Below are 69,387 nucleotides of genomic sequence, written 5' to 3' on the forward strand. Positions count from 1 at the left end.
ACCCCTCTTTCTTCATCTATCACTGTCCCTAGTAGTGGATACTCGGGAAAGCCTAGGTGAATGGGGGATGGGGACTCCCAGAGGGTCAATGAAGGAGGAAGGAGGGTCTCCAGAGTGGGTGTTCATGGCACCCACTGTTCGTCGCCGAAAGAAATCCAGCGAGAAGCTAGGAACTCTATCGCCAGGCTCTGGAGACCTGCAGACAGGAAAATGGAGTCTTGAGGGGCAAATTCCCTGTTCAGAAGTCGCTTAATATTTGACCCATAAAATTGGCAGGCGCCAGGGTCGTGGATGTTTCTGGACGGAGAAGGGGGTCTCTACCTCCCCTGACCCACCCACGGGTCCTAGGTCTGGAGTCCCAGTGTAGGTGCGTCGAGAGATCGGGCTGAGTAGGCTAAGAGACTGAGGCGGTAATACTGTTATCCCAGAAAATGGAGTTTCTTAGGTCTGCAGGGGCCACTGAGCAGGGACGAGAATGGTCTGGAACGCCGCCCTTATTGTGATTTTATTTGGGGCGGGGGAGTAAAAAACAACCCGAGGACGTGAGTTTGTTTCTACTATGGGCTGGAGAGACCAGTGACACACTCAACCCTATCAGAAAGCGAAGGACTCGGAGCTTTGAGGATGACGAGTCCTCCTTTCTGTTTCACTATGGGACCTCTTTTCCCGCAACCCCATTGGGCTGGGGCTGGGGTGCGGGTCCAGCAGGGCTAGCTGGTGTGGCTGGGGCGGGGGTGAATGGGAGGGGGCGGCCCCGCCACCCTCGGAGGCTGTGTTAGTGGCCAGCAGCACGCGGACCCTCCCTTGGGCAGGGGCGCCAACCACAGGGGAGGGGTAGGACAGTGTGCTGGCCCAAGGGGTCACCAGGCTCGCCGCTTAGCCTGGATGGGCTGCAGAAGCCCCCGCCGGCCCGCCGCGGCTTTGTCTGTGCAGCTAGTCTTTGGGAAGGCGCCAGCCGGGGTACAAGATGGCGGGGAAAGGGTGGGATCGCAGGCGCTCTGCACGCGTCGCAGCTCGCTCTACTCGCGCCATGGCGGGGGCGGGCGCCAGTCCCGAGGTCTCCTAGGGTCCCGGGCGCCCCCCTGCCCGCGACCCTGCATTGACCGGCCGCCGCCTGCGCCTCGCCGAGATCAGCCCGGACCCAGGCAGCTGCAGAAAATGGCTGCCAAAGCGGCGCCAGTCGCCACGCTGCCCCGGGCGGGGGGCGCGCCGCAGTTCTGCACCCTGCTCCCTTTCCTCTACAGGGGACTCTCTTGAAGCCCAGACCCTCGAGGGCTAGGGGCTTAGGGGCGAGAGGGAGGGGGAGGGGCTGCTACCTGCAGGCGAGGGCTTACCAGTTGGGGGTGACGGAAGACAGTATTGGAAGGGCACTCTCCGTGTCCCCACCCCCACCAATATGTCCAGTGTCCTCTTGAGGTCGCAGCGCCCGGGTGGGGAAATGTTAATGGGGCGTTGACCTGGGTGACCGCTTGGACCGCACCCATCTAGACATCGCTACTTCCCCCGCCCCCACCCTCCAGACCCTTGGCGCGCCCCTGGTGTTGGAGAGGTCTGGCCAGTTCAAATGCTGCCCGAAGAAAATAAAAAATAAATAAATAAAACAAATATAAAGCTGTGTGTGTGCAGACAACAGAACGACCCAAGCCCGGAACTCAGCCGAGAAGATCCGGGTGGATCCCGGGGCGCCATGTAACGTAACCGCGGCGGTGCTCAGCAGGTGCGGAGCGCCCACCACCCTCACTGTGGGCGGCCGCACCCGACCCTGGCCGCCTGGACACTGAAGGGAGCCGCTGGCCCGGAGGAGGTGCTTTTGGCCATGCCACCGCTGCGGGCAGCCAGTCTCAGACACCCTTCTTTTGCACCAAAGGGAGCCCAAATCTCGGGGAGGGGCACTTAGGTTGATCTCGACGCCCCAGCTAGGGGCATGATTTCTGGGTAGCATCTAAGGCTGACCAAAGAGAGGGAAAAATTGACCCTGGGGCTACAAGACTGAGGTCTCAGAGAAATAAACGAAAAGTATTAATAGAGGCTCGGTGGGTGGGGTTGGGCTATAGAGTTAAAACCCTTTGGCCTAGCCCCGCATATGTGTAGCCCCCTGTTTCCCTGGGTTGAAAGGACCCAGGCTCCCAGCGGGCCAGACTGCACTGGCCTGGGAGAGGTGTATTAAATTTGGGTGTCTTTTTTTCTATCTGTAAGTTTCTCCTACTACCCCTCCCGGCAGCCGCTTTCTCCATGTCTGTCGATATCACCAAGCAGCGACTGGAAAATTAAAATTCCAGGTAGAAGAAGGCCAGCGCCAGAGAACAGGAGCCAACAGGTTATTGACTGGCGGTTCTAGATTCGGGAGCGGCTTTGCAACTGGGTTTTTTTTGTGTGGGGGGGAGAAGCGAGCTTAAGAAAGCACGCCCTTGATCAGTACGTCCTTGAGTTGGAGGACATCTGCTGCTCCGCACTCCTCGACACACCTGGGCGTAGTGTCCACGACTCAGACACGTGGGTTTGGAGATTTAATGTAAACATCTTCGCTTAAATGGGCTTAGGCAGGTGAGGGGTGCCATGTACGTGTGCGTGCAGGGACACAACCCAGGTTTCTAGGGTTCGAAGACCTCCTTCATCAATGGTAGAGTCTGAAGCTGGACACAGACCTGAACCCTCTGCTCAAGAGCACCCCCAGTCTCTCCTTAGCATCGAAGCAGCAAATCACCTGCAAGGTTTGGAAGGAATAGGGCTAGCACCGAAGCTGATGGGGCCGCAGAGCATCCTTCTGCAGAAACACCCGAGCAGCCACGGAGGGGCCGAAGCTAAGATCCAGCTGGCAGCGACTTCCCCAATTCGCACTAGGGTTCCCTGGCGGTGCCCACTTCCACCACCACCTTCCCTCCGGAGCGGCCAGGTTGAGGGATTTGAGATGGAATGGGGATGATGTCCCGAACCAAAAGGTCAGGCAGGTCGTCTTTCCCCGACCCCACTGCCCATCTTTCTTCCTTAGAACCCCACCTGCTTGGTGTTTCTAGAGCAGGCTGTCCAGTAGGGGGCATCCCTATAACCGTGCTCGGTCATAGGCAAAGTCCCTAGGGCGCTAGGGCACCCATTGTTTTAGCTGTCACCTTTAGTTCCCGCCTGTTCCCAAGACAGAGGTAGGATCCTCAAAGGGTAGCTCTGGGACTTCGGCATGCCATGGGTACTTTAGCGACCGCCCTGGAGCGGCCAAGTGGACACCTGTACGTGCGTGCGCGTGCTCGCGCCCCTGCAGATGGGGGAGGGAGCGAAGCGCCCTTGGATCGAGGTCCCTTTTCTGCCTGAGTTTGAGGTGATTTGGTGTCTTGTCCCTAGAGAATTAGCGACATAGCGACACCTTCTGCCTCTGCCAGTTCCCACCCCAACGTGGGCCCAGCTCTGGGCACCTGACCTTCAGCCCACAGTCTTTGCGCCATTGCACTGGGCCAGCAAATCCAAGAATCCCTCTTCTAGCCTATTTCCCTCCATTCGCAGGGTTTCTCGCCCCCTCCCCCGCAACAATTCTCGGGTTTTAAAAGTAACCTTTAAATGAGACATCGATTTATCATTATCATGATTGTATTCAGAAATCCAGCCCGAAGGGACGCCCTGGGAGATGCTAATTTGGTGGTACCCACTGGCTGTTGTGGGTTTGCACACCCCTAGCCCCGCAAGCGTTTTTCTTCCGAAGCTAATTGCTCTGATTAACGGGTGGGGGGCAGCGTCTGAGAGAGGGGCTCTCGGACTGTTTCCAGAGCGCGGTGCGTGTGTGCATGCGTGGACCTGATGCTGCAGAAGCTACTGCGGCAGCGACACACACACACACACACACACACACACACACACACACACACACACGCTAGCTTCTCTCCCGCATCCGGGCCTTCCCGCCCATCTCCGTTGCTGTCTGGGTTTGGGGAGGGGGATTCGTGGGGTAGGAATGTGAGCAAAAGGGTGGGGGGCGAAGAAAAGCCGAATGAACACAGGAGGAGAAGTGAAAACGAGGGCGAAGGGGAGGAGGGTGATCAGAGAAAGAAAAATTGGGAGGAAGGTGCTAGCAAAAATGGGGGCTAGGCAAGGAAAAGGGGTACAGTGGCAAGAGGCTGGGATGCCAAGGGAGAAAGAATGGGAGGGGGCGGGGAGCGGGCGGGGGCGGCTGGCTCCTTTCCACTCGTGAGAGCCCGGTTGCCGAGAGACGCGTCGGCCAATGAGCGCGCACCAGCTCAGCCCGGCGCCTGCCGTGTGTCCTTATATGGTGCGGCCGCTCGGCTGGCGCTCGTGCACATCGCCATATAAGGACAGGAACCTAAATACAGGCTATACCTTGTTCTCCGCTCCGGGCCTAGGCGATCGATGAGGGCGCCGCCGAGCGGCTGCGGTGCGCAGGCTCCCGGAGCTGACTGCGGGAGGCCCGCGGTGGCCACTGCACTTGGCCAGATGTGGCCGACCCAGTGGCAGCTAGGCCAGCTGTGGTGTGTCTCCTCCTTCCCGCCAGCTTTCCCTCCCCCACCGGGTTTCTGAGGTGCAAATGCAAATGAATTGGGATTGAAATCTAATTGCTTTTGTTTAAAAAAAATAAATAAAAGGAGCGAATCTGTATAGGGCTCAAGGAAAGCGAGTGCGGGGTGGAAGGTGTGGGGTTAAGAATCCCAGGAAGCCGAGCCAAACACCTGGAGATAGGGAGGGCTAGTTCTCTATTTGGGGGTTCAGGGCCCCTCCAACTATCTTCTGAGATTTTGCTTGTCCCTCCGTTATGAGTCCCACGATCCCACCATTCCTACCCCTTGGCTCCAGGCCTAGCTGATGTCCATGGCCCAGTTCCAAAGGCAAGGGCTACTACATGTTACTATGAGGAGGCTAGAAGCTGAGCCAAGGGTCCGGTGCCCCAGGGCGGGGAAAGGCCTGATGTCAATCGAGCTATGTGTAAGGAAGGAGTAAAAGGTGTGGCCATCATATCCCTTTCCCAGTGTGGGGCTGGCCCTGCTTCCGGGGCAGCGACAGCTTGCTGCAGCAGGCCAGGCTCCCTTGAACCTAGTTGAGGAAATAGGCCACCTGGGTAGGATTGGTTCTGGGTGGGGATGGAGAGGCAGTCGGCCCAGGTGAACCCTGCTCACACCCTAGTCATCCTCTGAGGCTGCTTTGATCACTGACCCCAGTGCTCCAGCAGGATGGGCTACCTGTGTTCTTCCTACTCAAGCCTCCCTACTCAGAAGAAATCCGAGGGGGGAGGGTGTGAATCCTGAGCCAGGATGTCCAAACAAAACAACAAAACAAAACAAAACAAACAACAACAAAAAAATGGTGTTTAGGCAGAAGGACTTCTGGTTGGGCAGAGTTAGACCAGTCCCCCCATCCCCAGTCCCTGCAAGCTTGAAGGTGTTATATGGCAATACAGACCTAGGTAGCTCACCCAGCACCCCCACTGAGTGCAGACACTCCTGGAATGCCTCAGTTCTCTCCAGTCTCCATTGGTGGGTGGTCTGAGAGAAGTTTCTGCATGAGTCTAGTAGTGGCCCTGAGGATGTGGTCCCCAGGTGCACATCCCAGAAGCCCTGCAGGTTTTCCTCTCTCTGCAGTTTTGACTGAGCCTAGCCCGGAGCTGCCGGGGTGACTGGAGATGCCTCAGAGAGAGCCTCGCCCTCCACAGAGGCTATTTCCAGTAGCAGGATGCCACCTATAGCACGTACCTGGAATTAGTCCGACTTGAAGCTAGCCGCCAGGAGCGCGGAGCTGGAGTGAGGATCCATCTCTCCGAGTAGTCCTTTTTGAGCGGGTAGTCTGGCCGCTTAGAGCTTCCTACCGGACTCTTCCTCCTGCCTCCTGAGCCCTCCAGTAGCTCTTGGCTAGGCATTACTGCCTTTTGGAAAGTGAAGCCTGTACCTGGTAATAACTTGGACCAGGAATATGTCGTTCCCACTAGGAGTCTCCATGTTTCAGCTTTTGCTGTGCTGTCCTGTGTGTGTGCCTCCGTGGTCAGCAGTCAACCATCGGCAAGTATTCTTTGGAAATTCTGGAATGCCAATAAATAAACCTGTCTGAATGCCCTCTTGATGCACATGGAGACCATGCTGCCCCGAGAGTGATTGCTCGAAATGCTCACTTCCGAGGGAGAAACCGTGATCAGGACCAAGTGTTATCTCCCAAACACCTTAGCAAGCAAGGGGCAGAGTAAGCCTGAGCAGCCCAGAGCAGCCCAGGCTTGGTCAATAGAACGTGTTGACCCACCTAAGCCCCAGCTTAGGGACTGGAGGTAGCTTTTGCCACAGTTCTTGGCCAGTCACTCTTTCAGCAGCCCCGGAGAGGAGCTCATGGTTAGCAGGAAATTCTCCTATGTCTGGTCCATGCCTGTGAGAGCCACCTTGATCCCCCTCCCTTTAGCCCTTTCACTTCTAGGTGTCAAATTCAAGTCAAGATTGCCCCTTAGATGAATATGCTCGTCAGTGAGGTACTGGCCACAATGCGTCTCTCCTTCTTAACACAGTTAACAAGCTCCCATCAAAGGGCGGCAGGGCGAGGAATGAAGACCGACCGAGTCCAAGAGGCATTAAGCATGGAGCTTATGATGGTGCAGCCCTCACTCTAGGGATGGGAGCTACAGACACCCACTCTGACACACCCTCTTATGTCAGGCTGTGTGCCAGGTATGGGGAATAAAAATGTGTGAGCCCTGGAACCCAGCACTCCCCAGAGGCTCCCTGGCTAATGTGTTGATGAATATCAGCTTCAGAATTGCCTGCCTTTGCCCATCTTTGCCCTTCTGTAATTTCCTCCTGTCCTGCCGTGCCCTCCCTCTCCCTGCTGGCCCGTCCAATAGTCCACACATAGCCAGTGAGTTCCTCCAGAGCATTGGAGCAGCTATGACAGCCCCAAGAGCTTCTTTTCAACGAAAAGAGTGTCGGGGGAAGGTAGTAGCAACTTTGTTGCTTTAGCCCGGGACTCGCTGGCTCAGTTTAGGAACTAAAAGGGGTGTGTGAAGGGTTCTGAGTTCCTGGGACTCAGAGCACTTACATCCAGCTGTGGAGGAGGTCCATCCCAGCAGCAGAGTGGGAAAGAATCTGCCGGTCTTAGAAGTGGGAACTTGACCTGGTAGCTCAGGAACCTACGTGTTTCCTGGATTCTGTTGAGCTTTGAACCTCACAATTAGGAGGGGCCCCGCTAATCTGCAGAGGGGTACGGGGAGAGTTCTCAGGCTGGCTGGTTAGATTCCGAGAGATCCCAGCGACACACTGAGAGGGGAGGGGGTGGAGAGAGTGGCTCTGTCTTGCTCACACCCGCAAAACACACACACACACACACACACACACACACACACACACACACACACACACACGCACGCACAGTTTGGTGTCTTTTACTTCTGTTTTCAAAGCTACCACTCGGGGCACCCATGGCTTGGCTGTGAGCCCCCATGGTTTCTGGGTGCCCCAACCCCAAGAAAGAGCACCTTGGAAGGCCAGCCAGATCCAGCCTTTGTCTGCCTCTGTTTGCCTTTTCCCTTTCTGCTGGACATCACTGCTGACCAAACTTGAGCAAAGTTGAACACAAACTTTTCTCCTGACAAGACTCGGGGGTTTGTTCTTAACAGTCCTTGGCTGCTGAAAGGAAAACATAACGACCCCCATTGCCTTCTCTGAGACCTGCAGAGAGAACTGGTATGGAAGCCATCTAGCCCCCAGCCCTGAGGTACCCTTCAGTGGATCATTCTTTGGTCTCCCCACCTCCCCCATCTGGTGCTCTTTCCTTTCCTTGGATTGGCTGTGAGTTAGCTCCTTTTCAGGGGCAAACGAACCCTTTGACCTGGTCCTTCTAGGCTGAGCGGTACCCACAGACAAGGACAGGGAGAGCCCTTAGGCTCAGCTTGATAGAGGCAGGGAAGACAGACAGGTCTGGAGGCTCCGGGAAGTTTCAGCTAAGAGAACTAGGTTGTGTGCTGGTGTAGTCCTGCATTCGAGAGAGAAGTTTCTGATGTGAGAGAACAGAGTCGTGCAAAAACTCTTCTGTCTCCCAGCTCTGCTGCTAATTCTTCCTAGTGTCCTCTGTGATGGGGAGACATTGAGGCTGAAATCGGCCGTCGAGCTCACTCAGTACTGTTCTGGGTACGTCTAGACTTGGTGGCTTGGAGTTTTTGCTTCCTCAAGGAGACTACTGCTCTCAGGAAGACTGGCAATGTACTTTAGTGATCTCTCTCTCTCTCTCTCTCTCTCTCTCTCTCTCTCTCTCTCTCTCTCTCCTCTATCCCAAGTAAACAAGGAACGTCAGTCAAGTAGGCATCAAGAAATCACCACAAAGATGCCCTAAACGGTCAGGTGCCAAGTGGGCAGCCCCATTTTCCCCGGGATTTACTTGCTCTGCAGATGACCTTTGCACGGTTCTCCTGCCACTCAGAGGACTCCTCCTCCCAAGGGCCTCACGTCCTCTGCCCGCTTCCCTCCTGCCTCCCATCTCACCCTGCACTGTGCCCCTCCTCCCAAGAATGACTTCCTTGGCTTACTCCTAAGAGGAAGTTAAGAATTATCTCTGATTTCTTGTTTGCAAGCTTGAGTCGTGGGCATTCCCTTCTGTAGAAGTAGGGACTGGGGGTGGGGGGCACAATGCCTCTTCAGCTCCTTTCCCCTTCCCACTATTTCCTGGAAGGGGAAGACCATGGCTGTGGAGGGAACACGGGGGAAAATCCCTTGGAGTCTAGGATCACCCAAAGTGGCCCTAATTACAATTCTGGTCCGAATTCATTTACCGCGTTTATTTACAGATTTCACCTCCTACCCTTCTTCATATTTAGAAAGATCAAGAAGGTTTTTAATGTGTAAAAGATGTTTCTTCCCATAATGCCCCCATCACTGCCCACACATGCGTTTACTCCGCGTTTACTCAGCTTTGAATGTAACGACTTCTGTTGCCACAGTGGAAGAGGTAACTGTTCCTGAGCTAGGAGTGTTCTGATCTAAGTGTTCAAAGACTAGGTCGGGAATGGAGCTCAGTCCCTGAACACCAACTTCATCTTTTACTGACCGACTTCGGGTCCATCCCTTCCACTAGGCCCTTTTCACTCTGAGTGTCTAATTATGACCACCCTATACACCCGCCCACCCATCCACAAAGCACCCATGCCTTGGGACCATACCAGGATTAGAAACCTCCACCTTAGAAGGGTCAGTAGAGAGGGGGTAACAGGCGACTCTTAACAGTGGCTCCGTCCTTCCCCGTTTGTCTTCGGAATAACTGAGCTTTGTAAGGTAGATCCTTGAAAAACCCTGAAACTCGCAGTGAACCTTACTTCTAAACTTCTCTTTCTGTTCCTGAGAACCCGACATCCGCTATAAAATCAGCTTTTCTAGCCCTAAGCCTAATTCCAGCATCTCATGGATGAGTCGAAGAAAAAATTAATTTGCCTGTTTGGTGTGTTGTTCCAGATAAGCCATTAATATGCAAATCAGGGAGTTGGGCTCGCGGAGTGAATGGAAGCAGTGAGGGTAGGCACGCAGGACAGCCCCAGATGTTCGCATAATTACTTCTGCCCCAACTTCGGGAGTGCAAAATGTCATGGGAGGAGGCTGTGAACGTAAATACGGTGCTACGCTCCCTGAATCCGAGTGTGTGGAGGAACCCGGGCTTCCTTTCCTTAGAGAAGTAGCGAGGCAGCATCGGGCGTCTCTGGGTAGGGCCTCCTGCCAAGTGGGGTCTTCTGAGAACGGAATCACCGGGCGGGGTCCGAAAGGGTGGGGATGAAGCCATCGCGGCCCCACGAGTTCTGGCAGCCCCGGAACTTGCGTCTGGGCATGCTCCAAGCAGCAGAGCGCTGACCTCGACGCCCGCCAGGGCCCCCTCCTTCTAGGACAACACTTGGGGCGGTTCGACCCCGTTCCCGAGTGCACCAACGACGCTGAGTGTCGGATGCTAAGGTTTTGTGAAGCCCTCTGGGGGATCGCTGCGTTTTTTTCCGTGTACTCCCTCACTGCTGTCTCGGGGGTTGCCGCCAGAGTTGTCCACGCCGGCGGGAAGCCCCCGGATCCAGCTGTTCTTTGCATCCTCGGGAAAATCCAACTTCGTGTGTCTACTCGTGCTTCTCCGAAGGACAGGTTCCAGCACCTCGGTTTTTCTAAAACAGGAAACCGGACTAGGGCTGTCTGTGCAAATCAGCTCTGGAGGCAGTGGCACTTGTCTGGAATTAACTGGATGGGGGGTCTTCGACGTGTGAGAAGCGTGTGTGTGTGTGTGTGGGTGTGTGTGTGTGTGTGTGTGTGTGTGTGTTGGCGGGGGTGGGGTGGGGGGAGGAGAAGTCACTTCAATTCCTTCCGCTTGGGGGCGGGATAGGAAGAGAGAAAACCTGGAGCTGCAGACCGGCATCCATATCTGACGCTTTTTGAGACTATACGCAGCTTGTGTGGGAACTGGGAGTGGATGGGGGTGGTATTTGGACTGCACTAACTAACTATTCAGCCTAGTTAGCGACTGAAGTGTCACCCTGGCCAAACTTCAGCTCAAGGAGGCTCAGAGGGCTAGGCATATTGACTGAGCTCAAGCTCTGGATGGCACCGGGCATCCAACTCTGTGTTTTCCCCCGGGATGGTGGGGGCTTTCCTACCTTCCTAATGGGCACAGTCACCAGGCGTAAAGGGCGCGCACTGGTCGTGACCCATACCAGGACCAATGCTTACTCTGTAACTCTACATTTGGGGTGCCTTGAACATAAGCTGCTGCCAAAGGGTTGTGTCGTCTGGGACAGCCTAAAAGTCTATATTGCGAGCTGAGAAAGCGCCTTCGAATACATCCCTGATCTTAGATGGGACTCCAAAGTCTTGTATCCCTACTAGGTCACCCATTTGTCAGGAACTGTTTTGTCGCCTCACCTCACTGCCCCACCCACTCCTCGCCTCAGGGTTCCGCCCTGGACTTGGCCCTGCAGCACGGCGTCTAAGCGTCCTTCCTAGCACGTGGGTGGTGGTGCAGCAATTTCACTCTCGGGCTCACAGCCGAGCCGCCTCCCCTTCTAGGCCAAGAGAGTCTCCGACGTCCCAGGGACGGCTTTCGCAATCAACGCCAGGCAGGCTGTTTTCCCGGGAAAAAGCTGAGAAAGGGGGAGAGGGTCCGCCCCGCGTCGCGCATGCGTGCCGGTTTAGCCGCTGTGCGCGTGCTCCAGCCACTAGGCACTGGGCGCGCGCTGGGCAGGCACTCGGAGGAGGAGAGTTGGAGTTTCGCTGGCTAACCACCACCCCGGGCGAATCTAAACCCAGTCCAAGAGGTGCGCAGACAGATTTCCAGGAAGGGTGGGTGCCCCTCATTAGCAACTAACTGCTTCACTGGCCTTAGAAAAGCAGTAACAGCCACAGTTGTAACAGAAGTAAACATTTCTCGTTGTATTTCTCTGCGCTCTTCAGTGTAATTCCTCCTCCTTTACATTGCATGTAACCCATCCTGTGGATTCTCTTCGGCAAGCATGCTAATAATATTCATTTTAAAACCTCAGTGAAAGCCAGGAGGGGTTGGTGCAGGCCTTTAATATCAGCACTTGGGAGACAGAAGCAGGAGGATCTCTGTGGACAGCCAAGTACATACACACAGTGAGGGCAAATGAAGGGGGAGACCTCGTCTCAAAGAGCAACAAAACCATAGTGAGAGTCTGTAAATAGTGGTGCACACTTGCGATCCATGGATTTGGGAAGCTGAGGCAGGAGGACCACTAGTTTGATTACAGAGTGAACAATAACAGAGTCCTGTCTCCAGAGGTAACTGTGAGAAGTCCAAACAGATCAAATAGCCTGCCCATACAGGCATACAGCTAGCAAGCAGGCTAGTCTTGAGCCCGCAGTAGTTGTAACTATGAAGATTTCCACCCACATCCAGCTTCCAACTCCAAACCGCTTCCTAGCTTCCTAGAACCTCTCAACTTTCTTGCAAGGGCTCTGCAAAGGGGCTTGTGCTACCAACCCAGGACCCGACCTCAAGCCCTTTCTTACCTCCAATCTTCCTTATAAGCCCAAGGAGAATTGAAATGTACTGAGAGTTTTTAAGCCCCTACTGTGAAAGGCTGTGAACCTTTCCCAGGCACAGTCTTTGGTGTGTGGCCTGCTTGTGCCTCAGTTTACCTATAGATAGGGACTAGACCTTCCCTGGATGCCCTGAGTAGCTGGGGCAAGAGTTAGGTCCTCAGCGACTGCTCTGAGCTTAATTTGGGGTGCTTTCTTCCATGGAAGGCGCGCGCGTGCATGTGCTAAGGGGGAGATACCAAAGGTTATGTGGCTTCTGGTGTGTGGAGGCCCCGTCTACAAATGGTCAGTCCTTGTCGGTCACTGCCCATTCTTCGTCCCTAGGAGGGAGTGAGAGGAAACCATAGAACAGAAAGAAAGGCTGGGAATGTTCTGAGAACAACTAGACACTACAGTCAGCCTGCACAGGCTAGGCCTTCGGACTTCTGTCCAGAGTATTGCGTCGCCGCTACCACTTTCCAGCGGCAGGCGGCAATCCACTCAGCAGGAATTCAGGCCTGGCTGTGGAGTCTCGAGGCAGGAGCAGATAGATGGTGTAGGCAGATCCAGCTCCAAGTCGGCAGGAGGTTAGCCACGGGCCACGGGGCTTGCAGAGGCCATGGTACAATGGCCACGCCTAGGAACCGCTCACTTCACAGCTCCAAATCCGCCCGCGTGAGTGTGTAGCCAAGATTGGGCAGGTCCGACGCCCGCCAAGCCGCGCAGTTGAAACGTACCCAAAGAACTAGCCGAGGCCTGGCCTCAGCCTCAAGCTGGAGGACGCGCTGGGGCTTGCTGGTCTGGCCGGATACCCAGGATCCGAGCGCCCAACCAGGCGCGCTCATCTTCCCTGGACCGCGCCAATCTCAGGCTCCTTTCCCGAGAGGTTGAGTCCATGGGCAGCAGACCTATCCAGGCCTAAGTGGCCCCAGTCTCAGGTCTGCCGCGAAAGTCGGGCTCCTGGACAGTCTAGGCACCTTCCGCCGGCTGAAGCAGGAGTGGGCGGGTGGGCAGGCGCCATGCTCCTCCTAGGAGCTCTTGGCGGAGAAGAGCAATGGGTAGCCTCACGCCCTGGTCACCTAAACCGGGTTGTGGGGGAAGGTGGAGGTTGCGGTAGCAGGTGTCCCCCAGAAAAGCGGGTGGCCGCATTTCCGTAAACAAAGAAATCGGGTAGTTTGTCTTGGGGGAGGTGTGCGTTAAGAGAATCGCAGACAGTGTCCTTCATAAAAATGCGATCTAAGAGCATTTGATTTCCACTTTCACTCCCCCCCCCTCCGTGTCCCTCCTCCCCGCCCCTACACACTCACTGTCTCCAAAGACACTCAAATTGCAGCCATATGGGCTAAAGTAATAGGAAGCAGTTACCTTATTTACTGCAGAGGCGGCGCAAGCAAACCTGGAAGCAGTGACTGCTAGAAGTGGGATTAGCAGCCTTGGGTTCTTGTTCTTGGAAACTTTTGTTTTATTTAGTTTTTGGGAAGTGCCCAAGGGAACAGCTGATTATCTAACTTCAAAGGGGGAAAGGCCTTGTGGGGAAGAGAGAAGAAGTGTGGAGAACTGAGCCGGTGGGCAGGGGGAGGGTTCAAAGAAAAAAAAAAGTGGGTTGTGGGCCAGCCTCCTTTCATTGGGTCCAAGGATTGCACTGAGACACAAATCCGCTCCAGACTTGGTGGAATGAGGGCAGTTGCTAGTGCCCCCTCCTGGAATACACAGGCATCTTCCCATTCTGAACTAACCCGACCCCAGCTCTGGGCCTGTGGGCCTGCAAACCCATTCCTCAGATGCCTACTCCCCTCTCAATGTTTCTAAACAGGCCACCGGGAGGTCTGAATTGACACCTCCACAGCACCGTTCTAGCTCCTGCAAGCTCGGGAGCTCTTTGGCTACGTACAAAGGCGACAGCCCACCTCCTCCGAGCTGATCGACTGAGGACCCAACCCGTCTGAGACAGGAGCCAAGTTCCGGACTTCTGATCGTTCTGTTCCTTTCCTTTGCTCCTGAATCCAGATCCAACTTTGTAGTGGGCTCCAGGGGGAACTCCCGGCCTTTTAAACTCAGACAGTACCCAAGCACTAATTTTGTCTTGAGCAAGCTACTAGAGAAGAATTACTATCAGGCACCGAGACAGAAAGGGAAATACAGCTAGAAAGAGAAGATCACTAACAGCTCCATCAGAGGTAGCAAGCGCCAGCCCCGACTGCCTTTCTTCACGTAAAACTTCTCAGGTTAATTAGGCAAAGAAGTAACAGTTAGGGAATAAGCAGAAGAGGAGAAAAGGAAGAAAGGAAGGGGTGTGTGGAGTGGGAGAGAGCTGGAGTTTTCGGTGAAACTGAAACCAGCAGTGAATGACCCTCTCCTGAAAACCCCCGGTCCACGAAGACTCTGGAGGGCACGCACAACCTAGGGACAGAGTTCTTTTCAAAACCCAAGATGAAGGGGAACAACCATCTTTCTCTGGACCGGCAACTTCCCAGGGCTGAGAAAGAGAGGGGGAGAGCTGATCCCCACCACCACCGACAACCACTCCACGCAGTTCCCTGACACTGGCTTCAAGGTGGCCCTGAAGCCGGCTTGCAGAACTGCGGCCCCGCTAAACTCCGGGTGGCCCGACAGCCAACGCCCGCGGCAGGCAGCAGATTCCAAGCGCGGGCAGGCGGAGCGACTACAGCGACCCGGGCGGAGGGCTAGGGTGGGCTTTCTCTGGGCGGGGAAACCAGACACTTATAGGCGGCTGAGGCCGACTTTATTTTTACTGCCCAAACTGTTGGAAAGTATTTAAGCTTAAACAGAAACAGCTGTATCGCTGGCACCGGCCGACGAAACTATTTGTTACCAGGAATGACTTTTTATGATTAAGGACCCAGCCGTCGGCGGTCTCTTGAAGGCGGCGGGCGTAGGTCGCCCGGGCGATCTGGGTATCCTGGATCCGCTGTTCGTTTAGAGCCGAGAGGACTTCTCACCTGAAGCACACCTTGTAGTGTCTAGGAGTGAAGCCAAAAACTGGAACCCGCGACTGTTGAGGCAAGAGGAGGCCTGGGGAGTACCGGCGCAGCGGGCCTAACTCGGTGATTGCCCCAAGGCCAGCACCGGCTCGCAGGCAGTGCGCAGCGCCTTGGACCCGAGGCCAGCTTTGTGCTCTGGGCTTCCTGCCTTTCGAAACAGACTCCTTAGTTCGCTGTTTCCCCGTCTTCGTCGTTCTTTAACTTTCTCTCTCCCCCTTTTTCCAACCCCTTATTGGCCAGGCGAAACTGCTTCCAGCCAAGTTGATACAGTGATTTAAATAAATTGTGTGATCCAAGGAGTCGGAGGGGTGGGGAGGGCTCTGTGATCTGGAGCTTGGGTAGTAAAAGAGAAGTGTGGGGATAGCCGCTGTTGAACCTCCGCGCCTCAACAGGGGTTACCACGAGGGGAGGAAGGAGAGCCTAGGAGCGAAAGGTTATTGAGTGTTCGCAGGTGTGTGAGGGACTTTAGGCGTCTCTGCACGACCGTCATCCCCTACCTGGGACTTGCCATCTTGGGAACCCCCTCTTCCAAGCCGTACTAGATACCGCCACACCCCTCAAATTCCATGCCGATGTTTGTCGGGTGTCCTCCGCTTACGTCTTCTAGAAGAGCCCAAGACAGAAAGTGCACTAGCTCCGCACCCAAGTCTGGAGTAGAGCCGCGGCGCCCCCAGCCGCTCACTCCCGATCTAGCCAGGTTCTAGGCTCTGCCTCGATGGTCATAGATTCCCTAAACCCACCCAGGCCGGGACAGACATGGCCAGGTTGACTTCTCTCAGGGCCAAGGAGTGGAGTGGGCTGGGCCAGGGATAGAAGCTGGGTCAGGGTAACTGAGACTTGGGGACAATGGAGGTGGCAAAAGGAGGCTCGCGACCCCTCCTGCAGGGTCTCGGTCCAGGATGGATTCAGGCGGTAAACATCGGCATGCACCAGTCTGCTTTGGGCTTCTGAGCCCGGAGAAGCACCCACGGCAGCTCGCAGGACCCGGAGGGTGGACGCGGGCAGCGCTGTGCGACTGGAGACCAAGAGCAGGCTCATTGATTTGTTAGCTGGATGGGACTGGTGATGAAGGGAGGAGGGGGCGTTGCCATGGAGACCCAGGGTGCGCGGCCGCAAGGGAGGGGTCAGGAAATTAGTAGGTTCGGCGCTAGCGACGTAGGTCCGGGGGTTCGGGCGCGGCTCGTTGCGCCCCAGCACCTGTGCATTGTGTTGCACCGGCGGCGGGCGAAGAGGATGGCGCCAGCCAGGGCATGGGCAGGTGGGGAGGGCCTGGGTCTGCAGAGGGGCAGCGCCTGACTGGCACCTATGCGGGGAGCCCTAAGGGCTCCGCGAGGACAGGGCAAGCCATGCACCCGGGGAACCGCTGGGCAGTCGGGCAGGGGGGCAGGGCCCGGAGCTTAGGGCAGCGGCCCCCCTGTCCAGCCGTGCAGACTGACAGCAGCCGGGCCCGCCCCGCTTTGCGTCACTTCCGCTGACGGCACTCTCACCCCCCCCCACCTTCTGGGTCTCTGGAGTGGACGGAGACTCCTCCCCCTGGCGATTGGAACGCGGGTCACGTAGCAACGCAGGGGAGACGGGGAGAGGGGCGTGGCCGGGCGCTAGTCCAATCAGCGCCCGCAGAACGGGCCCAGGACGCTTGGCTTTAGCAACGTCGTTAGCAACACGTGGGGCGGGAGGACGAGCTGGGAGGGGGGCAGGGAGGGAGAGTGCGCGGGGGAGGGAGGAGAACTGACGTCAGCGGGAGAGTATTATGGGCTGTCGAGGGCTGGCTGCTGCTTTTCTGCTCCTGGAAGCGGCTGAGGGGGGAAGCGGCGAGTCAACATGGAGCTCTCGGCGGTGGGGGAGCGGGTGTTCGCGGCCGAAGCCCTCCTGAAGCGGCGCATTCGCAAAGTAGGTGAAGGGGAAGGCGGGCGGAGGCGCGGGCCCTCCCTCACCAGGGCCCGGGCTCCCTCCCCCTGCTGCAGCCCAGCCTCCCTTCCCCCAGGTCCCAGCAGCGGCCGGGGCCGTGGCGGCGGCGGCGGCTCAGCCCCAGCGCTCTCCTTAGACTTGCAGCCCTGCACAGATTGCATGGATGGGGGGCGGGGTGGGGGATGAATGCCGGTGCATGCACTTTGTGCAGCGTTTCTGCAGGGGTGCTGCAGTGGGCTGGTTCCTTTGGCGGCAGTGTTTGGAGCATTCATTTGGTGCATGCATTTTCGCGTGTATTTCTTGTGTCTTCGTCATGCATTCCTCCCCACGCACACACATACACATGCATTTTCCCTTTTGCATCCTCAGGGACGCATGGAATATCTCGTGAAATGGAAGGGCTGGTCGCAGAAGTAAGTAGGTTATATGCAATCGCAACCCCACACTGATATCGAGGAGGGTTCTTTCTTCCTCTTTTCCCCTTCACATTGAAATACAACACAAGGCAGCCGGAAAAGTTGCACACACATACCCGCCCTCCACTCCCTCCTCTCTCTCCTGCTCCAGGGACTGATGACTGATTCTTCCTGGTTTCCTTTAGGTACAGCACGTGGGAGCCTGAAGAAAATATTCTTGATGCTCGCCTCCTTGCAGCCTTTGAAGAAAGGTACAGACCCTTAGCCCAGCCACTCACTGGAACCCATACAGGCTGACTTCGGTGCAGCCAGGACACACCCCCTTCTTCTATCTCTTTTCTTTCTTTAGGGAACGGGAGATGGAGCTCTATGGTCCCAAAAAGCGAGGACCCAAGCCTAAAACCTTCCTTCTCAAGGTATGTTGCAGTCTCCAGTGGTGGAGTGTGACGTTTAAGGAGGATATGCTGGGTTTGTAAACCAGTGGGTGTCCATGCCCTGTGCTTATTTGTGATGTGGGCATCTTCTGACAGCATGTTATCAGTCTGTAGCAGCATCGAGGGGTTCTAGAGGTGGGACGTAGCTGCCCCAGAAGGCCTTTATTTCCCTCTTCAATCACCTCAAGTAGACCTATAATGTTATACAAGGAGTCTGTTGGTTGCAAATGGCTGCTTCCAGACAAATCCTCCCCCCCCCACCCCCAGACTACTACCAAAAGGCGTTACTCAATTAGAATTTCCCAGGCATCCAGGGAAAGTTGGGCAGTCGAGGCTAGAGGTCTTGTGGGGGGCGGGGCTCTTCTCTCCTCACAACACCTTCCTTCTGCAGGCCCAGGCCAAGGCAAAGGCCAAAACCTATGAATTCAGAAGCGACTCTACCAGAGGCATCCGGATCCCTTACCCAGGCCGCTCTCCCCAGGATTTGGCATCTACTTCTAGGGCCCGAGAGGGCCTTCGGAACACGGGGCTACCCCCACCAGGGAGCAGTACCAGTACCTGCAGGGCAGACCCACCTCGGGACAGAGACCGAGACCGGGATCGAGAACGGGACAGGGGTACCAGCCGTGTAGACGAGAAGCCCAGCTCGCCGGGGGACAGCTCCAAGAAACGAGGACCCAAGCCCAGGAAGGAGCTCCTAGACCCTTCACAGAGACCTTTGGGAGAGCCCAGTGATGGCCTTGGAGAATACCTCAAAGGCAGAAAGCTGGATGAGACCCCCTCTGGGATAGGAAAGTTCTCAGCTGGCCACAGCGTGATCCAGCTTGCTCGGAGGCAGGACTCAGACCTGGTACAATACGGTGTGACCAGTCCTAGCTCGGCGGAGGCCTCGGGCAAGTTGGCTGCGGACACCTTTCCAGCCAGGGTGATAAAGCACCGGGCTGCTTTACTGGAGGCCAAAGGTCAAGGTGCCCTGGACCCTGGTGGGACCAGGGTCCGACATAGTTCAGGCACCCCGGGCTCAGTGGGAAGCCTGTATCGGGACATGGGGGCCCAAGGGGGAAGGCCCTCCCTCATCGCCAGGATCCCAGTGGCCAGAATCCTGGGGGACCCGGAGGAAGAGTCCTGGAGCCCCTCTCTGACTAACCTGGAGAAGGTGGTCGTCACAGACGTGACCTCAAACTTTTTGACCGTCACCATTAAGGAGAGTAACACGGACCAAGGCTTCTTTAAGGAGAAGAGATGAATTCCTGAGGGTGGGGAGCTCAGGACCAGAGCAGGGGAGAGTGAGCTCAAACGGCTTAGTGCTTTTTATCTCTGGGTGACTGTGGCCTCTGGCTGGTCCTGCCCTTCTTCACACCCGAACCCCCTTCCCTTTCATTCCTCCTTCCTCGGTTCTGGTTGGAAAATTATCTCTAGAGTTCTATTTTCTATTAGATGTAAATATGTTATTTAAGAAAAAAATCTAAATATATATATTTCAACTCTTGAAGTTCTTTTATTTAAACAAGGAGAGAGAGAGAGATCGTGGTTTGGTAGGGCAGACAGACTGAGCTGGTACAGGAGGGGCCCCTGTCCCCGCAGGGCATTAGGAAAGTTGGGGGCCTGGGCCCTGGGATTCTGGAGGGTGTGTGGAGGGACTCAGCCGGCCCACCTCCTCCCTCCACCACCGGATTCCCAATCCTCCGGGCACCGCGGCAGGATTTTTTTGCTCTCCTCCCCATTGGCCAGCCAGGCCAACAAAAGGTTGGCTTCCCAATCAGAAAAAGGGGGGTGGGGTCAGACCAGTTTTCTTTTTCCTATTTTCTTTTCTTTCTCGGTCCTCCCCCCTCCCCAGATTAAGAGGTCTACTAGGGGGGATAAAAGGTATCAACTCGAATAACTTTGTCACACGTGTTGTTAAAGGTAGAAAAAGTCGCGAGTGAGTGGGACGCAGTTCTCCCCCGAACCACAGCAGGAGAGTGCACTTTATGGAGGTGTGAGTGCCCGTACACGCGGACTGTGTGTATGTGTCATGTGGACAAAAATCTCCCCGGTACCTCGACTCCTTCCCTTACTTTTGCAGAGAGAAAAGAAATCCAGCGAATTTGTTTACATTCCCGAAATGCCAGGATAAATTGGGAGGATTGCGTGTCAGTGCCCAGAGCTCCAGACAGTTGTTTTACAAGAAAAATATTCGGGTGGACTTTTTCTTTTTGCGTCCTCTAGATTCGCCAGAAGACAGGGCGGCCCCACCTTCCAGGAAGATTTGGACAAGCCTGGCTCGCCGGGGGAGGGTGGGTTCTGCTTTTAGAGGAGCGAGCGGCCGCCAGGCCACCCCGCCGGGCCGGCATCGGGCTGCGCACCAGGCCTGTCCCGCTGGGCGCGGGGGTCCCAGCCTGAGTGGAACTTAGTCAGGTGGGACTCTCGTGGCTGAAGGGGCTCGGCGGGGTTTCCATCCAAGAATGCGCAGTAGAACTTGAGCGTTTTCCCTCTTCCCCCTTTCTTAAAAGCAAAAGCTGTAATTTATAGTCCTTTTCGATTCACGGAGTGCTCGCTACGTGAACTCGACATTCAGACTCCGCCGCAGGGGGCGGGGGAGCGCGAGGTGGAGCGGGAGCGGCCAGGGACCATCGGTGCCCCGAGACCATCTGCGCCCCTGGTCCCGGCCCACTCTGGTCCGCGCTGCGCGCAGCTCGGACTCAAAAGCACAAATCTGTCCCCCTAGCCTACAGTCGCCGCTTCCAGCAGGGATCCTGCGGCCTCTCCGCCCTCCCCGCCCTTAAAGGGCCAGCAGACTCTCTAACTTCCAGGGCTTTTGGAGGGAGGGGCTCGAAGCTCTGCCCGCGGGACAAAGCACAGACTTCAGGGGCTCTGGGCAGGGCTGGAGGAACTTGGTAATGGGGAGGGACTGAGAGGAGCGTCAGCCTCGTCCTCTGCACTCCTAGCTCCCCATCTCCAGCCTCTCAGTCTCTCTTTCCTCCAGATTATTTTTCTTTTTGCCTTTAAAGAGAGGGAGAAAAAGAGGAAAACGGTGTATTCTACGTGACTTTATTATTTTTTATTTTTTGAAAATCAAACTGCGCCTAAAGAGAAACCCCTGGGATGGGGATTTTTATCTGCTCATATTTGTAAAACTAGTATTTTCGACTTTGTATAAAGAAGCGCTGTTGACTGTGTCTGTCTAGATGTCGGCCCTATTTTCAGACGAACCTGTTTTGATGGGTACGTCTGTGAACGAGTGGACATAACTCCGGGACAGGAGTTCCCTATCTGGTTACCGACTCCCTTTCTCTTCTCTCCTTCCTCGCTTGCATCTTCCCTCCTTCCAACCTTCCTGATTCTGCCCTCACTGCCCCTCATCGTCCTGCCGTCTGTCCATGACTGTCGTCGTGTGTCTCCTTAGCTCGCTCTTGAGAGGCTGACTTGGGGGGTGGGGTGGGCAGGGGTCTGGGGCCACGGTGGCTCAGAGTCTGCAGCTGCAGACGGGTGGAGCGTGGCCGTTGGGTTTGTGAGTTCTCTGCTATGTATAAATCTCCGGTTGATCTGCGCCTCAGCTCAAGAGTGAAACCTTGGTACCTATCTTGGGTTGTGGATGTGTCTGTATTCTGTATCACTTTTTACGTGTTTAAATATATACTTTGTAAATAGACACGTGTCTTGGTTTCATTCATTTCCCAGAACAGGGAAGAGGTGGCCTGGAAGGGCAGGATAGTTGCCTCTTCGACCTAGTGTCTCTTACCCCCACCCTCATACTCTCAAAAAGGACTGGATTCCCGACCAAGGCCCGTTCCCAACTTGGAAACCCTTCAGAGGGAGTGAGGGGAGGTGGGTTGGGGAGGGAGCGAGCCATGACCGTTCTGAGCTTCTCTGAGAGCTGTCTTCACTCTGGCTGAACTTCTTTGGAGGGGGCAGTCAGAATTCGGAACTCCTGAGGTGTTGTGCGCGCGACCTCTGGGCTCTACTCACTCTGAGGGAGGACTCCCCCAGCGCCACACACCCTTCCATGCCAGACTTCCAATAGCGCCTGACACCCTGCTGCCCGTGACCGGAGCTTGCTCCTCAACGTTGTCACAGGACTTGTGCCCCAGACCTCCCCAGCCTCGCCAGCGCTCCCCGAAATGCAGAGTCTCCGTCTATTGATTCAGGAATTGAATTCGCGGGTATTGCTAGGCAACTGCCTGCTTGGAGCCGGCGCAGAGCCCGCTGATGTGATTAGTGAGCCGGGAGCCGCCGATCCTCAGCCCTACGCTCCCATCCCCAGTCCCTACGGCGTCTTGGACCCCAGTGTTCTGTCGGGTAGATACCCCAAGGTTGGATGAGGGGCTGTCTATGATGAACATAGCGTGGGGTGATGGCAGCGGTGTGTGTTCTCAGTCTAATAGGCTGCAGACTTCTCAGTAGAGGGGTGGGGTCGTGAGGCTGCAAAGGCGACCCATACTCCGGATTCCCAAAAAGGACCTTACAGTGAACCCGGTTCCACCTCCATATTCCCGAGCAGAGGATGCTCCCATGAGAAAAAGCTGTAGTCCGTGGGAACTCCCAAGGGTAGGGAGGGAAGGAATGGACCCGGTCACATCTTTTGCCCTTGGCCCAGTAGGCAGCGGCCAGGCCGTTGGTTGGCAGAGCCCTCCCCACCTTCCTTCTCCAGCTCAGTGACCTGTGTGGGAGGCTCTGGATCAACGCCTGAGGTCTGAGGTTGCCACAGCGGGGTCACTGAGTGTTGGCACTCTCGGACATTGTGCGGTCAGCTTGTGTCAGGTGCCAAGAGGTCCAAGATCTCTTTCTTAGGCTACCTCAAGGTGTTCTGGGCCGAACAAGCTCTTTGCTGGGCCCTATGGAGGGCGATGGGCACCAGCCAGTCAAGAAGACAGTGGGTGACTCTCTGGTGGCTTCAGTAGCAGACAATGCCCCAGATATAGATTGGAATCCCACACTGACCCTGAGGGATTTCCCACTTCTTCGGTCACCATCAACTTTAACCTGTGCTCAGAGCTCCTTCGGCGAACTTTCCTGGGTATATTCTCCCTGACAGCAAAGACCGGGTGTGGGGACCCCTGACTCCAGACATCCTTTGCTCAGACGGATCTCCCACCGTCTGTCCTCTTTGGCAGGACACGTTAGAGCCGCTGCCGGAGCTGAGCCTGGCCCAACACAAACACGGGTTGAATGGAATACTTATGGCTCTGCGTAGAGCCGTTTTCTTCCCCCCACCCCTGACTCTTGGTCGCTCAGAGCCCGCGCGGCTCTGACGAAGGACCAGAACAATGGTATGCAAGCCTGCCCCAGCTCTCTGCGGGTGCTTTTCCTTTTCACCAGAAAGTCCTTCAGGCCATGGGCAGCTCGGATACAGCCAGAGCCCAAGGAAGGAGCGAATAGGAGGAACCCGAAGGGAACTCAGTGCCATCAAGGATGGAAATTTAGCTGACAGTTGTGAGAAGCAGTAGGCTGAGGCCTGGACTTTCATTTTGCGGCCGGAGACTGCTCGGCTGGTGGTTACTCCGAGCAGCAGGGGTGTAGACAGCGCAACTATGTTCCGGACAGCACGGGACTGAGGACTGCGGGGGATTCCGCCCTCCTCCCTATCATCATTCAAAGTCCAGCGGCCCGAACTTCGTGGGGAGCGCGCGCCCTCTACAGGCGACGGCCTCAGCCCCTGTCCCAAGTACCACCCCTCCCCCCTCTGGTTCCGGATAGACGGGATGAAAAAAAACCTCCTTTCCTCTTGCCAGGCATCGTCTCAATGTCTTTGAGAATCGGCCTCGACTCGCGCAAGGTGGACAGGAGGGAGGTGGTGTCCACTGGCCTAGAACTAGCTGCACCAATCGTACCAGGTGCCTCCACTCGGTGCTAGTGGTGCTTATTCTAGGATGGAGGTGGATTGACCAGCAGCACATAAATTAATAAACGTCAATGTAGGCCAGCCCCGCCCCCTCAACTTTGGTCTGGATACCTTGTCCCTGTAGACACAGGTTTTCAGAGAGCCTAGCTGGCCAATGGGGCCAGCACTTGCTCCTGATCCCCCAGGATCAGAGGTCTGGGATCTAACTGCCCCTGTCCACCCACCTTCTAGAAAAGAAAAGAAAAGAAAAGAAAAGAGAAGAGAAGAGAAGAGAAGAAAAGAAAAGAAAAGAAACAAAAGGCACGGAAGACAACAGAAGGGAAACCAAATCAGTCGCCAGCAGCCTGCTTTGCAAGGATCAAGAAATGGGTTCCGGGGCTGGAGAGATGGCTCAGTGGTTAAGAGCACTGACTGCTCTTCCAGAGGTCCTGAGTTCAATTCCCAGCAACCACATGGTGGCTCACAACCATCTGTAATGAGATCTGATTGACCTCTTCTGGTGTGTCTGAAGATAACTGCAGTATACTCAGATAAATAAAAATAAATCTAAAAAATAAAAAAAAAAGAAAAGAAATGGATTTCCTCCGCTAGAGAGATGGCTCAGCTATTAAGACCCAGGTTCAATTCACAGCATCCACCTGGCAGCTCAAAACCAAAACTCCAGTCCCAGGGGATTCAACCTCCTCACACAGACATGCATGTAGGCAAAACACTAATGCACATAAATTAAAAAAATAAATAATAAAAAAAATCGGGTTTCTGCAACCAGGTGTCTCTGAAGTATAGATTCCCTCCCCACAAGCTGACATCCAGACCTGAGACCCAAGCAGTCTTTCTGCCAGGGTGGACCCATCTTCCCTACATTCCAGAGGAACGCTATTCTCCTGGGAGGCCAAAGGAAGTTTCTGAATAAAATAATGCTGAAGAGAGTAACATAAGCCTTGGGCCAGGGAAGGTTATGTAACAAGCGTGTCTGTCTTCTTCCCTTTCTCATCAGTTGTAGGTGGGCGGCACCTTCCTGCCCATCTCAGAGCTTCCAACATGGTACTGTGGAGGTGATAACGTTGATTTACTTTTATGCCCTCTGTATGGGAGGTGAGTTACTGTGTAGCACAGAAGCACCCTTTGGTGGCTGGAGGCCTGTAAACATTTTGCTTGCCCAGTAACTAACTAAATATATATATCATTCACCCATGATGGTTACTATCAGCATCTAGCAACTGCTCACTACCGTCAGCCAAATTTTGATCCTTGATGGAAATATATATATATATACATATATATGGAAATATATTTGATGAATATATACCTATCGATGGATATATATATATATATATAAATACACACACACACATATATGATGGGTATCCCTGATGAATTACATATGATTGTGTATCTGGTACATGAATATATATTTGACCATGACATATATATATATATATATATAGAGAGAGAGAGAGAGAGAGAGAGATGTATAATCTTTTCCATTAAGCCAGGCTTTCTCAAACTCAGCACCTTGGATGTTCTGGGAAGACCTTTTGTATGGCGGACTGCCTTGTGTGGCTCTTGGCACTCTTGGTCTCTACATGCTGGGAGTAAACATCGTGGGCTGACCTTCTCTGGACACTCCTCATGTCTCCCATTCATCACTGGCATCGCTCTTAGCACCATCCTCCCTCCTTGCAGAAGTCTTCTTGTTTACCTGAGTGGCTAGGCTCTTTCCAATGTTTTGTCTCCCCTTTCAGTGCTGCTGCTAAGTCCATGTCCTGACTGTGCCCCCATGACAGGGCAAGTGAAGACTATTTTATGTATTAGTTACAACGCACACCAGGGTAGAAGCTTAAAAATATATCCATTGATACCAGAGTAGCAAAGATAGTTTTCCCACATCCTGTACTGTCTTTTCCCCTGCAACACAAATTAACATCAGTCTAAAGGCCCTATAATCTAGGTTAGGGTCACTAGAAACCCCTGAGCTGTGAGATTCGTGTGTGTAAATGTGGCGACCAGGTAACCATCGCACCTTACTCCAAACCCTTCCCCAGACCACTATGGGTTTCTTGGGGCAAGCATTTCCTTGAAAGCTAGACTGTTCTGTTCCAACACAGATTCTAAGTTTTCCCAGGCTGGTAACATGCCCACCCACCCTTGCTAACCCTTATGAAAGCAAACGGCTCCAGTTTAAAGGGGCGTACATCAATGACTGGCTTAAAAACAGATATACCAAGCCAATGACCTGATGTTGGCTCAAAGTTGCACATCTCCTTTTGGATGACACCTTGGGACCAGAGCTCTCTCATCAAGGCCAGGATTTGCAGTATATCCAAACAAAAGCATTCTTTTTGGTACCAAAGATCCTTTTTTTGTTGTTTTGTTTTTAAAGCCAATACTTCTAAGAGGACATACTGGTCACTTTTTCTTCCAGGTGTTGAAGCAGACAAAAGGGGTCTTGTAATTGTAACACTAGGAAGGCTGAGGCAGGACAGCCCCAAGTTCAAGGCCAGCCTAGGCTAGAAGACACCCTTAATCCAGAAATCCACTTGGCATGAAAATGTAACACATAGCACCTGGAACCCTTAAGAAATAAATCTTGGCAGATGCCTAGTTGTGTGCCGCCCCCCCACCCCCCTGCAAGCAGACAGGAAGAGAACGGCAGACAAAGAAAAGCATAAAAACCAACTACTTTATTTATTGGTAAACACGAGAACTTGACTCGGAGCGTATGGTGCCGCTCCAGTGGGGCTCTCACGCCGGCGCACTACACACGTATGCTTTGTAACAGACCGCTGGGGTCACAGCACCAGGAAAGAAAAACACGAGAAGGCAAAGTGGCTGAGAGGAAAGGATTTGTAGATTTCAACTTTGGGACTTACATAACCGGTAAAATAAAAAAGGCACCAAATCGGGGTTTTTGGAGACTGGCAGCAGGGGACAAAGGCCAGTCAACCCAGATCCCCAAACACCATCACTTCTCCAATAGCTCATGGGACCCCCAAAAGACATGGAGGTGCCTGTAAGGCAGTGTCTGACACAGAAGCTGCAGACCTTGGGTGAGGAAGCAAAGGACCCTGGCTGGGGGCAGGGAAGGAAGCCGATGGCCCAGTAGGTAACTCTTTGCCCCTTGCTACCCACTTCTTGGTCCTGAATTCCCACCGGTAGCTCCGGCTGCCAGTGACATGGCCCCCTGGCACATCACAGGCACCTCTTAGGGGCCATGGATGTGGGTCTGTCCCCAAAAGGCACAGTGCTGAGGTCGGTTTGGTTACACAAAGACCGTCTGTCTTATTTGGTGTGCAGAGTGAGCTACTGGGGGGCAGGGGTGGGATGCACTCTGAAAGCATGGCAGGTCCCGGACACCTCAGCCCCCTGTCTGGCTGGTTTTAGAAGGGGAAAGGCTTCCCTTCAAGGCCACTGGAGTGAGAGCCCATACCCGCTGGCTGATCAGTCAATGGCAGAAGTAGAAACAAGGGTTTCACACCACCCCCACTTTTTGGCATTACAGACTCACTGACCGGATTGTCATGGCCCACAGTGATATTCCAGGACAGACAATCCTGACATCGGCCAGCAATATGACAAGGTAGTTTCAAGACGGCTACCTGGGATGGGGGACAGGGGAGAAGGCATCTGGTAAGGAGCTTAGAACTAGCTCGTCTCCTAAAGAGAGGGAAGGAATTAGGGCCCTCTGCCAGGTGGGCTGCCAACTACCCCACCACACAAAAGGCATAGGGATATTGCTTCTCAGGGAGGAAGGAAACACAAGCTCCCAAACGCGGGAGAGGATTGTCAGGGAAACGGGACCCAAGAGTGGCTCACTCACCAGGTAGGGATCTCTGCACCAGGACTGACTACAGGAAATGCTTACGCAGCAGTCTAGAGATGTCCAGTCTAGACAGGCCCCCATGAAACACCTTTATTCCCACACTGGAGCTACCGTGGTGACTTAGGGGACCCTTGTTAAAAAAAAGAACTCCAAGTGGGGAAAATTGCTCGCCCAGGACTCCTGGCTTCTACTTTAGCCTGCTCTGGGTTTCTAGCCCCACTCCTCCCCCAAGCCCAGGAGTGTCAAGACCTCAGAACTAGGGTACAACTTAGTGGGCCAAAGCAGGGGTCTGGGAGCTCACTGGAGCTCAGGCCTGCTTGCAGGAAGGAGGTGGTAACAACACAATTCCCTCTGTTCCCAAGTCCAGTAACACCCAGGTACATCTTAGTGCCGGAACTCCAAACCCTGGCTGGGCTCTGGGACTACAGTCGCAGCTAGTGAGGACGCCACACCAGGGATAGAGAGACTCAAGAGTTCTGCAGGGTCCCTGAGCCCAACTTCACAACTAGTTATCTTTTTAAGAAATGAAGCAATATAGCCTTACTTGCAAAGCACAGAATGCCTCCCTCACCAGAAAGGCCCTGCCACAGGTGGACTTGAGAGAAGGTCCTGCCAGCCCCACCCGTCTCCTCACTGGCCTGGGGAGGGAGCTCTATCAGCAGCCCCTCCCCTCCCCCACCTCCTGGTAGTTGGGCATCGATGGGGAGGGTCTCACTAAGTCAGGGAGGGACTCTAGAAAAAAATGCCTTTTCCAAGCAGCCTGCTTTCAAGTCAGTGGCCACCTGGCTTTCCTGAGGTGACAGGACAGACTGAAGTGGAGGCCCAGAGAGGTAGAATCAGCAGGAAGCCATTTCCCAGCCCAGAGTCTCAGGACAAGGCAGAGCTGCCCCCCCCCCCCCAGGTCAGGCATCAAAGCGAAACCAGAGACTGGAAGGCAGGTCTGACTTGGGCAATGGTCTCAATAATGCTTCAAGTTGAAGAAGCCCACACTGGTGGGGGACTCCTTCACGGTGACAGTGATGAGGTTGGCTGTGACATCCGTGACGAAGACGTGCTCGATGAGACTGCGGGTAGGTTTCCAGTCCTGGCTGGTCTGGACAGCTACCGACAGGTTCTGCCCAGCACTAGGCAGCGAGGATGAGTCGGGGTCTGAGTCAGAACTGCTGTTCTCCTCCCCCGTGCTCATGTCACAGAGTGCAGGTGGCTTCTGACCTTCTCCGGGGACTGTGTGGCCCTCCTGCCCACCGGAGGCAGCAATGCTTTTAGCGGTGTCCCTCTTGACAGAAGGGGCAGGCAGAGCCGCTGTCTTGCAAGTCAGTTTTTCCCCTTTGTTGGTGTCTGTGGGAGCGTTGGTCACGTTTACTCCTGTGGGGCCGCTCCCGGGACCTTTCCCCGTGGCTGTGTTGGTGGCAGGAATAGCCTTGGTGGCTGTGGCATGGCGAGCAGGCAGGCCCACACCGGGCACACCGTTCTTGACGCTCTGTAAGTCAAGGACCTGAAGGCTCAACTCCTGAGTGGGTGGCAGCTGGGAACCTGGACTCCCCGAATTATTCCCTCTCTGCTGCTCTGCAGCAACACTGCCAGGGGCCTTGGGAACCTTGCTTCCTGCGGGGTTCACCCCTAGCTCCCCTTTCTGCGTCCGCACTTTCAGGTCCGGCCCGAGGCTGCACTTGTTGGCAGCCTGGGCCTTGAGCGCCAGCCGGCTGGCGGCCTGAGCCTGACTCTGGCTCATGCGGTTCATGTAGTGTACGATAGAACTCTGCCAGCTGATGCCGCCTCGGCTGGGGCTCCCGGCCATGCCTTTCATCAGACTGGCCAGGTTCTCTGGGGTTGCCATAGTGCTGGGGCCGCCACAGGCCTCTTTGGTGTGGGCTTTCAAGGCAGCCAGGCCTGCCACAGGAGCACTAAGTGGAGGCGGCAGCTTGGGGGCTGAGGTCACCAGGTCCTTCCTGGTGGTCTTTAGCACCTTGGCCAGGCTTACCGGTCTCCGAGCTGCCTTCTGTTCCGGGGGTAGAGGCTTGCGTCCGCGCTTCTTTCGGATGGGATCCTTCAGCTCTGGCTTGGCTACCAGGATCTGGGCTTTTTTCTGAGGCACCGGGTGGGTTTCACGGCCCCGGGATCCCCTCTTGGAGTCCAGGTCGCTGTCGTCGTCATCGTCTTCTTCTTCGTCTGAGGAAGAGGAGGAAGATGTGGAGGAAGAGGATGAACTGCTGGATTTGGACTTGGACGGTGCATCTGGTTCCTGAAAAGACAAGTAGGCAGGAATCAACGCCTGCCCGGGCAGGCGGCACCAGGCTTCTTCGCAGCCGTGCCACCAGGGCCCTCCAGACTCCAGCAGCCAGGGAGGAATGACCAATGGCCGTACTTGTGGAGAAGGGGAAAGCCCACTCAGTGGTAAGCACGATCATAGGTAAACGGACTGCCATGTGTAGAGAAAACAACTGGTGTATTGTATGGATGCACTGCCTGTCAATTAAAAAGCTAGGAAGAAAATAGAGGCGGGACATTTGGGAGAGAAAAAGATTCTGGGAAGGAGTCAGGCAGGAGATTTGCCTTTGCGCAGGGGTGGGGTGGGGGGAGGGGAAGATGTACCGCGTCGGAGGTGAGGCACCTGGGCACGGGAACCAGCCAGATGACAGAACATAGACTGGAATGTGTTATTTTAAATCATGAGCTGGTCAGAGAAGAGCCTAGCTATATGGCCAAGGTATCTGTAAATACATCCTTGAATCTAAGTCTTATTTCTGGGAGCATGGGGCGGGGGGGCAGGAAGAACCGAGCCCTAATTTCAATGGCTGCCTTTCTCCCGTCAGCCCCGGTGTTAAGGCTCTCTTCTTGGGTTCTCACGTGGCCTGCAGGACCAGCATCTCCCACAGTAGCTTTACAGGGATGATATCAATGCTCTAGCTCCAATGGGGGCTGAAACCATCAGACCCTGGGACCCTACGCTTCCTCAGTAGGCCCCCCCCTAGCTTCACCAACCCTCAGACACTCCTTCTCGGTCTGCAGGAACCCTGTGGCTCACGTTCTCCTGCTAAGAGGGAAGATGGCGGGGCCAGGGACCAGCTAGGGTACGAAGCCCACGTAATGAACAAAGGCACACCCAAGTTTAAGGCCAGAACCCCTTCCCTATCCTGCCTCTGAACTGTCACAGGAAGGGAAGGCAGGAGGGAAGATACCAAGGCCCTCTGGTGTGTGGAAGGCCGCCTGTCGGTCATCACAGCAAGGCGGGTCAACAGGACATCCTGAGAAGGCCTCAGAGTAGCATCTCTGCTACTGCCCCTATATCCTGGCTTGTCTGTCTGTCAGTTCTGCATGACCCGGTCTAACTCGCCCAACGTGTCCCATGGGTCCACAACTCCTAGACAAACCTAAACACTTACTACACGCATGCACACTGGCTTCTCTGATGGAGAGTCTCCAAGGTGAGAGAGAGAGGAAGCTGCTGCTGCTGCTGCTGCTGCTGCCATCCGGGAGGGCAGAGTGCAGACCATGCTTACGCCGAGAGAAGAAGCACCTGAGGAGGCTGCAGGGTAGGGAGAGCACGCACCCTGTTGCCCGTTGGTACCATTCACTGGTCAAGGCCACAGGAAAGAGGCCTGCCTACCTCAGCAGCTCCCCTGAAGAACTTCTGCCAGGAGCGGCACAGGTAGGTGGGTGAGGAGCCAAAAGGAAGGCAGTGCAAAGCCTTGGCCACTCACCTTGAGCTTGGAGCGCCGGCTGCAGGAGGACATGACTGTGTGCTTCCTTGGCCTGCCCCTGGGCCTCTTGCCTCTCTTCCGGTTCTGCACCTCCTTCTCATGTTCCCTGGAGACACGGCACCAATCAGCTTTGAGAAGCCCAGCTTGCAAACCCTTCTCTGGCTCCAGCCCCCGCCCTCCACTCCCAAGAGATCCCCGTTGTTCCAGTCTGCAGTAGCTTATCATCGTCCATCCGTTCTGCAGCAAAGCCAGCTCCGATGCGGGCAGGGGTCCAGACACCAGCTTGGGGTGGGGTGGGGGTGTCTCTGCAGTCAGCCCATTTCGACTGCCATTTGGTTAAAATGGAGCCCAAGGCGGGAGAGGAAGGCTGGGAAGCGTCTCTCTCTTTTTTTTTTCTTCCATTAAGAAAACTTTCCGTGGGTGAAGACTCCACGGAAAACCCAGCTCTCATATCCCAAAGAAGCCACTGGGGTCTAACGGGTCTAACTCGGTCACTCGCACCAAGCACAGAGCCCACGAAGACTGTCCGAGTATGTAACAGGCACAGAGGAAACCCTTGTATGATCTGCTAGCCTAGGGGCCGAGGACTCCAGTGTGGCTTCTCAGGGCCAACCTGCTTATTTATGTCACACCCCGTCCCTGCATACCTCAAACACCTCCAGAAGTCTGTTGCTTTTTTTTAATTTAAAATTAATTTTTTATTTATATAAGCACACTGTCACTGTCTTCAGACACACCCGAGGAGGGCACCGGATCTCTCATCACCAGAGAGATGGTTGTGAGCCACCATGTGGTTGCTGGGAATTGAACTCAGGCCCTCTGGAAGAGCAGCCAGTGCTCTTAACCGCTGAGCCACCTCTCCAGCCCCAGAAGTCTGTTCTTAATGGGAGAAGTGATGTTATCAAGCTCCCAGCAGCCAGGCCTCGAAGCCTGTACCTTTGCAGCCCAGGGCTAAGTGTGCACGCCCTCAAGAGCACTGTGTCAGCCTCTTGTGGAAGCTGGGCTTTCAGGCTACCCATCCTGGTGCCAAAGACCTGGTGCCAAGGCTTGGGAAGCAACGATGTTTCTAAGCCCAAGGACCTGAGTTTGACCCTTAGAACCCATGGGGTGGTTAAAAGACAGAAATAGGAGCTGGAGAGACAGGCGGCTCAGCAGTTAAGAGCACTGGCCGTTCTTCCAGAAGACCTGGGTTCAACTCCCAGCACACACATGGCGGCTCACGACTGTCTGCACTGCAGTTCTAAGGGCTCCGACACCCTCACACAGACATAGATGCAGGCAGAACACTGATGCACGCACACACACACAAAATAAGAACAACCATTAAAAACGTTTTTTTAAAAAATTGAGAGCAATTCCTACAGGCTTTCTCCCTGACTGTCACACTGGCCTGGCCACCCTCGTGGCTCCCCCCTTCCCCCGGGCAAACAGACAAATGTGAGCTACAAGAGCCAAACACCATTTCCTTGGAGTCCTGGAAAGTGACCTCAAAAGAAACGAATTGGACCTCCAGCAAAACCCGGAGGCTCAAACATCCTTGGTTCTCCAACCCCAGATCAGGTTTCAAGGGGGACATCTCACAGCTCTGCTGAGATTAACATCTGTGACTCTGACTTCTCTTAGACACAGCGGCTCCTCCCTGACCAAGAAGCCGGCTCCTAGTGTCCAGAGCACGTGCTGCTTCCCGCTGGATGTCCCTCTGCCTCAGGATCCTGCTCCACCAGCTAAGCTGGTTTCCATCAGCTCAAGTGTCGCATCCCCCACCCTTCAAGCTTCTCTAGTAGCAGCAGCTGCAGGTTTGTGTGAATAGCACCTGGCCCAAGGGTGCCGCCTCAATCAGAGAGAAACACACCAGCCCTAGACATCGCCAAGCCTTCGTCTCCAGTGAGTTTAGAGGGCTGAGTCATCAATCTAACAGAAGTCGAAGATGTTGCTATCCACTTCCAAAGGAATCCCAGCAAGCTCAAGCACTCACACATCTTGCCAAAAACCCCTCCCCGCAGCCCCGTAACAGTGAGAAACACAGGCTGGGCTACCAGAGAACAAGCTTGCTAGACTGACCTCAGCTGGGGGAGGCTTTTGAGCAAACCATTCATCTGCCTTTATTGACAGAGCCTGCTTCTGCAGTGGGAAGGTGCCGGCCGCATGTGCCGTCTTCCTTGGACCTCTGCCTTGAAACCCTCTCCCCCAGCCCAACGTGCCCTTCCCAACACCACCTCACAGAACCCTATCTCAACCAACCCCCCCACGCACACCTAAGGGGGGACCTAAGAGCAGACGCATCAACTATTGTTACAGAAGTGAATTCAAGGAGCCTGCGATCTCAGCGCTGTTTCACTGCCTGGGCAAAACTTGGAACGCATCCCTTTGCGCTGTGGGTTCCAGGTCTCTCTGGGCCCTCTCCGGCACCGCGCGCGACACACCCTGGCAGGCGCTTCTTAAGACAAGCTTCCAACCTCAAGTGCTATTAGTGCCTACCAAAAGTCACTCCACAGAAAAGGCCAAGAGAAACCAGAGGCTGTCTGGGAGGCCTTAAAGTGCTCCACCACAGGCTTCCTCACACCACAGCCCCAGGCCACTGTGTCACCAGCCAATCCCACCCAACTCTTCCCTCCTCCAGAGTTCTCACTTCTTCTGGAAGGCCAGGAGCAGCCTCGGGTCCAAGATGTTCTCTTCGGGCTCCCAGCTGTTGTGTCTGGAAAGGCAAGGAGTGGGGGCTGGTGAGCAGCGTCCAGGTGGGCTGCCGGGGACAGCTCCCACAGCCCGGCTGGGAGCAAGGGGCGCTGTGCAGAGAGGCAGTCCTCTGAGGTCTCAGAAGTCCTTGAAGTTAGTTAGAACCACAGCCTCAAACTTACAGGCAAACTGCCACCTCAAGCCCCAAGTCCCAGCAGGCCACGAGGAGATTCAACAGTCTACACTGGGAGGAAAACAAACCCCAACAAAGGGCGAAGCGGCTAAGGGAATCCCCCGGGCCTGGCCCGGAGCCAGGGAGGGAAGGGAAGGCAGGTAGGGGAGGGGGAGCTGGGGGCGCAGACCGAACAAAGTGGAGGATACCACCGAGAGAGCGGGCTGGGCGTCGGGGTTTGGGAAGGTGGTATTGGGAGGGGATGGGGTCCAGGAAGGAGGGTGATGGGGTAGCTACAAAGGAAGCCCTTTCCGGAGATGGCCGGGTCCCCTTCCCTCACTGAGAAGAAAGCAAGCGCGGGGCGGGGGTGGGAGTAGGTGGGGGAGCTTTCCCACCAGTAGGAAGCTCAGGTTACAGCAGAATAACTTGGGCAAGGGGAGGGGGCCGCGTCCCGCGCCAGCCGCGGCCAGCTCTAAGGCGGGGGCGCATGCAACAAATGGGCGCCAGAAGCGCGCGACGCAGAGGCGGGCCCGGCCCGAGGGACTCCGGGTTGGAGGCCGCCCTGCTCGCTCCCCGTGGGCTCGTAAACAAAGGGCAGCACCGGTCGGCTGGAGTCCTCTGGGTCTCGAGGCACAGGACTTCCCGCCCGGGCCCGCGATGCGAGGGTTCCCACCCACGCCGGGAGGCGCGCGCGGGATGGCGGCCGCGCACGGGAGACTCACTTGGAGGACCAGCCGCGCCACTTGACCAGGTACTCCAGCTTGCCCTGCGGGGAGATAAGAGCGGGCGGTGAGTCGCGCAGAACGTCCGGCGCACGCGGGGGACGGGCGGGGGCGCACGCACCTTGCGGAGCCTCTTGCTCAGGATGCACTCGGCGGCGAAGACCTGCTCGCCCACGCTGCTCAGCTCCTCCATGCCGCCGCCCGCCGCGGCCCGCGCCCCGCAGACCCCGGCTTACTGCTGCACACAAAGCGCCGCCCCCGCCGCGCCCCGCCCCGCGCACGCGCGCCGGAGTCGCCCGCGCTGCTCTACCCGCAGCCGCCGGGCCAATAGGCGCGCGGGGCGCGCGGGGCGGGGCGCGCATTGTTCGTGGTGGCCGTGGCGGGGACCAGTCCGTGGGGTTGGGCGCTCTCTTCGCGGTGTCGAGTAGCTGCGTGCCCCGGGGATCCTGGGGTCCTGCGGCTCCCGATCGCAGGTCCCTGCGGAAAGCCATTGTTTGGGCCGAAGGCGGCGAATCGGGGAGCAGGCGGCGTTTCCTGCCCCAGCCAGCGAGGGGCGCTGCTCCCCACCAGTCTATACTGCACCCCAGTGCTCCAGGGTCAGGGGTGCCAAAAGACTGGAAAAGTACGGGGTTTGGGGAGGGGCACAGAAGAGCGAGCCTTGAAGCTCTCTTTAAGGTCATAGAGGAAGAATTCAGGTCACTGGATGAAGACTGAACTTCGAATTCTTAATTAACGAGTTGTGAAAATGGGACCCAGTTCTCCGACTTTTACTGCGCGTGTGGGGACACAACCAACTTGCTTTTTTTTTTTTTTTCTTCTTCACGATTTTGGTGACGTCGAGGGGACGGTGTGCAGACTTGGGTGTAACCTTGGCTTTGCCAGTAAAATCCTTTGGATCAATTTCCAGGGGTAGAAGTTGGGGTGGCCCCGGTCCTCCCAGGTCGTCATGAGTTAGGCGCCCTATCCATTTATTTTCCCGCTCAGACATAAATTCCGTTGAACAGTCTTCTTTGTAAGTTTGAGGCAAGTCAAGCACATGACGAAAGAGGCGTTCTCTCATTCAATAAAGTAGAATCCAATGAAAATTCGCTTTCTGGTTTTGCCTCTTTCTTGGACACAGCGGTAAACCCAGTGTCTCACTTTTCTAGGAACTTGTGTTCAGGTAATCGTGAACCTATGTATGAAGGAGAAAAACATTTTTTTGGTTGTAAAGCTTTCTGCCCTAAGAAACGAACATTGGGAAACCACTGGGTTTTTAGGGCGTTCTTCAGTTTAGTTGGTTAAAATCCGCGTTGGAAAGAGCTTGCAGCTGTTTGCAGAGGGGGAAGGGAAAGAGACAGTTTTTTTTTTTTTTTTTTTTTTTTTTCTTGAGAGCGCAATGATTGCTCATTTAGGTGCTTGGTGCAGTAGTGGAGGAAGCAAGGGGGGGGGGGATGAGAGCCGCTGCAGTCTCCCAGCCAGCTCTTTTTGTCCCTGTTCAGATCAGCTGGGCAGTAAATGGTTCTTGTACAAAGGTGTGTTTATTTTAATCCTGTAAATAGCTGGATCCATTTCAACTGCTGCTTACGCTTCAGGATTCTACGGCGGCGCGTCCCATTTACTGTCAGAATCTGCCTGCTTTATCCTTTTCTGGAGCAGGGTATACCAACACAATTGCTTATTTAGTTTTTTAAGAACAAAGAACTTTAAAAACACAATTCTTTTCTTGCCCGCCAAGAAGTAGCCAAGAGCTTAATACGAACACACTGGAAAAAAAAAAGATAACTATCTTTACCTGAAATAGGTCTGTCCTGTATCTCATTTGCCCAACTTTGAATACCCAGCTGGGGGAGAGAGTAGTTAAAATAATTAGTTTGTAGAAACAGTTACAACAGACTTGACTGGAACGAAGCCATTATATCAACACAGCCAACGCATGATTCAGAATTTGTGGCATTTCTGACTCACGTCTTTGGCGCAAGCAGGATAAGTTAGACTGGTTCTTTCATTTATTTCATAAGCAGCTAATCTGCATTGACCACCGAGTGCCAACAATACTAGATACTCAAGTGAGTCCTTAGCAACTGTCTGACCGGACTGGCACAGGCTTAGGACACCACGGTCCTCACTATCTACTGATTGGTGCTGAAGGAATGACATTTGAAGTCGTAGCCCCTTTTACTTCACTGAAATTCTAATAGCCACCTGAGGCTTGTGGTCACCTACAGGATACTAAGCCGGCCCATAAGAACACGGAGATACATGTTAACGGGATTCTGTAAGTTAGTCCTACACCACCGTGCACATCAACAGCCTCAGAACATTTAAAGAACCCGTAGAAGAGATCACAGAACTCCAGCCCCTGAGGAGGACTCTGTTCTGGGAGTTGTGTGTCTTGGTCTGTGTAAACACCAGGTGAAGAAGCCTTAAGTTTTGCTTTTGTTCATTTGTTTTGCTTTCATTTTCTGGCAATCCTGTAGCTCGAACCCAGGCCCTCGAGCATGCGAAGCAAGCACTTGGCTGCTGAGCTGCCTCCCTGCCCTGTGTCCTCAGTCGCGAGCAGTTGGAATCCTGTTAAGAAAGGGTGAACGGGGCTGGAGAGATGGCTCAGCAGTAAAGAGCACTTGCTGCTCTGACAGAGGACCTGGGTTCCGTTCTCAGTTCCCATACAGGGCAGCTCATAGCCGCCTGCAACTCCGGGCGGGGGGATCTTATGGCTTCTAGGGGCTCCCAAGAGCTCTAGGAAAACATGGGCAAACACTCATGCACATAAACATTTTAAAAAGTCTTTAAAATAAAAAGAGGGAAGTAGAGGTTGGGGAGAAGTGCTCGCCTCTCTTGAAGAGGAGACTGGTTCTGACTCCAGCACGTATATGTGTATACACCGTGGCTCACAACTGCCTAGAAGTCCGTTGCCACGAAATTCGATTTGCTCTTCTGTCCCCCGAGGGCACCCGCACACATGTGATGCACATCCACTCACACAGACACACACACACACACACACACACACACACAAATAAAAATAAATATTTTCATTCTTGCTTGTGATTTGAGGATCAGAACTATCAGGGGCAAGGACGTACATGTGGTGTCAATCCACAGGCAGTGGAGATGCTGGGAACTGAGGGCATCCAGTGACCCCGAGCTTGGCAGCTGAAACTAGATTATCTCAGATACAATCTTGCCAAACAGCTTCCCGGCAGCTCCCTTTATCTGCAGGTGCATCTTCGCCACTTCCGTACAAGAGCCTAACCTTCCTCATAAGGGATCTGTGTGACGTAAACCTGGATGAACAGTTGCCTCCTCTCCCTTAGGCTTCCTGCTGCATTCGTAAGACTGAGGTGTGACTCTCTGTGTGATGTGGTTTCTGTATATACAATGGGTAAACATGGCCCGCACGCTCCGGACACAGTGCTCAACCCATCAGTCAAAATAACCGTGGCCAGGATGCTTGCTCAAGTTCACAAGCCCTAGGCACAGAATGCAAACATTGACACCCCCCACACTGCCTCACCCAGCACTCCAGCAGCTCTCACTCTTTTGGACACTTCTCAGAACAGGTTGTCCGTCCAAGTGTTCAACTTGGCGACAAGAAAAAGGAATCCAAAATTGCTTCTTGTGCACGCCTGTGACCCTCAGTCTTACCTCCTCTTTGTCTGACCAATGCCAGTGCAGCACGCTCTGCAAATTATGTGTAGCTTGCTCCCTAAAGCCTTCCAAGGGTCCCCAGGGGCAGCCTTTCTCCTGGTATCCCATCTTCCCCAGAGCCTGCCCCCAGGTCACCTAGTCCATCTTAGTACCCTTAGAAACCTGCCCAGGTGGGAAACACCCTAAATCCTGGGGTCAGGGAGAGGTGAAGGCACCCAGCTTTAGAGGTGGAAAATGGAGACTGTTTATAGGAGGCCCCTGTTGCACCAGGGTGGCCATCAGACTAGTTAGCGGTTCCGGTTTTGGGCTATTCTAATAACGTTGGACAAGGTGTCTTTATTCTTGCGTGAACTATGTGCTTTCGGAGAGAGTCACGGATGCTGGGTCAAAGGGCATTCTGCATCCCTTCTGTCTCCCTAATTCAGCAACTTCACCAGGGTTCTCTATGTAGCCAAGGACAATCTCAAATTTTAGATCCTCTGCCTACCTGGGATTACTAGTGTGTGTGTGTGGGCTTCTGAACATGCTTGTTGCTTTGCCGGTGGGGTGGGCCTTGCACACTTGACATCTGTCTGCTTTTACCTCAGCCCGCTGCCGCCTCGTGCATTGGTGGGGCGAGAGACGATTTCTGCGCTGCCTTTCTGTGTGAAACGCATCCTTTTCACGATTTCGTTTCATCTGTAAGCTTTGTGGATTTCCTTGCCTTGTCGAATCGAGCTGCCTGCATGAGTCCGTATGACATTCCTGAACGTCGGAATCCCCCCGGGACAGGAGTTACAGATGACTGCGAACCGTCATGTGTGTGCTGGGAACCAAACCCAGGTCCTCTACAAAAGCAACGTGTGCGCTTCACTGCTGACCCAACTCTCTAGCCTGTTCCAATTTTAAAATCAATCTACACTTACGAAGGCCTCAAATCTAGGTTTAAAGCCTTTACACGAAACCGAAAATGTAGTTTGGGGATTCATGGTGGTGTCCCGGTGTACAGCCCGTGGGCTGCCAACTATTGTTGCTTCAAGTAGGAAGAAGTCCCAAACGTCTTTCTGTCTTTTGTTTGTTTATTTATTGCAGTAGGATCCCACTATCTAGCTCTGGCTGCTTTGGACCTTGTTACAAAGGCCAGCTAAGCCTCCAACTCAGAAATCGACCTGCCTCTGCTTCCCTAGTGCTGAGATGAAAGGCAAGGCTACCAAGGGCAGCATCCATTAGGTTAGAGAGTGGCGGGTTATGAGAGTGGGCCTGCAGGTGCTGCTCAGAAGCAGGAGTTCTGTCTTTTCCCCATGGTCAGCAGGATTCCTTCTTGTTGGAAAGACCCTCCCAAACACTGAAATGTCCTTTGGACCACACGCACATAGGCGGGTATCTTTGTGCTAGCTGTTGTTGGGCAAGAAGAATTCCTCCTGAAAGGAGAAGTACCCCTCGGGGCTGTCAAGATGGCGAGAAAGAGACCTGACAAACCCGAGTTCAACTTCGGAACCCAGATGGTGGGAGGAGAGAACTGAGTCGACCAAAGCTGACTTTCTGATCGCCACACACGTTATGTACACGTGCACATACGTGTGTGCACACACACACGATAATGATGAATAATAATAATGATGATAATAATATCAAACCGGTCACGCACGTGATTGACACCCTCCGGCCCAACCTTAATTCCTTCTCTGCAAGCAGCAAATGAGGTCACCCCCAGGACCCCTTCTGGGCTCTTTGTGTCCTGGCAGGAGCAGGGGTCTATTTCTCAGAGCTGCCTCTTGCTTGTTTCTTCTCCCACAGATGGCGGCTCACGGCAGGCCATTCTGTTTCTCGCTTTCGGCTTTTGCAGTAGGCAGAGGGGTCACGGCCCACCCAATGGACGGCCCGACCTCAGTCTTTTGAAGCCTCAGTGGGTGACATTTATTCTGGGTCAGATGTCTTATGTTTTCTCTCACAGGGTCTTGAGTGATAGGAGGGGAGCTGCCTCTGAGGTAATTCCTGCTCCCACTGCAGTAACGAACAGTGTTCTTCACGCTTGGGCAGGGGCAGGCCTGCCTGCAGCTGAGGTATCTGTGGCCACAGCAGAATCGACAACTTGAGGGAAATGTCCTTACTGTTGCTCCTTACTTATGTGGACGCTCTCTGTGGCCCCAGCACCTCTGGCCCGTGTCGCTTCCCTGGGCTCTGTGTGCCTTTAGTCATAAACAACAGAAAGCCTGAGTGCACAGCTGGGGCTGGCGAGATTGGGTCCAAGCACTCACGGCCAAGTCTCGTGACTTGTGTTCCATCCCTGGGACTCACATGGTCGAAGAAGAGAGAAGAAACTCCTCCCACACGTTGTCTTCTGACCTCCACGAATGCACCACGGCACATATATGTGTCATGCGTGCACGTGTGCATACAAACAGGCACTGAAACACATCCCCATACCCCTCCCAAATAAGTAAATAAATGTAGGAGCTGGAGGGATGGCTTAGTGGTTAGGGGGGGCTTGCTGCGACTGCGGAAGACGCAAGTTCGGTTCCTAGCACCCATGCTGGGTGGCTTACAGCTCTCTCTGTTTCTCCAGCTTTTCTCACCCCCTTGGACAAGTGCACGCTTCCACCATATACGCATAATTATGAATGAGATAGAATGCCAGAGTGAATACAATAAAAATGTAGAACGAGAGGGAAAATAAAACAGAACCGGGTTTGGTGCAGCTATATACGTTTCTCTGTGTGTTTGGGGTATTATTTCTGGCCCAGGAAGTTTGATTTTTGTACGCTCTGGCTTCCCGAGTTAGTAGGGCTGTTCTGGGTGTCCTTGGATCAGTGCAAACTTGGTCATTGTGGCTTTTGGGGGGCTCCCTGAGGTTCTGCTGTCGGGACATGTGCGCAATGGAGTGGCGTGCTGGGGTGCTCCCTGGTGTGGTCTACAGAGCGAGAAGGCACACAGGACTGGTCCAGAAGGACCGCGTGAGGTAAACTTGGGCTGAGAAGTGGTCCCGCCCGACCCCACCGGTGTGTACGTGTGTATCTAGGGCATCTCTCTAGGGCTGGGCTGATATTTGAGAAGCTGTAGGCGCAAGACTCCTGTGGGGGTCCGAGCCTCCATGACATGGATCTGGAGAGGTAGAGAAGACTGTGAGGACTCAGGCGGGGTCTGGCGCCTCTCAGCTGTGGGCCGTACTGACCGAGGTGCTCCAGAAAGGCACACCCCACAGACACACAGTATCTAGGGGACTGGACCCAGGACCCCCGAGGAGACAGACATCAGCAGATGGGCGGGTCCTTTCTGCAAGATGGCACCTGGGCCCGTCCTCCCATGCTCCTCAGCCCACCTATGCTGTCACCTCTTTAAAAAATATTTATTTTCATGAGCATAGGTGTTTAGTCTGCAAGTATGTATGTGTACAACACGCCTATGGTTTTTGGTCTGCATGTATGAGGTATGTATGCGCAACACACGCATGCGGTGCCCTGGGTAGCCAGAGAGTGTTGATTCCTCAGGAACTGGAGTGCAGATGGTTTCGAGTTGCCAGGAATTGAACCCAGGCCCTATGCAAGAGCAGCAAGTGCTCTAACTCCTGAGCATTCGCTTTAGCGGCTCTAACCACTGAGCACTCAACCCAACCCCCAGAGCTCTAACCACTGAACAACCTTCCCAGCAGCTCTAACCACTGAGCACCCTCACCCCCAGAGCTCTAACCACTGAGCAACCTTCCCAGCAGCTCTAACCACTGAGCACCCTCACCCCCAGATCTGAGCACCCTCACCCCCAGAGCTCTAACCACTGAGCAACCTTCCCAGCAGCTCTAACCACTGAGCAATCTTCCCAGTACTGTTCATTACCCCTCAAAGGCGCCAAACCTTCCCAACACTGTTTTACCGGGGATCAAATTTCAGTATGTTTTATTTGGGTCTCACGGAGCTCAGGCAAGGCTGGAACTTAGTCTGTGGTAGAGGACGACTGTGTTAGCCATTTTTCCCCCTATCACTGGGGTGGGACACCATGACCAGGTGTGTCACCTCCCTGGGAGGGAGGCAGTGCTCTGGAGCCTCCCTCAGTGGGGACTAGAGGGGTGGAGGGGATGGAGGGTGTCCAGGCTGGGGCAGGAGATGGAGGCTGAGAGCTGTGGTGATGTGGCTGTGCAGAACCCACTTCCCACCGTCCCACAGGTTCTCCCGCTCCTTTGTACTGCTCACAGCCGCGGGCTATGGACTGAGGCTTAGCAGTCTCAGCACTGAGTGAACGCAACTTGCTCTGTCACAAACCCAGCAAGGTGACAGGGCAGGACTTGCTGCACTGAGTTTGTACTGGGGGATACTGAGTCCTGTTAGCTGGGGGCCAGTGTGTTCCCGGACAACGCAGACCAGTGACGGTGTCTGTAAGGACATTCGCTAGGTCTTGCTGAGTCTCACCCCAAATCTATTTTTTTTAAGATTCTTTTTTTTTTAAAAAACAAAACAAAACAAAACAAAACAAAAAAAAAGATTTATTTATTTCATGTATGTGAGCACCTTGTAGCTGTCTTCAGACACACCAGAAGAGAGCATCGGATCCCATTACAGATGGTTGTGAGACACCGTGTGGTTGCTGGGATTTGAACTCAGGACCTCTGGAAGAGCAGTCAGTGCTCTTAACCGTTGAGCCATCTCTCCAGCCCCGAACCTTCTTTTTGTATTTGATTACCACCAGAATTCTTAAAGTAAGACCTAAATATTTTTATTGCCGTGACAGACATGATTGCCAGTGGCTCTCCCTCCCCAGAGGGGCCATTTGAATTGTAGCCCTGCCCTGGTGCACGCGGCCAACCTTCTGGTTGGGGATATCTACCTCAGACCTCTTCCAGCATGAAAATCCCTCAGCATGAACATTTTTTGGTTTATTTAATTTAATTTGTGTATTATTCTTTAATTCTTCTTGGTTTAAAAACCCACCCTATCAGGGCTCGAATCTTCCCAGCAGGGGATACTGGTGTCTCCTTAACTCCCCACGTCTGGCACAGAGCCGAGAGCCCAAGCTAGGCCAATAAAAACCTGTGGTTTGTAGGTCAACATGGGATGGTTTCATCCCAAGACAGAGCGTATTCCTGAGCCTAAACCCTCCAGTCCTCAGTGAGATTAAAAATCAGCTTAAAAGGTAAAGGTCAGTGGATGCTCACATACTCTGGGTGGGAAAGCAAGTGGCTTCGGGGTTCGGGGAAAGTAATTTTCTGAGGAGACTCCAGATTCTTGAAACGACTCATGTCTGTTTATCATGCACCTCTACACAGGAGGATCGCTAAAGAAAGGAGAGGAGTCACTGGGTGAGTGAGCTATGTTCGGATTCCATCCCTGCGGTGACTCACACAAGGATGGACATAGTGCCTGGGCCTGGGTGGAGGGTGAGTGCCGTTCAAATAAATGCGGCTGTTGCAACTCAAGGTTTAGCTCTTGTATTTTTTTTCTTTGCCCATTTTCATGATGTGTGCATGCGTGTATGTGTACATGTTCGCATGTGTTTTTGTGTGCACGTACATGTTTGCACATGTGTTTGTACATGCATGCACATGTACATGTTCACATGTGTGTTTGTGTGTGCAGTGTATTCGTGTAATGTACACATTTGCATGTGTATACATGTTCGCATGTGTGCATGAGTGAATATATATGCGTGTGCATATGTGCATGCATGTACACATTTGCACGTGTGTGTACATGTGTGCATGTGTGAACATGCGCATGTTTATATGTGTGCATGTGTATGTACATGTTTGCATGTGTGTTCGTGCACATGTACACATTTGCATGTGTGTATACACGTTTGCATATGTGTGTACATGTTTGCATGTGTGCATGTGTGTGTACATGTTTGCATGAGTGAATATGTATGTGAGTACATGTGTGCATGCATGTACACATTTGCACATGTGTGTACATGTGTGCACATATGTGGGTGTGCCTGTGGAGACCTGGTTCTGGTGTCAGGAGTCATCCTTCATCACACTTTCATCCTATTCACTGAGGCAGTGCGTTTCAGTCAAACCCAGAGCTTGCTGATGGGGCTGGTCTGTCTTCTGTTTCTGCTCACTGAGGCTGAACTTCCAGGTCACTATCATGCACACTCAGCATTCAGGTGGGACTCTGATCCTCATGTGAGTGCATCAAGGGCTTAACTGCTGAGCCAGCTCTCCATCTTTTCTCTTGAGGAAGGAATAAAAACATTTAGGTTATTTATTTCTTTTTGAGACATGGTCTGGCTATGTAGACCAGGTTGGCCTCAAACTCACAGAGATCCTCCTGCCCCTGCCTCCTGAGTGCTGGACTAAAGACATGCACCACCACTCTTGGTGCTATGATATCTATATCTATGTATATGTACATGTACATGCACATGAAAATTTATGTATATATACATATAGATATTTTAATAATGAGAAAAAAACCTTTAAAAAGTGAAAAAGAATTAACAATAGCAACAACCAAAACTAGCGATTTTTTTCTAATGCTGGGAAAAGAACCCAGGGCTTGGACCCTAAGCCTTAGAGAGAAACCTCACAAGTGAAGGGTCCAGTACCAGGAGGAATGGAGGGCAGCCTTGTGGAGACCCTGGGAAGAGCCTACCTTCGTGATCATTCTCTATATCTTGAGTCGTGGATTTTTCTATCCGTAGGTGTGTTTTCCCTGTAGGGTAGTGGTTCTCAACCTTCCTAATGCTTAAACCCTTTCATACAGTTTCTCATGTTATTGTGACCCCTCAACCATAAAATTATTTTTTTCTTAAGATGTATTTTTTTTTTCAGAGCTGAGAACCGAACCCAGGGCCTTGCGCTTATTAGGCGAGCGCTCTACCACTGAGCTAAATCCCCAACCCCAAAATTATTTTTTTATAGTTGTAACTCTGCTACTGTTATGAGTCACCATGTAAGCGTCTGAACCGCAGGATCTCTGACATACAGCCCCTGTGATGGGGGCCGAGAGCGCAGGTTGAGAACGGCTGCGGTTGGGCCATGTCTCCTTGCAGAGGTATTCACATTGTTTCTGTGTAACTTAACTTGTTCTGGAATCCTTCCAGGATGCTCCACACTGATGAAACTTCTCGCTGTGGTTCGTGTTCTGCTGGCTGCGCAGAAACCCATTGCGCACACAGGGAGCGGTCTCGTGGAAACAGTGCTGTGACTGAGGATTGGCGTCATTCGGTGTTGCCTTATGCTCCTGGGCTAACAGTGCTTTGAGGACCCATTATGACTTCTCTCCTCTTTTCATGTGGATAGACGTGGTTTTGACTAACTAGAAGTTACTGGATGGGGCTAGAGAGCTGGCTCAGCAGTTAGGAGCTCTTGCTGTTCTTGTAGGGGGGCGGGCACTGGCTTGGTTTCCAGCGCTCACACTGGGTGCTCACAACTGTCTATAATTCCAGCTCTGGGAGATCCTGACACTTTCTTCTGGCCTCTGACATACATAATTATAAAATAAATAATAATAACAATAAATAAATAATACAATAAAATAAATCTAAAAAGTTACTGGAAGTATAGTGACCCATTTTCCTTTTAAAGAAAATTCTTCTCTCATACAACTCTCCCAACCACAGCTTCTCCACCATCCACTCCTCCCACAACTTCCCTCTCCACCAGATAGTCCCCCCTCCCGTCTCGCCCCAGAAAAGAGCAGGCCTCCCAGGGTCATCAACCTAAGGCATTGAGATACAATAAGATCAGGCACAAACATGCTCATCAAACCTGGGTGAGGGAACCCAGTGGGAGAAGAGGGGTCCCATGAGCAGACAGAAGAGTCAGAGACACCCCACCCCCACCATCAGGAGTCCTACAGAAACGCCAAGCCACCAGACATAATGATATGCAGAGGACTTATCACAGACCCATGCAGGCTCAGTGATCCTCCATGAACCCTGCTAGTTGATTCTGCAGGCCATGTTCTCTCCACTTCCCCCTTCTCCATCCCCCATGACTCTCACAATTCCCCCTCCCCCACTTCTGCAGGGTTTCCTGAGAGGAGAGGCCTGATGGTGACCTCCAACATGGGCTCTTCCCTCCCCCCCCACTAAAGTTTGGCTGGTGACCTTTAATCTCATCATTTGGGAGTCAGAGGCATGAGGTTCCCTGTGAGTTTGAGGCCAGCCTGGTCTACATAGTTAATTCTAGGCCAGCCAGAATTTAGTAGTTTCAAAAAAAATCAGAGAGAGAGAGAGAGAGAGAGAGAGAGAGAGAGAGAGAGAGAGAGAGAGAAAAGAAAGAAAGAGAGAAAGAAAGAAAGGAAGAAAGAAAGAAAGATTAAAAAGGAAGAAAGCAGGCTCCCTCCTGTAATTTGTAAGCTGGAAGGACTCATACAGACAGGTAATGGGCTTGTAAATTGAAATTTTTATCATTGCTGTATTAACAGCTGTTGGAACATGATCCAAGAAAGGAGTCGTTCCAGGGAATTCTGAGTGCTTATGAGAAAACTCCCAAGAAAACGAGAGAAAGAGTCTCGTGACCACAGTCTCCTCAAACACACAGAATTGTTCTTGGACTGTGCCTTCGTGCCCCTCCTAGGTGTAGGAGAAAGAATGATTTTACTTCAGATAATTCATTACACGTGTCTTATTCGTTTAAATGCCTCTGTGGGAAAACATGCTTTAGGCACACGCGGGTCGTCCTTGTGATTGGACGCTTGACCCATGCGATTCTTCTTAACCCTCTGAATATAAATCGTCTGATGCTCTGAATAAATTGGCTATTGGATGAGAGTTTAGTCGGCCTCCCTTTTGAAAGACTTACTTATTTATCTTATATATATGAGTGATCTGTCTTTATGCACACCAGAAGAGGGCATCGGATCCCATTACAGATGGTTGTGAGCCACCATGTGGTTGCTGGGAATTGAACTCAGGAACCTCTGGAAGAGCAGCCGGTGCTCTTAACCACTGAGCCATCTCTCCAGCCTGCAGTCTGCCTCATTTTTAGGCTCTTTCTCCTGGGTCCCACCTAGAGTAATAAGCAATGGTGGGCTTCTCATCGAATTGTCTGTCAAGTGCTTTTAGCTGAATTCCCCCTCTCTTCTCTCATAGTCAGGGTCTCTAACTCACTGTGTACCCAAAGATGACCTTAAACTCCTGATTTTTGTGGGCCTCTGCTTCTGGAGTACTGGGTTATAAGGAGGTGCTATCACACCTGCTTTTGGTGTTTATGGCTGTGCTAGGGATTAACTGCAGGGGTTTGTGCATGCTTACCTAACACTCTACTAAACGGAACTTGTAAGGCACATCTGCCTGAAAATAAACGTAAAAAATAAATGTTCCTTTGCCGGAGGTGCATGTGTGGAGGTCACAGGACAATTCGTAGGACTTGATTCTCTCCTTCCACCCAGTGGGTCCTGGGGATGGAACACAGATCCTCAGGCTCGGCAGCAAGCACCTTTCCCTCCAGTCCCACCTTGCTGGCCATAGATGAACTTTTCTGACATTTACGTTTAGAACACTTACTGGACAGTGGTGGTGCACCTTTAATTCCAGCCCTTGGGAGGCAAAGGCAGATGGATCTCTGAGTTTCAGGCCAGGGTGATCTACAGAGTGAGTTCCAGGATAGTCAGGGCTAAACAGAGAAACCTGTCTTGGAAGGAAGGAAGGAAGAAAGAGAGAGAAAATTAAAACTCAAACATGCCTAATTACAACTTCAACCTGCCCACCGCTATACCTGATCAGATCACCTGAGTTTAGCCTCCATGACCACCTGGTAGAAGGAGAAAAATCATCAAGAGCTGCCCTCTGCCCTCCACACGTGCACATTGGCATGTACGCAGACCCCGCCCATACATGTGCACACATAGCATCAGCAAGTGTAAAGGAAAACATTGAAGGAGGAAAATAAGAATCTCAGAATGGCCCCTCCTGAGGAGACAGGACCAGGGAGTTGTGTCCAACAGGAGGCTGCTGAACACTGGGGGCAGCCGAAGGGCTGGTTCCTATCTTCATGTTCCCAGAGGAGGAAACACTGCCTCGGGATGGTGGCAAGGTGTCCCCTCCCTCAGCCTCAGCCTTGAGCTCTGCCAACAGTGGTGCTGAGCAGGCCTGCAGGGCAACAGCTAAACCAAGAGAGGGACAGGACGGGGTAGGGAGGGGTACTGATCTTGTGTCAGGGGGCCAAAGGATCCTGGAGGTAACAGGTTGAATTGCCTTCCTTAAGGAAATGTTCAATACTGAGTCCTAGGAGCCAGGACTGTGACCTTCCTTGGAAAGGTTTCTATCTGTGCAATCAAAGTGAGCGTTTGATTGGCTGTCTTGGATGAGGGTGAGCCCAGAGCCCAATGACCAGTGTTTTTAGATAAGACAACCATAGCATTCGGGACACAGATATGTGGGAGGGAAGGCCTGAGGCACCATATCTGGCTCTCTGCCATATATATGTACATGCATATACACACATGTGTGTATATGTGCACACATATCTACACATGTAATTATAATGCATGCTCTATGTGTGTGCATGTGTATGTACATGTATGAGAAGGCCTGAATTTTTTTTTAAAAAGATTTACTTTATGTGTATGAGTATACTGTAGCTTTTTTCAGACTCACCAGAAGAAGGCATCGGATCCCATTACAGATGGTTGTGGGCCATCATGTGGTTGCTGGGATTTGAACTCAGGACCTTTGGAAGAGCAGTCAGTGCTCTTAACCACTGAGCCATCTCTCCAACCTGAGAAGGCCTGAATTTAACATTGACTTCTTCATCCGTAGCTACTTTATTTGTGGAGGCAGCATCTCTTGAACTCTAAGGTCAGTTGGCTAGTCTAGCTAGACAGCTTGTACTACGGATCCCATGTCCCTGCCTCCCAAGTATGGGGTGACATGCTTTTAAATGTGTGCTGGTTGGTCTTTGTCAACTTGACACAAACCTAGACATAACCTGGGTAGAGGGAGCCTCCATCAAATTAGCTTGTAGCCACATCTCTGAGGCAATTTTTAAAATTGTTAATCGGTACAGAAGGGTTCAGCCCACCGTGGGCGGTGCTGTCCCTAGGCAGGCGGGCCTCAGCAATATAAGGAAAGTAGCAGAGCAAGCCAGTAGGCAGTGCTCTTCCACGGTCTCTGCTTCAGTCCCTGCTCTGTCTGCTTCACTGACTGTCATAGTTAAGATCACTACTGCTGTCACTAAAACACCAAAAGCAACTTGGGGAGGAAAGGGTTTGTTTGGCTTGCACTTCCACATCATAGTCTATCACTGAAGGGAATCAGGTCATGAACTTAGGCAGGGCAGGAACCTGGAGGCAGGAGCTGATGCAGAGGCTGTGGAGGGGTGCTGCCTGCTAGTTTGCTCTTCATGGCTTGCTCAGTCTGCTTTCTTATAGAACCCAGAACCACCAGTCTGGGAATGGCACCGCTCACCATGGGCTGGGCTCTCCCACATCAATCACCAATTAAGAAAATGTCTTACAGGCTTTCCTGCAGCCAAATCTTAGGAGGTGTTTTCTTACTTGAGGTTCCTTCCTCTCAGATGATTTTAGCATGTGTCAAGTGGACATAAGACCGGCCAGCACAGTGACGGATTGCTCCCTGGAAGTATAAGATAAAATAAGCCCTTTCCTCTCCTATGTTATGTTTGGATAGCGTTCTATCAGCAACAGAAAGGCAAACAAGAATAACATGGGGTCTGGGGATTCGAACTCTGGTCCTCATGCGCTGTGGCAAGTACCCCAGTCTCTCAGGCTCCACCATGTTTTTTTTGTTTGTTTGTTTTTTGTTTTTTGTTTTTTTTTCCCCCGGAGCTGGGGACTGAACCCAGGGCCTTGCGCTTGCTAGGCAAGCGCTCTACCACTGAGCTAAATCCCCAACCCCTTCCACCATGTTTTTATTTCGTTCTTTTAAAAATATTTTATTTTTTAATTATGTGCATATGTGCGCAGATGCGTGCACACGTGAATCCAGGTGCCCGTGGAGTACAGAAGAGGACTCCAGATGCCCTTCAGCTAGAGTTGCATATGGTTGTGCGACGGCTGATGTGGGTGCTGAGAACTGAACTTGGGTCCTCTGCAAGAGCGGCCAGAGGGCTTAACCACTGAGCCATCTCTTGAGTCCCGACCATATTTTTCAACTGAGAGTCGAGTACCGCACAGTACCATTGCTTCTGGGTAGTTCGTGTCACTGGGGCACTTCCCATCCTTTGTGTGTGTCTAGCCTGCTGCGGAGTGTGAGGGAGGACTCTGCCTCAGTTGGCTGGATGTGCAGTACTGAATGGGATTGGACAGAGACACACCTTTGACCTCTGGAGCAGCTCCAGGACCCCTCTGTCTTGCCCGCATCTTCACCTCTTCCCTGCCGGGAGGACACACCTCTCCCTAGCTCTTGAGGAGTGACTGGTTTCCAGCTGAAAGATCTGTGTTGACAAAGTGCAGACTGGTATTCGCCTTCCCTGTGCGTGTTCGCGGCGGGTGGGACACCGTGGTTTCACTTAGGGAGAAAACCACCAACATCTGGACAGCAGCAGTTGCCGAGGGCCCTGGATGGGGTGGGAAGAAGAGAGAGCAGCCTGTCCCAGGGAGAGCCTCGGTGTGCTCGGATTTCTCCTCCGCCCCCACTTCCCACCTGGATCAGCCCGACAGGGTAGGGGCTGAAGCTGTTGGCCCAACCAATGAGACAGCATGAAGCGATTGGTCCAACCAATGAGAGAGCAAGCATTCCGGGACATCCTCCTACAGTTTGGGGGGGGGCAAGTCTGACTATCCTGAAGGATCCCAGTGTTTGTTGGGTACCTTGATTTCGCCAGCCCCTTGGACAGAGGTCGTAGGTTGGATCTGTCCAGACACAACTTGTCCTCCCAAGACCTGGCCTCACCTCATCTCATCCTAGATCGCCTGTCCTTTTCATCAGGGCCAGGACAAGGACACTCCTCTGACTTGCATCATTCCCCAGGAGCGCCCTGAAGTCCTCTTCTGAGCTGGCAAACCCTCGCTGTTCAGCTCTGTCCTAGCCAGCCCAAGAACAATTCCTGAGCCTTAGGACAGTGCAAGCAAAGGCCCTTGTGACCTCGCAGCTTCCAAGAACTTATGTTTAAAGAGGGCCTTGGAGCCAATGGCTGAGAGCCAAGACCAAGGAGGGAGCAGTGGGTCTAGGATGCGGATCTCCATCAAAGCTTTCCAAGTGAAAGGCCAGGCTACACATGGCGCCAGGGTCTGGTGTTTTCCTTGTACAGTATAGGACCGTGTATAACTGTCATCTCAACACTCAGGAGGCTGAGGCAGGAGGATGCCTAGTTCAAGGCCAACCGGGGTTACAGAGTAAGTCTGTGTCTCAAAAACCAAAACAAAAAAACATAAGGCGGACCCACCGTAGAAAACAGAACGGAGGCCGGGGAGGTGGTTCAGTTGGTAAAACACTGGTCGTGAGGACTGAGCTTAGATTCCAGCCCCCACAGTGATGTGTGCCTGCAAGGTCTGTGCTGGGGAGACAGAGAGCTGATCCTGGAAGCTCATAGGCCAACAAGCCTAGCCAAATCAAGGGACTTTGGGTTCAGGCAGGGATTGTTCTGAAACGTAAACGTGGAAAGGGATTGTGGCACCTGATGTCGACCTCTGGTTTCCACACACACATGCACGGGCACGGGCACGGGCACGGGCACGGGCACGGGCACATGCACACACAGGAGTACACACACACACTCACAAGTGCATATACTATATGCACACATCTGAGCCATACCCTGGGTCTCTGCAAGAGCAGCCAGGCTGAGACAACCTCTCCAGCTTCTGTAAAAATTAAAACGTTTTTCTTTTATTTTTAAGATTATAATTTTAGTATACATTATTTCCCCCCCTTCTTTTTCCCCCTCTAAACCCTCTCTTATACCCCTCTCTTGGCTCTTTTTTCAATTCATGGCCTTTTAGAAGATGGTAATGTGCATTTATGTACAGCACGTGCACACACACACACACACACACACACATCTAAATATAACCTGCTCTAACCTGCCCAGTTTATATAATGCCACTCATGTGTATGGTTTTAGGGCTGACCGTTGGGTTCTGGATAACCAGTTGGTGTGATCCTCTCTGCCGGAGACTTTTTCTCCGGCTCTGAGCCTTCTTCCCATGTCTGTAGCTCTTTGCGTGGGGTGGAGGTCTCATGGGGTTTCCCTGTCCACTTTGCATGTCTATGGATGTTGTCCTTGTTTAGCTCACATTTAGATAGGCAGGCTGGTGAGTGGGTGTAGCTTCTGACATAATGAAGAGAAACAATCTTACAGCAAAAAATTTTTTTTAAAAAAAAGATACTGTTTTTCACATATATAAAAGCAACATATGCCCTTGGTAGAAATATCTTGTAAAAGTGAATCCAGCTTATACGTTGACATCAAAAAGAGATGGGGCAGCTTACCTTTATATGTGTACGGTGCAGCCTACCTTCACATGTGTATGGTGCAGCCCAACTTCATATGTGGATAGTGCAGCCTACCTTCACATGGGGGGTGGGGGGGATGGTGCAGCCTACCTTCATATGTGGTTGGTGCAGCCTACCTTCATATGTGTTTTTCTTGTGCCTTCACCCAGATGAAGACTCTGGGAGAATGGGCCCCAGAGATCTCCTGTGTGCCCACCGTGCCTCTCAGCCTGCTTTGGTGCTTGTGTAGGAGGGGCCTCCCTTACTTCCTCTTTGCTGCCCTTTTAACTTACTGTTGGTGCCGCCGACTCACCAACTTGCTCTCCTCAGCATAATAACGCACACATTCTCCCCATGGGTACTGAGTGTGGAACCCAAGACCTTCCGTGCTCTAGGTGCCTGCTCACTACAGGGCAGTATCTGAGCCCTCCTTGAGTGTCTGTCCCACAGCTTTGTTCCTTGGGCTGTGGATGGGCAGTTTGAGGTTTTCAAGTAAGGGCCACAAGGTGCTGGGAACATAGCCTCCTGAGGAGCAGCTCAGGAGGACGGGAGAACAAAGGGGCCAGACTCAGGATGTGAAAGTTTGGGGTTAGAAGATCTGTAACGTTTGGATGAACAAAGACAAATGCCCCTTCTTTTTCTTTTCTTTCCTTTTTTTTTTAAGATTTATTTATTTTATTTATACAAATACACTGTCGCTGTCTTCAGACACAGCAGAAGAGGGGTTTGGATTCCGTTTACAGATGGCTGTGAGCCACCATGTGGTTGCTGGGATTTGAACTCAGGACCTCTGGGAGAGCAGTTAACGCTCTTAACCACTGAGCCATCTCTCCAGCCCCAACAAATGCCCCTTCTAGAAGCACTGGGTGAGAGTGCTTGCTTTCCTAGGTCCTCCTCCTCTGCCTCTTCCCCCTCCTCCTTTCCTCTTCTTTTTCCTCCTCCTCTACCTCCTCTTCCTCCTCCTGGTGGGGAGGGATAGACACAGGGCCTTAACATGTTGCCCAGTCTGGTCTTGAAATCACTATGCAGCTCAGCAGGGAGTGTGGGTTTTGTCCCAACCCCTCACAGCCTCCCAAACGTTGGGGTTACCCACGTTAGCCTCTGTTTCCAATTCCTTGATGGCACTAGCGTGTATCCAAGTTGAAAACAGCTACCACAGCATAGAGACACGCTGGTCTATTTTAAGTTTTAGGAAAAAGGTTAAAACGGTGTTTCTGTTGAGCACTGGGGTTTCAGCCTATGGAAATTGTCAGAAGAGTGTATTCAGCCCTTTCACTGTTTCCTATCAGGTCACGAGTCTTTTTTTCTCTTATGTTGGTAGCTGACTCAGTTGTTTTCGTACTGCTGTGACCAAAATACCTGACAAAAGGGACTTAGGAAGGAGAGCTTTGAGAGTACAGTCTGCTGTGGTAGGGCATGAGACAGTTTGTTACATGGTGTCTTTAGTCAGGAAGCAGAGAGGGAGGGGTAGGGGGAGGGGAAGGGAGAAGAAGGGGAGAGGGGGAGGGGGAAGGGGAGGGGACGGGAGAAGAAGGGGAAGGGGAGGGGAGGGGAAGGAGAGGAAGGGGAAGGGGAGGGGGAGTGGAAGGGAGAGAGAGAGGGAAAGAGGAAGAGGGGGAGGGAGAGCGGGAGGGGAAGGAGAGAGGAAGAGGGACTTGGAGGGGGAGGAGGAGGGGGAGGGGGAGGGGGAGGGGGAAGGGGAGGGGGAGGGATAGATATGCTGGTCACTTTGTATCCTTAATCAGGAAGCTGGTGTTCAGCTCACTTTCTGTTTTTGATTCAGTTCAAGACTCCAGCCCACAGTATGGTCACCTACATTCATGGATCTTCCTTGCTGATTTAAACACCTGCACAGACATGTCCCGGAGTGGGCAACCTCTTAGCTCATTCTAAACCCAGTCAAATTGAAGAGGAAGATTACCCATCAGAGCAGGTGTGTCGGCAGGGCCATGTATCCAAATCCAAATGTTAATCATGGGGAAAAAAAAACAAAAAACAACAACAACAACAAAACAAAAACAAAAACAAAGCAGTGTTATGCTGGCAACCTGGCACTGCCGTCCTACTAACCTCTTTGTGAGGCTGGATCGCAAAACTACGCTGTTCCTTTGCTGTGCACCTCAGTAAGACAACAACCAAAACAGACAGGTGGCTTTCCGGAGCCCCTACCACACGGTAAACGTGAGTTTTCAGGAACTACCCAACTGTGATTCTTTTTTTTTTTTTTTTTTTTTTTTGGTTCTTTTTTTTTTCCGGAGCTGGGGACTGAACCCAGGGCCTTGCGCTTCCTAGGCAAGCGCTCACCACTGAGCTAAATCCCCAACCCCCAACTGTGATTCTTAAGGCAGCCTCTGGACACCTGCGTGTGAGTAAGAGAATAGGGAAACACCATGCAGGGAAACCCGTGTGGGGAAACAGTGGGCTTTCAAAACTCTTGCTAGTACTCGACCCCGAGTAGAGCACAACTGGGGGGCATAGCAAGCGATCAGGATGTGAGGCCTCCCTCTTTTGGATGGGATCCAAGCCCTTGTGAAGGGACGGGAGGTGGACTTGGAGGGATGGCTCAGCCTTGTTAGAAGCGCTTGGGCTCTTGCAGAGGACACAGGTTTAGTTATACTCCACTCACCCACATCGGGCAGCTCAAAGCTGCCTGTAATCCATTGCCTGGGCATCAAAGGCCTCTGGCCTCTGCAGGCTCGGGCACATAGGTAGTGTATGCAGTATGGCGTTTGGATGAGAATGACCTCCGAAGCTCATGGGTTTGAATGCTTGGCAGGAGCGTGGCAGCATCCAGGCAGGCATGGTGCAGGAGGAGCTGAGAGCTCTACATCCTCATCTGAAGGCTACTAGCAGAATACTGGCTTCCAGGGAGCTAGGATGAGGGTCTTAAAACCCATGTCCACAGTAACACACCCACTCCAATAGGGCCACACCCACTCCAACAAGGCCACGCCCATTCCAACAAGGCCACGCCCACTCCAACAAGGCCACGCCCACTCCAACAAGGCCACGCCCACTCCAACAAGACCATGCCCACTCCAACAAGGCCACACCATCGGTTTGACTACTTGGTCCCCAGTTAGTAGAGCTGTTTGGAGGGATTGAGAGGTGCGGCCTTGTTGGAGGAGATGTGTCACTGGGGTTGGGCTTTGAGATTCCAAATGACAACTCCTAGCATGCCTCTCTGTTTTCTGCTTTCAGATCAGAATGTGGGCTCTTTGGCTGTTTCTGCCACCTTTGCTCCACTGACCTGCAACCAATTAAATGCTTTCTGTTATAGGTTGTCTTGGTCATGGTATTTTTTTTTTTTTTAATTCTTTTTTTCGGAGCTGGGGACCGAACCCAGGGCCTTGCGCTTCCTAGGCAAGCACTCTACCACTGAGCCAAATCCCCAACCCCTTGGTCATGGTATTTTATCATAGCAACAGAACAGTAACTGAGACAAGCAGGCACTAACACATACACAATTTTAAATCTTAAATAAATATATCCTTAAAGTAAGAATGCATGACATCCAGGATGGGTGGAGCAGGAACATCGGGAATTCAGAGTATTCGAGGTTATTCTTGGCTACATCGTGAGTTCTTGCCTGGGCTACATGAGGCTCTGTCTTAAAAACTCACTCCATCTACTATATCCCAGGAGGAGGAGGGAGAGGATGATGATGAGGAGGAGGGTGTCTTAGTTGAGGTTTTGTCTGCTGTGAACAGACACCATGACCAAGGCAACTCCTATAAGGACATTTAATTGGAGCTGGCTTACAGCTTCAGAGGTTCAGTCCATTATCATCAAGGCGGGAGCATGGCAGCATCCAGGCAGGTGTGGTGTAGGAGGAACTGAGAATTCTAGATCTTCATCTGAAGGCTGCTAGCAGAATACTGGCTTCCAGGCTGCTAGGATGAGAGTCTCAAAGCCCACACCCACAGTGACACACCTACTCCAATAGGGGCCACACCTAATAGTGCCACTCCCTGGGTCTATCATATACAAACCATCACAGAGGAGGAAGAAGAAGGAAGAGGAAGAGGAGGAAGAAGAGGAGAAGGGGGAGGAGGCTGAGGATGATGATGAGAAAAAAGCCATTTTCTTTTTGGTCTGTCTGTCTGGAGTGGAGGTAGGGACCAGACACCAGTTCTGGTGGCAACTTCATCTTGGATTTCCTGTCCTTCAAAACCCTGAGCCATGAATTTTTGTCTCCGGTGACCCAATCTCGCTTTTCACACTGGCTTTTTGTGACTGAGCGATCACAAAGGTCTTGTTCTTCCCAAATGCAGAAAAGACATGAAATGTCCATTTTAGCCAACACACACAGACACACAGACACACACACAGACATACAGACACACAGACACAGACATGTACACACACAGAGAATGTGAGAGAGAGAGAGAGAGAGAGAGAGAGAGAGAGAGAGAGAGAGAGAGAGATCGAGCGCTGTGGAATGCTGTCCCCATGGCCATTCCCAACTGTCAGTGCAGCTGTTGATCACATGGGTGACACCTCTGTGGCTTCCTGGGAACCTGGACTCTGCGATGAGAATTCCATGGTTCTGACCTTTGCCCTATTTCTCTCAGGTTCCACCATTGCAGGATTTGAAGATTGGTTGCTGTCAGCCCATCAGGGATAGGCAAAGGAGAATTGGGCCACATGGTTCTCTTGTGATGTTTATCTCTCTCTTACCCTCTGTGACCACTGACAGTTCTCTTGATGTCTGCCTCTTTCCATTCTTGGCCAGGGTTTTTTTTTCCTTCCTGCAGGCTCTAGCCTCCTCTACCCTCCTCTGGGCAACTTTGAATTGCGTCAGAGGAAGAGTCCATAATGTCTGTCTGTGACAGATCTCCAGCTCAGGGGCAAGCGCCTTTTATTTTTTTAGATTTATTCTTTTTGTTGTTGTTTTCTTGAGATAGGCCTTTTCCGTGTAGCCCTGGCTGACCTGGAACTCACTCTGTAGACCAGGCTGGCCTTGAATTCAGAGCTCCTCTTGCCCCTGCCTCCTGAGTATGGGGATTATAGACCACATGGGGCTGACACTTATTCATTTATTTTTATGTATGTGTGTGCGTGCGTGTGTGCATGTGTGCACTAGATGTGTGCAGTGCCCAGAGAGGCCAGAAGAGGGTGTCAGGCCCCCTGGAGCTTGAAATACAAGTGGTTGTGAGCTGCTGTGTGGGTCCTGGCACCCAGCCTGGGTCCTCTTTACTATTGAGCTGTTTCTCTAGTGTGTCCCACCCCCACCCCTTTCCTTCTTTTTTCCTCCACCTCAAGCCCCTCTCTAATTTCTCCCGTAGCACTTACTCGTGTCTTGTAGACTGCCTCAGTTTCTCAGACTGACTTTACACTCGCTGTGTGTGGGAAGGGGAGGGTGACCTCGTATTGGTTCTCCTGCCTTCCCGTGTTAAGTTCTGTGATGACAGGTATACTCCAGCCACCAATCTGACTTCACAGAATTTCATTAATAAAATGATTTTTTTTAAAAAAAATTGAAAGTAATTTGCCAACCACCCAAGCGTAAGCCTACAAGGAGAACATGTACATAATCTAAAATTTAAAAGCATTACTTCCTGTGACCTCTATCGTCCAGTGGTTAAGAAACCCATTTTCCACCTAGTGATTAATGAATTCATTAGCTGGCGGAACAGGCGGACGTGCATTAAAATTCTGACATAGGTTTATCATATGTAAAATTTAAACGTTGATCTCAGCTCTTGGGGAGAGGGCTGGCTGGGATTTTTAAAGGATTCTTTTGTCCTGGGAGACTCGTGCCTCTGGAGTTCAGTCAGAGCCGTCCAGTGTGTATGCTTTGCGGGGTAAGCTGTGGGGAAGCTACTTCACCGCGATTCACACTCGGACAGGAGATGCTCAGGTGAACACTCTGAACGTTTTCCCTAGGTCTTGATGCTTGTATTGACAATAGAGAAGGAAATGCCGGGTCGCTTCCTGGCGGCAGTAGGGGTGGGTGGAGAGGCAGGACTGCAGTGACCACACTAACAGTCCAGTACCAGGGTGCCAGGCTATAACCCATCCAGGTGGCGGAGGTGACTCCCATGTTCAAGCACAACAGGTAGGGCAGTCGAGTTGGAGAGCAAGGGAAGCGCCTACTGCACATGCGTAGACCCAAGCGTGCAACCGTATTCATAAGGGTCTACTTCTTCCACCAGACCCGAGGAATGTTTTCAGAGTGCATTAGGGGACATCAAGATCTGACTTGCGGTAGTGGGTGGTGACCAGCGTGTGTGGCTAGAATGTGTTGTGCCCCACTTGTAAGAGCATCAGTGCTAGGAGCGAGTATCTAGCGTTCTTTGCGTGTGTCCATGGGGGTAGGGAGGTGTGTGCAACGGTGTGCGGGATTCCTGCATTGCATCCGCTTCCCAAACCTTCCTCCAGCTCTGGGCTCTGCTCACTTCGAACGCAGTGGTCCAGCCCCAGGCGCGGGAACAGGCCGCGGGTTACCATGGCAACAGATGCTCCTCCAACCCGGCGCCACCGAGAGCTGCTGCGGCCAAGCGTGGGGAGGGGAGCTGCACATCCAGACCGGCGATGTGGGGGAGGGGAGCCACGTCCTCATAACCGGGATAAACGGGGTGCTTTAGACACGCCCCTGGGGATCATTGACAAGCCTCGGTGCTAAGAGCTAACGTTATTCGTTGGGCGGCGGCAGGCTTATGCTTGTGTGTGTGTGTGTGTAGAGGCACCCGATGTCCCTTTTGCTGGTCATGCACCGGTCCGTTAACCGGAGCTCGAGGTTATCACAAGCTGGGTGGTCCGGCTTACGAACCTGTAGATCCTCCTATTGGGTCCCCATTAGAATAAGAAACGAATAAGGAGCGATTCTAAGCCGCTGACTAACTGGTTTGTGGAAGGAGTCAACTCTATCGCAGACCTCTAGGGAGGGCTGGCCAGGTCCCACTGGGATCGAACTCAGAGAGATGCCTATTTTTATCTGATTCAACGTGCGGAAGTTGGATGAGACTAATTTCCACCCACCATCCATTCATTCTAGATTGTGGGGTCCTGACCGGCAGAACGCGAAGTACCTGGACACGCAGATCCCCAGGCTCACCCACACTTGGATTCAGAGGTGTGTGCGCGGGCCCGGAGGTGTGTACTGTGCGCCCCGCGTTCGCTCTGCCTGTGCTCAAATCAGACCTGATTTGAGATCCTGGCATCCTGGGTGCTGAGTTGGGGAAGCTGGAGGTTTCCCTGAGGGGAGTGATGCCTGGGCCTCGGCACCTCGGTTCTTTTCTCTAAATCGCCCCGTTCACTTGGCGGCACCCTGCGGATATCCCGGAGGCTGAGGCTGAACAATCAGAGCTGCAGTAGCTGAGGTGGCTCTCGCTCACTGCAAAAGCTGCCTGGGAAAGGCTTTTCTGGCGTTGAGGAGCCCAGGAGCGCCACCTCCTGGTGACAGCCGGCATCATAGAACCAACTCTGAAGGGGCGGGGCCTCTTGACAAAGGGGTCTTTCTGTGTCCCCACGCGGACCACCCAAGTGGGTCCCAGGATGTTTCATATGCTGCTTCCGGCTGACAGGCCAGTGAAAGGGTGGCACGCTGTTACCTCTGCCCAGCCATGTCCCTGTGGGTGCGGGATGCGGGGCGTGGCTTTGTTTCCATGGGGTTTGTGCGGAGTCTGAGCTGGGTCAGTGATACTCAGAGATTTGCGCAGAGAGACTTCCCACCTGCTGACTTCAGCCTGAGGCAGCTGGGATAGCCCAGAATAACGGAGCATCTCCAAGGGAGCTTGGGGACACGTTTGGATGCCAGCCCTGAGGAGGCTAAGTGCCTCCCCGCAGAGCTTCCTGCTCTGGCTTCCCAGATGACAGATGAGCAGGCAGGAGCCTGCCTGCTCTGTTATATCGTCCAAGTCGTTTTTTAAATTCACCCCTTCTTTTCTACTTAAAGTTATTTATTGCCAGGCCTGGTGATGACTAAATAATAATTAATCCTAGCAATTGGGAGGCAGAGGCAGGTGGATCTCTGTGAGTTCCAGGACAGCCAAGGCTACATAATGAACCCTTGCCTCAAATTAATTAATTGCATATGGGTGTGCCCCTGCCCTTGCTTGTGTGTGCACATGCGTATGGGAGCCAGAGGTTAACATCAACTGTCTTCCACCTCATTTTTATTCTTTAAACCAAGGTCAAGCCCTGTCTGTCCTGGAACTCACTTATAGACCAGGCTGTCCTTAAACTCACAGAAATCTTTCTGCCTCTGGCCCCCATTTACTGTGACTAAAGGTGTTCACCACCACTCCTGTGTCCACATCTTTCCTGTGTGTGTGTGTGTGTGTGTGTGTGTCTTTAGACATGTGCTACAGTGCACATGTGAAGGTCAGAAGGCACCTTCCAAGGAGCGGATTCACCTTCCATCATGTGGGGTCGGGGTATGAAAATCAGGTCATGGGTTTGGTGGCAGGCATTGTTCTCCAGTGAGCCATCTTCATGAATCCCCCACCTTACTTTTTCTTGAGGCAGGGTCAGTCTTTGAGTTACAGATTCGAATCACCATCAGTTTGTTTTTTGGTGCCAGAGATCCAATCTCATCTCGGGTTCTCAGGCTTGGGAAGTAGATGTCCACTCCCTGAGCCATCTCTCTGGCCCCAAATGTCTATTATAAAAGGAAACAGTAACATGTGTAAGACTAAGGTGATCCTAACCAGGAATGGCTGCAGGTGAAACAGTTGTATCACTATCTGGGTGTGGCTGTGTGCCAGGTGCAACCTGACACCCCCCCCACCCCCCGGCCAAACCCCCAACAAGAAGTTTCTTGACTCACGAGTGCCAGTCAGGCCAAATTCTCCTGGAGGAGATTTGGAGGTGGGGCTTTCTCAGCATTTTGGCCCTGTCCATCATCCTGTCTCTTAGGAAACATATTTGTGAGCTCTAGCTCTAAAGCATCAAGGCCACCAAGAGGCTTGCTTCCTTGTTTGTTTGAGACAGGTTCTTACAATGCAGAACAGGTCAGTTTCAAACTTACAATCCTCCTGTCTCAGCCTCCTGAGAGTTAAGAATTACAGGCATGGGCTGCCTTGCTGGGTCACAATCCTTGATTTTACAGATGGGGGAGTTAAGGCCCAGAGGTAACTTGCCTAGAACTGAGAAGCCAGTGACTGTTGGCAAGAGAGTTGGCTGTTTTCTGGGTGATTCCATGGTACCTCAGCCTTGTTCTCCACAGGGGAAACTCAGCTCTGCAGGAAGGAACCCTCAGGTCACCCAGCATCTGGGGTGTCAACTCTACCTGACCTCCACCAGGTGGGGAAGGCTCCCAGGGAGCCTGTCATGGGGTTGGAGCCAGCCATAGAGTTGGGGCTGGGGTGTGTGTGTGTGTGTGTAGGTGTGCCTGTGTGTATGTGTGCATATGTGTGTGTGTGCATGTGTGCCTGTGTGTATGTGTGCATGTGTGCCTGTATGTATGTGTGCATGTGTATATGTGTACATATGTGTGTGCACGTGTGTGCACATGCAGGCATGCATGTGTGTGCATGTGTGTATGTGTGCATGTGTGTACATGTACATGTGTGTGCATGTGAATGTGTGCATGTGTGCATGTGTGCCTGTGTGTGTGTGTGTACGTGTTATGTGTATGTGTGCATGAGTATGTGTGCATGTGTGCCTGTATGTATGTGTGCATGTGTGCATGTGTTGTGTGATGTTCATGTGTGTGCATGTGTGTATGTGTGTACATGTATATATGTGTGTATATATGTGTATGTGCATGTGTGTGAGTGTGTGCATGTGTGTTTGTATGTGTGTATTGTGTATGTATGCACGTGTGTGTTTGTGTGTGTATATGTGTGTGCCTGTGTGTGCAAGCATGTGAGTGTGTGTGTGTGTGTGTGTGTGTGTGTGTGCCATCAGTGGAGGTGGGTGTGGGTTAGTCTTCTCTAGTAATCTATTTGATGCAGGGTCAGGAACCTAAGTGATTCTCGGGCTGGCCCAGTTCCAGGCATCCGGGCAGGGAGTTTTATCCAACAGGTCGGGCCAGGTCCCAGGTGCAAAAGTTAAAGCCATGAGCAGAAGCAGATCAGGAGGGGGGACAGAACCCCCACCCTCAGACAGTCTGTCACCTGAGGAGTGTATCTGCTATAGTCATCAGGGGAGTCATACTAGAGGGAGTCAGGTCAGGCCTGGCCACCACAGCCCCTCTGCAGCAGGATGGTTAACGATCCCCTGTCTACACCATGTTGAGTACAGTCTTGGGCACTGCAGGTGTAGGGTGCTGCCTTTCCTGGACAGTGGTCAGCAATCCTTTATACAGGGAACCAGCTCCAGACAGGAAGCCAGGCCTGGGGGAGCTCGCCCATTGGAGGCCAGGCTTGGGACGCGTTTGACTGTTCAAAATCAAGCTGCACAAGCACAGCTCTCAATGCAGAGAATGAATAGGCCTCCCTCTGCAGGCCCTGGCCACCCAGCCCTGCAGTGGAGCCAGTCACCCTGACTGTGTTTGCGCTTCCCACCTTGTATGTTTTTGCTGAGCGCTGTGGTCCACAGACAACACTAGCTCCCTGTCAGCTCACAAAGGGCCTCCTCATTCATTTTCCTTTTAGGGCAAAGCCCACCCTCGAGCCAGGACCAGCCAGCCGGCCAAAGGGGCCTACCCCCGGCAAGAACGAACCCACTTCTGCTGTGTTTGGCTGCTGTCTTAAGGACTTAGCTATTTATGACACACCCCTCTGGGTCCTTCTCCCCAGAGTGGCCCCTGAAACTGTTTCAAAGTTTGGGTGTCCATAATGGGACTTGTGCCTTTTCCCCAGGGTACTTTGTTGGAAAGCACCCGCGGCCACGAATGCTCTGAATAGTTTCACAGAAGACCAGAGAACCCTCCACTTCCCAGTATGCTGTCCTGCCCGGGCGCAGTCCCACAGGGCTCCAGATGCCCCCATGTGGCCACAGGGGACAGCACTGCTCCCAGGGAGGCTTGGTGGGAGGGAGAGGATGGAGGACTGGCTGACAGCTGGTTTGGAGCAGCAAGGCTGGGCAGCTGGTCTTATTACCAGCTCCATAATGGCCACCGATGAGCTGATGCCGTGAGACAGAGAGGGTTGGGGGGTGGGCTTTGGTAATCTGGGGGAGGCTGGGTCTATGCTTGTCTAGTCCAGAGTTCAACAACTTGCTTGCAGCCAAGAGACAGCTCCTAAAAGCTTCTTGGAAAAACGGGCCTCTTGGTTTGGCACAGGGAAGACAGACAGGTCTGGGGAAGGAGACGAATCAGAGATGAGGTCAGAGGAGAGCCACTGGGAGGGAGTCACCTCTGGGGTGGTGACTCTCGGCTAGATCCTGGAGGACACGGGCAAATACATACATGCTGTTTTGGAGAATGGTCACGGAGGCTGTAGACTAGGTGCGTCCGACCTGTGGCCCCGTGAGCAGCACACACCCCAGGATATCCATGGATTCCGCTCAACCCAGAATCATCAGCTTCATCAAAACATGAAAGTGTTTTGCGTTTTTTTTTTCCCCTGTAACTTAATTTCATGGTTCTCGAGCTTGAGCCTGTGAGGGTGAGTTCCCGGGAAGGGGGCCCTTTCCCAGGCCTGGAGTGCACAGACCTCAGGACAGGGAGAAGCTGCAGCCTCCCGCTCAAGAGACAGACACTGGTTGGAAGACACTGACCTGTGGGCAGGGGTCACAGCGCTCAGCTCTGAGCGGAGTCTGCACTCTGCTGCCCAGCGCTTCCCTGAAATGGCCTCATGTTGGCAGCCTCTAGCTACATACGAGGGAGAATTTACGCCTCAAGAAGGGGCAGATGCTACAATTCAGGACCCGTGCTTCTTTCTTTTTATCTATAGAGCACTTTTGCTGACACTGCATGGCCAGCTCCTAAGGGGAAACATCCCCCATGAGTGTAAACTGCCTAATCGATCTTGCTTCAGCCTTCTTGCCTGAGCGTTTGGGCCTTGGTGTCCGGCGCCCACACCATAGCCTGCAGAAGAACAAGGCTGTGAGTGCTTTCTGCCGACCATGGTGGCATTGTGCAGTGTCCTCACCTCCCTGCCTGTGTGGGGACCGGAACCTCTGGAGGTAGATTCAGAAATGCCAGCGTGTAGATTTAGGTCTGTCGCTAGTGTCCTGGGACTAGTCAGCTGAGGGCACGCTGACTTCAGCTTCCTTACCTCTAAGAGGCATTGGCTGAAAAGATCCTTGGGGTCCCTTTTAGATCTAGCATTCCTGACCGATCTTGTACCGTGTCTTCTCGGTGACAGGCTGGTCCTCATCTCTCCTTATCTTTGCCCTCTGGTCTGATGCACCATATGTGTGGACACCAGCCCAAGCCACGCACCGAGGGTAAGGCTACAGGGCACAAAGTGTTGCCATGGCTTCAAGTGGATGCCCACACTTGATGCACGGGGATGGATCCAGACCAAAACAACCCGGGTCTCCCAGCCCTCCCCAGGCATTGAGCCTCTGCACGCTGTGGGATCCACACCCCAGGCTGGCCTTTATCTACCATATCTTATGCTCTGCACCTGGGATCTGCCCCAGTGCTGACCGCTCAGCCTCCTGAAGGTGTTGTCCTGAGCTATGACCCTAGGGCACCTCTACCCTTGCCTGCTTGAGTGTCCCCTGGGTCCCTGGATTGACCTGTCCCCATCATTGGTTTTGCACTTCTGCCCCAGGTCAGAGCACACTCCACCCACAGTGGCTCCCCTGGAGGCTCAACCTGCACAAAGCACCCTCCCTTGCACACAGGCACTTTGCACCCAGCCTCAAACCACTGGCTTCTTTCATTTGCAGGATCTTGTCAAACCCCGAGTTCCTGGGTTCCACGCTCCCACCTTGTGCTGGGCATGGCTGTCTTTCAGCCTCTCACCCTAGGTGCACCTCCCCAGGGAGGCTGCTTTCAGGTTCAGTGACTCTAGATGTAGCCCTCGCCTGCCCCTGCCTGGGGACATCCTCTCTTAGCGGCCATCTCCACGGTCACGGAGGTGGGCTGGGTGAGCAAGCTCACCTTCTTGTGTTTCAAAGTGACAAACACCAGAGCTAGGGCCGTCTTTTCTTTTCTTTTCCTTCCTTCCTTCTCTCTCTCTCTCTCTCTTTCTTTCCCTCCCCTCCCTCCCTCTTTCTTTTTTTCTTTCTTTCTTCCCTCCCTCCTTTGTTTTTTGGTTCCTTCCTTCCTTCCTCCCTCCCTCCCTCCCTCCTTCCCTCCCTGGTCCTGAGGATGAGCCCAGGACCCTGTGTGTGAGGTCAGTCAGGGGCTCTACCCCAGAACCACAGCCCAGCCTGGGTTGCCGTGTTCATTGTATATCTCTGAGCCCCAGGCACAACAGCCCAGCACCGAGTGAGCTCCTGTTTTATGTTTCTACAAGAGCACAATAACCTTCTTCTGCCCTGGCCAAGGGTTGTAATGGCACAGGACACAAAACCAGGCTGATCTTGTCACCCAGTCATGCCGGGATGTCCTCAGAGTGAGACTGGCTCCCGGTGCATTCCAAAACCAGCTAGCCTTGCCGTTCTCCTCAAACCAGTTCCGTGTGAGGTCTGAGGTCTGCACAGGGGCGTTGGATGGCAGCAGGAAGGAGTGGGTGGCTCTGGGTAAAGGCTAGGGAGGCATGGGGGGAGCAGTGTGATTGTCGCAGGGATCTGATGGCCTGTCTGCAGAGATGTCCTCCAAGCCTGCGCTGGAAGGACCTTAGGAGTGCTTCTCTGGCTTCCACACTTGCTGGAGTCACCAGCTTGGTAGAATCCAGAAGCCATGTTCTGGCTCCCGCGTTGGAGGTGGGAGTGGGTGAAGTGGCGGAGGGAAAGGGTGAGGATCTGGGAGGGTGCCCTGTGGGGCGGAAACTTCAGGCTGAGAAGCAGGAAACAGTCTCAGTTCCATCCTTTGAGCCCCCTCTCCTTCTGGGCCTCCGATGATCTTCGTCAAGTGATGGGGCATTATACGACCTTGGCCAGACCTGTTAGGATCCCCATCAACACCACCACCAAGTGGTGCTGACTGCTGAGCGGAGACCCTAGGGAATGCAGAAAGTCCAGTGAGGAGAGGAGAGGAGAGGAGAGGAGGAGACGAGAGGAGAGGAGAGGACGGGTCTCAACTCCTCAGGCTAAAGGAGGATCGGGGGTCCCCGCTGTCCCCATGAGCCCCCAGGCTTCTCTCTCAACAACCCCCTGGGGGTGTGTACAGCGACCTGGTCGAAGGCTTGCATGTGTACGTGCCAGCATGGGCTCGAGGGGAGGGGTGTCCCTGCCTCACCTGACCGGAGCATGGGTTGCAGGACGCCCGGATGCCCATCGTTGGGCTCGGGCACGATGCCCAGCAGCTGACACATGAGCTCGTACACATGGACGCTCTCAAAGGGCTCCACCTCCAAGCCTGCCTTGAAGCTGGGACCCACGGCCCGGAAGATGGTCTTCATGTCCATGTCTTGGTTGTCGAAACCATGCTCACCATTGTTGAACTGGACGTTCACTCTCTGGAGGGAGGGAGGGACGCACAAAGCTTCTGGGTCATTAATGGGCCCCCAGTTCCTCCTTCTCAGTCCTTCCCAGCCTCCCCGCGGGTTGGCACCCACTTGACCTTAGGAAAAGTTTGCAATGTGTGGTGAGAGGGGTTCTAGACGCCGATTAATTCTGAGACCCCAAAGGTGGAGCCTCAGTGACTGACAGTGAACCACGTGGAGAGCCTATGACGAAGGTGGAGGTGTCAGCCTGAGACCTCGGGTCAGGGGCCTCTTCGTTATTTCTCCTAGGAATCGTGGTCTGGTGGGGCCTCTATTTCCTGTCCTTTCCCCACCCCCTTGATCTGTGCCATTCTTGAGCCTGGGCTTCCCACACTTTACTAAGCACACATACACACCTCACTCACACACACATATACCACACACACACACACACTATATCGCACATCACACCACAGCCCCACTCACACACCACACACATTCACACACATACTTATACACTCACACCAGACACACTCACACCACACACTCACGTACCACACACATTCACACTCACACATTATTTATATACTCACACCACACTACACACACACCCCACAAACACTCACACACCACACACACACTTGCATACGCATACTTATATACTTACACACACCATACCACACACACACTCTCACACACCCCACCACTCCACACACAAACACCACACACACACTCCCACACACACTTTTATACACTCACACATACCACACCACACACACTTACACACATACTTATATACTCACACACACCATACACACACATACACCCATACCCCACACACCACAACATACTCATACACACTTATACACTCACTCACACACCACACCACACCCACACATACCGCCACTCACATACCACATACACACTTGCACGCACCCCCATACTTACCCCCAACCCACACTTACATACCACGTACCTTACACACATTTACACACTCACACACACTCCTGTTGTACAGTGCTGAGTGTGTCTCCCAGGTGGCTGACATATCACACCAGGGGCTAGATAGACAGGGGCCCACCCACAGGCTGCAGCAGTCCACTGACCCCATGAATGACATAGCCGAGGTCACTGTACATGAGCAGGGACGTGATCCTGGGGTTGTTGGCGTAGTGAAAGGTCTTCGGGAAGTCCTCCTTCTTGTACACATGCAGCCTGGGGTGTGCATCCTTGAGGACACTGTATACCTTCTCCAGCATCCCTTCCTTGGGGATCAGCATCCCGTTGGGCCCGTAGTCCAAGAGTTCGAACTCAATGTCCCGGAAGGTGAAGTTGGGGAACTTGTGGAACTCGACCAGGTCGCTGGCCTTCTTGTTGACGGTCGTCATGCCGTGGTCCGAGGTGATTATCAGGTTGAGGCTGTCTGTGAGGTGGTGGCGCTTGATGCTGTCCCGGAGGTAGCCCACCGTCCTGTCTACCTGTTTCACCATGTCCTTCCTCTCCTGGGACTCAGGGCCATACTTGTGGCCAGTGGAGTCCGGCTCCCCAAAGTAGAGAGTGACCAGGGACACATCCTCCTCCGTGAACCACTTCATCACTGTGTCCACATTGGCCCTCCACTCCGTCTCGTTTTTGTAATTGTGTAAGACGCCTTCCTTCCGGCTCATCGTCACGGCCTCTCCTTGGTAGGTGACGTTCCCACCAGGGTAGAAGAAGGAGCCGGTTTTTAAGCCCTGCAGAGTGAGGGGGTGTAAGGTCCAGGGTTCCTTATCCTGTCTTGCCCCCTCACCCGAGCCTGCCTGCTTCTCTGTCTGAGCCGCCTCATTCTCCTTGCCCACTGCCTTGAAGCCTTTTGTACTCGGAGGTGGATCCTACCTCACAGATGGGGACAGGCACCATTCATCCGGAGGACAAGCACCCAGTGTTTTCAAGCACTAATGGAGGCTAGATGGGAAATGTCCCCGCACATTGTGCCCTTCAGCACCCTTGCATCGGGGTCCAGCCATCCTCGGGTCTCCCTCCACTGTCTTTTCCCCTGTCCTCTTTGTCCCATGAACCTCTGCCATCTTCCCCTAAATCCTTGCTGCCTGTTCTAGCGATCTTTCCAACCCCTCGTTTACACGAGCCCGTGGTTCCTATCTGGCTTCTGTCTGCTTCCCCCATTTTCTTTGCTGGATGGAGCACCAGGGGAGACTGAGTTCTCACGCTGGAACTGGAGCCAAGGGACCGAGCGCCACGTGAGAGGTGGCAGCCCCTCCGGTGGAGGTGGAAACGTGGGCGTGGGTTGAGGTGGTTCTTGCCCACCTGGAAACCCTCCTCTTTTTTTGGAAACCTCACATTGCCCCAGGGCAATGCAAATCGGGGCGACTTGTGGTCTCAACACTGTACCCTACCTTCTGTTTAATCTTTGGTTCCTTATTGTCCAGCTGCCCAGTGG

The 69,387-nt window shown here is 53.1% G+C and overlaps 3 protein-coding genes across 4 annotated transcripts in view; 1 reads left to right on the top strand and 2 right to left on the bottom strand.

Annotated features, from left to right (window-relative positions):
• Nucleotides 1–16,707: 16,707 nt before the first annotated feature.
• On the top strand, nucleotides 16,708–19,212 carry Cbx8 (chromobox 8). The gene is made up of 5 exons (XM_032912052.1): nucleotides 16,708–16,852; nucleotides 17,240–17,283; nucleotides 17,472–17,537; nucleotides 17,636–17,702; nucleotides 18,112–19,212. The coding sequence occupies exons 1-5, from the start codon at nucleotides 16,784–16,786 to the stop codon at nucleotides 18,964–18,966; spliced, it is 1,101 nt and encodes a 366-aa protein (XP_032767943.1). The 5' UTR covers nucleotides 16,708–16,783; the 3' UTR covers nucleotides 18,967–19,212.
• Nucleotides 19,213–26,205: 6,993 nt separating this feature from the next.
• On the bottom strand, nucleotides 26,206–34,877 carry Cbx2 (chromobox 2). 2 transcript variants are annotated; one of them, XM_032913749.1, is made up of 6 exons: nucleotides 34,754–34,867; nucleotides 34,633–34,676; nucleotides 33,695–33,760; nucleotides 31,066–31,171; nucleotides 29,346–29,606; nucleotides 28,257–28,844 (listed from the first exon to the last, which is right to left on the bottom strand). In XM_032913749.1, the coding sequence occupies exons 1-6, from the start codon at nucleotides 34,823–34,825 to the stop codon at nucleotides 28,323–28,325; spliced, it is 1,071 nt and encodes a 356-aa protein (XP_032769640.1). In that variant the 5' UTR covers nucleotides 34,826–34,867; the 3' UTR covers nucleotides 28,257–28,322. The 2 variants fall into 2 exon arrangements, with proteins under 2 accessions (XP_032769639.1, XP_032769640.1); XM_032913748.1 differs by having other exon boundaries at nucleotides 26,206–29,606; nucleotides 34,754–34,877.
• Nucleotides 34,878–66,447: 31,570 nt separating this feature from the next.
• Enpp7 (ectonucleotide pyrophosphatase/phosphodiesterase 7) overlaps nucleotides 66,448–69,387 on the bottom strand; it is a 4,279-nt gene continuing 1,339 nt past the window's right edge. Inside the window, exons 3-5 of the mRNA XM_032914436.1 lie at nucleotides 68,057–68,683; nucleotides 66,764–66,983; nucleotides 66,448–66,524 (exon numbers count right to left, since the gene is read on the bottom strand). Coding sequence (XP_032770327.1) covers nucleotides 66,448–66,524; nucleotides 66,764–66,983; nucleotides 68,057–68,683 — 924 coding nt within the window. The remainder of the gene's footprint in view (nucleotides 66,525–66,763; nucleotides 66,984–68,056; nucleotides 68,684–69,387) is intronic.

This window comes from Rattus rattus, chromosome 9 (genome assembly GCF_011064425.1).
Source record: "Rattus rattus isolate New Zealand chromosome 9, Rrattus_CSIRO_v1, whole genome shotgun sequence".
NCBI lineage: Eukaryota > Metazoa > Chordata > Mammalia > Rodentia > Muridae > Rattus > Rattus rattus.

Coding starts and splice junctions, on each gene's coding strand:
- Cbx8 (XM_032912052.1), top strand. CDS start 16,784: ATGGAGCTCTCGGCGGTGGGGGAGCGGGTGTTCGCGGCCGAAGCCCTC. Junction 16,853..17,239: donor TGAAGCGGCGCATTCGCAAA/GTAGGTGAAGGG, acceptor TTGCATCCTCAG/GGACGCATGGAATATCTCGT. Junction 17,538..17,635: donor CTTGCAGCCTTTGAAGAAAG/GTACAGACCCTT, acceptor TTCTTTCTTTAG/GGAACGGGAGATGGAGCTCT.
- Cbx2 (XM_032913748.1), bottom strand. CDS start 34,825: ATGGAGGAGCTGAGCAGCGTGGGCGAGCAGGTCTTCGCCGCCGAGTGC. Junction 34,677..34,753: donor TGAGCAAGAGGCTCCGCAAG/GTGCGTGCGCCC, acceptor ATCTCCCCGCAG/GGCAAGCTGGAGTACCTGGT. Junction 29,607..31,065: donor GCCGGCGCTCCAAGCTCAAG/GTGAGTGGCCAA, acceptor TTGTCTTTTCAG/GAACCAGATGCACCGTCCAA.